General features: G+C 35.5%; 5 protein-coding genes and 4 long non-coding RNA genes across 10 annotated transcripts; 3 read left to right on the top strand and 6 right to left on the bottom strand.

Moving 5' to 3' along the window:
* Window positions 1-14,945: 14,945 nt before the first annotated feature.
* On the bottom strand, window positions 14,946-16,778 carry LOC114939623 (uncharacterized). Its single transcript, XR_014924548.1, has 2 exons — window positions 15,720-16,778; window positions 14,946-15,627 (listed from the first exon to the last, which is right to left on the bottom strand). It is a non-coding gene; the product is annotated as an uncharacterized LOC114939623 (long non-coding RNA).
* Window positions 16,403-17,025, bottom strand: LOC146723446 (uncharacterized). The gene is made up of 2 exons (XM_085481913.1): window positions 16,536-17,025; window positions 16,403-16,485 (listed from the first exon to the last, which is right to left on the bottom strand). The coding sequence occupies exons 1-2, from the start codon at window positions 17,023-17,025 to the stop codon at window positions 16,403-16,405; spliced, it is 573 nt and encodes a 190-aa protein (XP_085338039.1).
* Window positions 17,026-17,049: 24 nt separating this feature from the next.
* LOC114939615 (uncharacterized) lies at window positions 17,050-18,448 on the bottom strand. Its single transcript, XM_029313978.2, has 2 exons — window positions 18,422-18,448; window positions 17,050-17,871 (listed from the first exon to the last, which is right to left on the bottom strand). Exons 1-2 carry the CDS (start codon window positions 18,446-18,448, stop codon window positions 17,050-17,052), a joined length of 849 nt encoding a protein of 282 aa, XP_029169811.2.
* A 1,543-nt stretch (window positions 18,449-19,991) lies between these two features.
* On the bottom strand, window positions 19,992-22,269 carry LOC114939619 (uncharacterized). The gene is made up of 2 exons (XM_029313979.2): window positions 22,199-22,269; window positions 19,992-21,919 (listed from the first exon to the last, which is right to left on the bottom strand). Exons 1-2 carry the CDS (start codon window positions 22,218-22,220, stop codon window positions 21,009-21,011), a joined length of 933 nt encoding a protein of 310 aa, XP_029169812.1. The 5' UTR covers window positions 22,221-22,269; the 3' UTR covers window positions 19,992-21,008.
* Window positions 22,270-22,495: 226 nt separating this feature from the next.
* Window positions 22,496-24,146, top strand: LOC114939620 (uncharacterized). The gene is made up of 4 exons (XR_003821278.2): window positions 22,496-22,621; window positions 23,289-23,524; window positions 23,605-23,801; window positions 23,923-24,146. It is a non-coding gene; the product is annotated as an uncharacterized LOC114939620 (long non-coding RNA).
* A 707-nt stretch (window positions 24,147-24,853) lies between these two features.
* LOC146723447 (uncharacterized) lies at window positions 24,854-25,597 on the top strand. Its single transcript, XR_014924552.1, has 3 exons — window positions 24,854-24,988; window positions 25,199-25,279; window positions 25,409-25,597. It is a non-coding gene; the product is annotated as an uncharacterized LOC146723447 (long non-coding RNA).
* Window positions 25,598-32,539: 6,942 nt separating this feature from the next.
* On the bottom strand, window positions 32,540-34,145 carry LOC114936635 (uncharacterized). The gene is given in 3 exon segments (XM_029309877.2): window positions 32,540-32,664; window positions 32,914-33,868; window positions 33,870-34,145. Coding segments are annotated over 3 exon segments (1,284 nt in total). The 5' UTR covers window positions 34,074-34,145.
* Window positions 34,146-34,549: 404 nt separating this feature from the next.
* On the bottom strand, window positions 34,550-35,306 carry LOC146723448 (uncharacterized). Its single transcript, XR_014924551.1, has 2 exons — window positions 34,832-35,306; window positions 34,550-34,735 (listed from the first exon to the last, which is right to left on the bottom strand). It is a non-coding gene; the product is annotated as an uncharacterized LOC146723448 (long non-coding RNA).
* Window positions 35,307-36,372: 1,066 nt separating this feature from the next.
* Window positions 36,373-46,558, top strand: LOC114938570 (uncharacterized). Of its 2 annotated transcripts, XM_085481915.1 has the most exons (7): window positions 36,373-36,482; window positions 37,262-37,458; window positions 43,316-43,549; window positions 43,683-43,859; window positions 45,208-45,512; window positions 45,592-45,751; window positions 46,031-46,558. In XM_085481915.1, the coding sequence occupies exons 4-7, from the start codon at window positions 43,736-43,738 to the stop codon at window positions 46,252-46,254; spliced, it is 813 nt and encodes a 270-aa protein (XP_085338041.1). In that variant the 5' UTR covers window positions 36,373-36,482; window positions 37,262-37,458; window positions 43,316-43,549; window positions 43,683-43,735; the 3' UTR covers window positions 46,255-46,558. The 2 variants fall into 2 exon arrangements, with proteins under 2 accessions (XP_085338041.1, XP_085338042.1); XM_085481916.1 differs by lacking the exon at window positions 37,262-37,458.
* Window positions 46,559-69,410: the final 22,852 nt, after the last annotated feature.

Raw genomic sequence — 69,410 nt, forward strand, 5'->3', positions numbered from 1 at the left:
TATTACGCATATTGCATATGATTTTTGTCTCCTAATTTATAAATGAGAGTTTTAAGGTTAATAATATATTTGTTATAGGCATGCTTATTGGCTGGTAATGTTAGACCTCATATTTGTCGTTGGTCGGTAAGGTAGTTTTCTACCTTATCATTAGTGGGCAAGTTTCTGTTTTATCATTGGTCGGTAATGTTGATTTCCCTATAGTCGTGTGTTGGTTAGTGAAGTGCCGTCTAAAGAAAAGTTCTACATATTCGTGACTGTATGAAGTGTGTAAGACACTCAGGGGTTAGAGCGTACGACGGGTATAGTATAATTAGGGGTTATGGACATACAATGTGTACGGTGCCTAGGGGCTCGCAAGTATAAATGATGTAGAGTATACAGGGGTATTAGTAGCATGCAATATGTACGGTGTTTCAGGGGTTAGAACATACATTCGTTGTCTGATTTAGGCGCGCTTATTCTCTAACTTTTATGTTTCCTAACGAATGATCTAGAGCGGAGCACCCTTGTTAATTATGCCTTTTATGATAGAAATATTATTTAAAAGTGGGTTGCTGCTCCCATTGTCATTGGTGAGAAAACATGTTTTAACTTATGAGTAATTATATGTGTAATTAAATATTCGTTAATACTGGTCTTACATGTAGGTTAGAGATTGTCATGACTGATATGTTAAAGGATAAATTTTTGAAAAAGATTGAAATTTTGAAATTCGTCTGGACGTTACACAACCCTTTCAATCATGTCTTTCGGGAAACATTTATTGAAATGCTTTTCACTATATTAATATTAGCATTTTGAAACCGATTATCAGATAATAACACCGCATAGTCCACCAAATTAATTATTGTGTTCATTTTATAATTATTGAAAGGATAGCCAGAAAAATAGTTGATATACCGTCCAGAATATGTCGACTTACGGTACCAATTAGTGTATAATAAATTGTACTCTCTGTGAACCGAAACATTTAGGAAATTCAAAGTACAATTCGATTCAATTTTGTATGTAAAATGTAACCGAGGATGATAACTATTAAACAAGCCCAAAACTTCTACTAATCAATATTTTCTTTAAAAAAGGCATATTAAGTCGATTCTCGAATGTATCGGTTTATCTCGACAATCTCGAAGTATTGTTGCTCTTTTCTGCGATGCCAATTGGTTCTGTTACAGCGTTTACTTCGTGAGCGGCTGTCATTGCATATTTTGACAGTTGTATGTATGAGGGGTTAGTGTAGTGATAGTAACGTATATTAAAGGATTTGGAGTATATAATAGTTAAAATCTGATAAATAATTGTTTATTAATTTTGTGATTGAGTGGTTTCGACTTCAGTTTTTTGTCAGTTAGAAAGAGAAATAGAAATTCGGTGATTTAAAATTATGTATATATAAAAATTCAGTTAATTTATACATAATAGAAATGCAACAAATTGAAATTATTTACACAATAGAAATTCGGCAAATTAAAACTATATACATAATAATAATAAAGAATTAATTTTATGTACAAAATAAAAATTCGACGAATTTCCGCATTTACATCGTATGTATAGATATTTATATCATATATATATATATATATATATGATAGAAATTCAGCAAAAATCTATTATATATAATAGCAAATTTCTATTGCAGTACATTTCTATTATATACATAATTTTAATTTGTCAAATTTCCATTATGTACATAATTTTAATGCTTGAAATAATTTTTTCATAATTTTAATTTGCTGAATTTCTATATTTTTAATTTTGATTCACCGAATTTCTACTATGTACAATACATAAGTATTCTTGAATTTCTTTTATATATATTATATTCAATTGGCCAAATTTCTATTAGGAACAATTAGTTATTTACATAATATGTAGAAATAGGGTGAATTAAACTTATGTGCATAATAGAAATTCAAGACTTAAAATTATGTATATAATGGAAAATCAAAAATTAAAATTATTTACGTAAAAGAAATACAGCAAATTAAAATTATGTTTGTGATAGAAATTAGGCGAATTAAAATTATGTAGAAGTTCTAGAATTAAAGTTAAAACCTTAGTATATAGATGTAATAATATCGTCAAGATTTTAAAATTATTAAGTCAAAAAACCCTTAGATCCAAATTCGGTCGTTATCAAGCGACGAATTTGTTGGTCAGGAATGGACTGTTTTTGTCAAAAAGAAAAAAATTCAATAATTCCCTAGTGTCCTTAGTTGTTAAATTAGTCTTCAAATTAAAAATGCTTACCATCATGATGGAAATATCAAAACATTGTCAAAGCAATCACACAAGATCCAATAGGTAGTTAAAAAAACAATATATTGAAAGTGCGACGAAACATGTATCTATTTATATAGTTGTTTATCTGTTAGAAATTTCTTCTAGAATATCAAAGTATGGCTCATCAAGAAGTTCAGTATAAATTTAAACCGTTTTTTTTTTGTTCTTTTATGTGTAGCATTTCTGAAACCGTTTTTTTATGATAATTAGATTCGAAGTCCAAAATTTTTACATTATCCCATGCAAAAGAATGATGTGTATTCATGTGTATTATATGTTCAGAAATGACTGAGAGTCTAGATGAGTCAGCTTTGATATTATTAACATGTTCTTTAATTCTAGTACTTAGTTTTCTTTTTGTTTGGTCAACATATGTGGCATCACAGTCGTTGCACATATGACTTTATAAATGACATTTGAGTTCGAGACATGTTCGTTTCTATCTTTATGAACCCTTATGAAACGATTAAGTTTGTTAATACCACGATATCCTATTGTCATATCTGATTTTTTGATCAAAGATGCAACTCTGTTTGAAATTATGTCTATATATGGTATGCCAAAGAAATTTTTCCTTTCATCATTATTTTCTACAGAATTTTCAAATTGCACCATTGATTTATTATTGTTTAAAGCCACTGATTTCTTATTTTTGAGATGTTTTATCCTGCGATTGATAAAAGTAAAAAAATAAAATCTAGAGGATATCCATTGTTAAGAAGTAAATTAATAATTAAAATTAAAATCTTTTTATGAAATACAGAGTGTGATAAAAGAAATGCTCTATCAACTATTTTTATTTTATCTTATTTTTATGTGTCAATAAATACCTAAGTTCGTAATAAATATTAAATGTTTTTACTTGCTCGTTACGTTGGCCCAGTTCTTTAATTATTTTTAGTCATTTTTCAATAATTCCTGGCATTTTGAGAAGATTTTTGTCTAATTAATTTAATATCTAAATAAGAATTAAATAAAATTAAAAGGCTATAGCCGGATAAGGGGATGAAAAGTGCTCCCGCGCGAAATAACTTAAAAGCATTTGCGCTGTTTGTATACCAAGAGAAAGTTTTTTAGCGCCGTTTATAACCCCCTATTATTCTCTTCTTCTCCTATACATAGTAAAAAACTGCTTTTTAAATTTAATTTTTTTTAATATCTGTGTTTATAAATTCTTTATATAAAAATTATATTAATAAAAAAAATGCTTTTTCTTTACAAAAGTAATTTCTTTAATTGTTTTACTGTCACATTTTAATTTAAAAAAATGCATGTGAAAGATAATATATTATTGCTGCTAAATGAGAGCAACATCCTACGTTCGTCTGCGATAAACATTTAAAAATAAAAATATTCAGATATAATAAATAATCGTATTATTAATGTGTTTTTCTGTATTTGTACATTTATTTATTTTTATATTTTATATTATATTTATTCTTGATCGTAAGTTTAATTCTGCAAAAATGTAACTTTATCTTACTTTACTTTTTCGCATTAAATGATTTTTTAAATAATGATTTAGTATTTTTTATTAGATAGTAGTAATACAAAAGCTAATGTTAATATTATTATATAAATAAAAATGATAGATACAATACGTTGATTTAATAAAATAAAAATCGGGATATATTGAGTTAATATGAATATATATTGAGTTAAGGGGATGCTGCAGGTATGTTTTACCGACCGAATGCAAATATTTAGTTTTTTTATATATTTTTCTATTGACTATACTGATCAATAAATCCTTTTCCATGATTAAAGTACTTATAAAAACGGACCGCGCTTATTGTAATACACTCATCGAATAAGGTAACAAATTACCTACAAGGTAACGATCCCGGGATCAATCTCTTATCTGATCCATATATATCTCGAGATATAGTTCATTGATTCATATTTGTTGTACTGTATATGTGCTTGCGTGTTGGACATCTTTCATAAAATACGTTGAGATAATATTCCTTGATATTATATACATACTGACTTTTGATTGAGATAATAATTACATTTCCTTTGATATTCATATAATTTGTACGTATCCACCTGTTTTATTGTCATATAGAATAAAGAGGACATAACTAGACACGTCACACGCATACACATGTGTTCGCGAACGCGCTGCGTAAGAAAGGGTCGCGCGGCACGAAGGATGAGTCACTTTTCTATCAAAAGAATTTAATTCTCTAACACACTTAATGACAAATACACTTTAACAAACTTCTTACAAATGTTAATTATTTTACATTGAAATCGTAATCAAAAATCAAAGTGCGGAATAAGCGGCGGTCGTCAACGAATTTTTAGCGGTTTTACAAGTATGCGGTTTGCGTTATGCGGTTCACGGCGGAAAAGCGATAAGGCTGCTAAGCCGGGTGTGAGCTCTTCTTTTATAATTTGTAGGATGGAGCCCACCTTCGCGTGAAGCGCCAATAGTTTTGCGGATTTCAAACGTTGCGTGAGGTGACCTGAGCGCATTACGCGTAATTGGCCGCTGTCAAAATTAACGGGACGACGGCTGGCAGAAAGCATGCGCGAGCGGGCGATCGCGATAATTATTGGTGAAAAGAGGCGCCCGTGATAAGCTGCGCATGCTTACTGAAAATAATTATTCGGCAGAACGGTTGTGGTACCGTTAATTCTTGATGTTTTGAGAGGTTTTTTCCGAAACAGAATGATTTATGTCGCGGTGTTTTTTACTCGAAAAACATATAAAAACGATTTGCTGAAAATATCGATTGGTCTAAAATCTTCTAAAGTATTCTGTTTGAATATAATATTTTATTATACTGATAATATTTTCTGATGCGTTTTGAACATTCCTGCCCGCCTTGTCGCGCAGTGACAACAAGTTGTCGAATTTCGGCCGCGGAATCTCAAGTCGATGATGTGGTGCGGAGCGATCAGCCGCGAGAGTGAAAAGGCGTGTTTGATTTGCAATAAATTGTGTGTAGTGCAATGCGGTGATGATGAGACGAATGAGATGCGACAAATGTTACAGCGCATGTGATGATTATGTGGTGAATGAGTGTCGCAAGATGAGAGATGAATTACGTGCCGGCGGGCGGCGTGTCCGCGTTATTCATGCCCGGAATACGATCCGCGCCCGGAAGCATGACCAATTTAACGATCGGGCGCACGAGTTCTGATGTGGCGGTGCGGACTGAGACCACGCGGATGATACCGTCGTCCCCGGGATGCAGTCTCGTGATCCGCGCGAGAGGCCATCGGGTCGGAGGGGTGAGCTCTGAGCGGAATGATGCAGAGGTCCCCGACGTGAGGTTGTGACCGAACGGCATGAGGGAATAGCCCTCCACTCGACTTACCAGCCAACAGACGCCCCGCTTTCACCTTAATGGTCGCCACTTACTTTGACCTGGATAAGTAAGAAGATGTATGATGTCGATATGTTTCCTTTATGGTAGGTACGATCACAGACGCCGCTGTGACTTTGTCGTCCTTGATGTGTGCCGCGCCGCTCATTGAAGGTGGCCGCCGCTGCGACGCAAGTCGGAATTGCGTCAGATGATTGCGAACAATGAGATGTCGCAGGAAATCGACTAATCCTTTCTCTCCTTTATTTTCAGGTAACCGCTGGACTTGTTCTTCGCCCAAGATACGGATTCACACCCGATGGAGGATCGACGTGGGAAACGGATACGTGGGTAAGTATAGATCACTGTTTTTTAGGTTTCACAAAGAAGTTTATTCTATAGCGTCCTCAGCTTTTACTCTATACAACTTTCGACGATTTACACTCGTTGTTAGTCCGCACGACGGATTTCTTTTCACGCTTTATTTTACACTAGGCGTTACTAGTTGTACCGCATACAAACACTCGCGATTCTATTCGCTCGCAGCACATCTCATGCCGCCTATGAGTTTGCGCATTTGAATTACGGCAACAATTCGGCGACGTGACTATTTATCGCGGACTAGATCGGCCGAAGCTATTCTAGCAGTTTTCACGCGACTGCACGTTATAACCGAATGTTAATAACGAGACAAAGGGTTGTCCCGGACGGGTCGCACTTACGTGACGGTTAAATTCTATAAGTCCAACTGTGTCGAGCGATCTTTGTTCGCGACTCTTATAGTTGTCGGCTGCCGCACGCTCGCCCTTCCCTTGGCCCACCGGCCAATCAGAGGACGCTGCCCCACCGCTGGACTCGGGGCGAATCGCCGCGCTGTTGTGCACTGCTGGTTTATCGAGAGTTCTTATTTTCGCTTGTTCGGCTATAAGGTCTACTCAACTAGAGTTCCTTTTTCTTTGAATAAACTTTCAAACTACAAATGATGGTCGTAGGATGTTCTTGATCATCATTTGAAGTTGTACAATAGTTTTTAATAAATAAAAGTTAATAAATAAAATAAATACCAACTTATTAATCGTTAGACAACTGATTTTAACTTAACCGATCGTTAGTACTTTTATAAACTCATTTGACCTTGATTTGGGAATCGTTTGAACATAAAATGAATTGACTTAAGTCGACTCCACAAATCTGTCGTAACTTAAAAATTTAACTTAGCTAATATCGCATATCGATTCTGACTGAAACTAAAATTATTCGCACTCGAAAAGGATGAGCTAATTGAATCGATCACAACGAAACTAATCTTGGATAAATTATCCACATCACATGCTTAACTTATCTATTATGTTATTTTTGTTGTTCGTCATAACGGGTGTTCGAATTATAATTGTTCTGATCCTTTTAGGTTAGAAGGTTTGGATCATGCTACATTTATTTGACTTCATTGATCGTTCGTAATTTCATTATTTATCAAAGTCCAATGACTCTGGGTCTGATCTACCTTCCTTAACTTTGGACTTAAGTTCAAAGTTATCCTGGAGGTGATTTCTCTTTTGAGATGTTTTTTCTTACGTTTGAAAACTAAGTTACGATTGATTTTGTAACCCCAAGTGTATTATCACGATCGAAGTCTTTAGCAACCCTCGAACGCTCGTTAGGACTAAACAGAGTTTAGGTTTTGTGTTTTTTATTATTTTTACGTATTTTGTGATAACAATACAAAATCTAATCCTAATTCACGTCCAAGTAATATTTGACTAAAATAATAAAAAATAAGTAATTCTGCCGCTTAACGCGCTGGAACAGTCTCCGCCTCGGGTCCGCACTCGCGCTCTCCTGGATGATAAGTTCCCGTCATGTCTGACTCCCCATCCCTGTTGGATAGTTTGCCGAAATCAGCTTTCGTGCTGATTGAGCTGGGATATTATTTAGCCCTCTGACTTACTTGCATGTTGATCACGAGTGCGAACCCGATGCAACGACCTGCTCAAGCTAAATACGAAATAAAAGAAGTTTGGCGCTTTAACCTAACCTTTTTTTTTTTTTTTTTTTACGCAGTGGAATCCTCATAGATACCACCGCTCTCCGGGAAGAGAGCGGATGGTTATGTGGGACTTCTTGCTCCCCTTGGCCGATCCACGAATGGATCGGTCAGGGGGCTCAAGACATTGTTACGTCCCGTTCGCAGTCGCGGCGTGTTATTCGCGAGTGTATGATTCGCGTTGCACGTGCTCGAACTATTGCGCGAAACAACGTCGTATTACGGAAATTTTTCCGGGGATACCCACGACGAAGGGTTTTCCGACAAAGGTTGCACGATGCGGAGGGAGGGGGAAGAATGTATTACCCTTAAGGTAGCAGTTACGACATGGAGCCTAACTGTAATTCTACAGTTATGATTGTGGTTCCGTCTTCTATTCTCGCCGGAACGCTATCTGGGTTACGCGAGTAGTCTTCGTATATAGACTCGCAAAGTTCGCATAAATCACCCGCCCGTGAGAGGGTGAGGCGGTTGCTGCAAGTTCCGCAAACTATCCCAACCAGTAATCCACCTATGGTTAGGCTATGTTTCCGGATCCGCGTCCAGAACAATTTAGAAGTTCGAGGTAACGCGGCGAAGCATTAAAGACAAACAGCGGCTTTAGTTTCAAAACGAATGTACCCGATACCGACTTGACAGTAATACGGAGGCTCGAGAGGTATTAGGAGATTAACTCCTGGGAGAGGGGTTACACCTCTAAAGGGGATTGGGCACATCTATAGCTGCCACGTAAGTTGTATTTTAAAAGATCATGCGTTGTTCGCTCGTAGATGGTTGATGAGACCGGACGTTGTCGAGTAGTCGATAAATGTCGGTAAAATGAGTCGATGTGGCGTCGATACAACGTCGGCAGATGTCGGTAACGAACGTCGGTAGAGACCGTCGATAAGTGGTCAGTAATCGTTGGTAACGAACGTACGTCGGTATAATGTCGGTAACGTCGGTAAAAGAACGTACGCCGGTATAATGTCGGTAATGTCGGTAAAAGAACGTATGTTGGTATAATGTCGGTAACGTCGGTAAAAGAACGTGTGTCGGTATATTGTCGGTAAATCAAGAGTGTTCTCAATTGATTATTGTTTAAGTGACTATTTTGTTGTACGGATTTTACGAAGTTATTTCTTGAGCCACAAAGATTTTTAAGAGATTGAATTATTTGCGTTTTTCCGTGTTAGAAGTTCGAGAGTTGCACCGCGTTGTAATGGACGACCCTAGTTTTATAGCCTGACCCTTTTTTTATAGCTTCCGCAGTGACGATGGAAAAGAGGAAAAATGCGTCGGAGATTTTTCTAGAATGTTCTCTTCCACGTGGTAAAAGCGTCTCTGAATTTGCTAACACGCGCGATTCCTTAGGTTAACATGAATTTTACTTACCTTTAGTAGCACTTTCTTGATCGTGTCGGCTCGTACTTGGAGGTAGTGCGTGCGGCGAGGGTCGTTCACTGGGATGTTTGGCGGCGGCAGGCGTCGTGGTTGGAACGTTATTGGTATGCACTTCCACTGTAGGAGTTTGTCGTTGTTATTATTTTTAATGTTGAAAATGTCCTCGTATTCAGGATCGGCCTGATACTCCACTCCGAGGAATTGAGAATATTCCTCGGTCGCTGATTCACGATAGAGTCGGTTTAGTTTTCGTAATTGATTCTTCTTTCCCGCGCGTCGCGTCTTAGGCATTTTGAATTTGATGCATCCTCTAAATGATTACTCAAATAAGGAGGGTTGATATGCGGCGGACCTCACTATCAATTCCTTATTTTGGCAAATGCTGAGAATGTTAATTCTAACTGTGATGAGCGGTGGTCCGCTCCAAACACAGTTTGAATTATTCTGAATTCAAACGCCGTATGACAAATTTAAACGCTATCGTATTTTATCACGGGAGTGGAAGTTTTGAAGAATACTGAACACTAGTTTTCACACATGAATACACTGATTTATTCGTATAGTAGTACAAAATTCGAGACTAAAACTTAGAATTAGAATTTAGATTTAGACTTAGAATTTAGAGTTAGAATATTATACTTAGAGTTAGAATTTTAGAATTAGAGTTAGGATTTAGAATTTGGACTTAGAATTTAGAAGTGCGACTATACTGTTCGGTGTCGCGCAGAGAACTGCCGAAATTCGAGACTGCTCTGAGGTCCTTCGTTTCGGCGGCTCGGGCCTGCGGCGGCCTGGAGAGAGGGAACTCTCCGGAGTAGGGGCTCTCACTGTGGTGGGAGATCCTTAGGCGCTACGAAGCGCCACGCTTAGTTTCTAGGCGGAGTTAAGCGTTATGGCCGGCTTTGGCGCGCTTTTCAAATGATGTTTGATAGTTTTAGGATTTATTCCTTATAGATGGAAAAAAATTTACATACCCGGACATAGTAATAAGGCCGGACGTGACAACATACCTCACTAAACCCACTGCGGATACCTTCTCGGGCGTTTAAGGGGGACGGCGAGGATGCTGGGATCCCATGCCGTCTCGCCGCCCCACCGCCTTATCCCTCCTTGGGAGAGTGTTGCGGAAGGCAATACTCTCCCCCCCGCGAATTGCATCGTGCGGGGTCCTCGCGGTTGCGACGCAGGGCGGTATCAACCCCACGTCGCGCCCTCCCAAAAAGTTTGGGGGGCGGGGTCACGGCTCGAGTGTCCCGCTCGAGCCGCCACCCCCCGCCTCCAGAGTGGTGCTCCCTCCTCCTCCCGAAGGGAGTGGGGGATTCGGCATTCACTCCGAAGGCCCTCACCAGGGGGTCCCTCTCAGAAGGAGAGAAACCCGCTCCGTGGACGACGTTGCCCTCCCACCGGTGCCATGTGGCTTCCGGTGAGAGGGCCCCGTGCATCACGTCTTCGTCAAAGAGGGGGACCCAGGCGCCCCGAGCGGGAGAGCAATGCCCACCCGCCGGGGACACGTGGCCCCCCCTCGGTCCCCCCGGCTGCGACTCCTTCCGCTCCCTTAGGAGTTGGGATTCGGTCGCAACCGGGGGGATTTTCCTTCCGGGTGCGTAGACCCACCCCCTTGGTTCTCGTGAGGCTCCAGGGGGGGGCATTAGGGACTTAGTTGTCTCCGCCCCCCCCCGCGGGAACCTCATCCTGCGTCAAAAGTTGACGCAGGTGTGTTGGGGGCGGACCCCCCCCGATCCGCGCCGCCGCAAACGAGCGAGCTCGCCGACGGCGCGAAAAGGGAGGGCCCGGCCCCGCCCTCCACGTCTGCTCTCCTTTTTCGGAGGTTGTACCTCCCCCGACCCCCGCCACCACCGACGGGCAAGCCCGCCGAGGGCGGGGAAGGAGGCACACCTCCCCCCTCCGTGTCTTCTCCTTCTTTTTCTCCTCCGCTGGGGGCGCGCCCCCCCCGATCCCCGACACCACAAACGGGCAGGCCCGCCGGTGCCGGGGAAAGATGGGGCACGTCCCCTTCGCTTTAACCTAACCTTTTTTTTTGTTACTCTGGGGAAACCTTATGGTACCACTCACCTCCGGGTAGAGGTGAGGGTTATGTGGGACTCCCTGCCCCGCCTGGCCGGTCCGCCGTAGCGGGCCGGAGAGCCGGGACAGGACCTACCGCACTAAAACCCCAGAGGATATCCTACCCGGGGCGTTGGATGGGGGGTGCCGAGGATGCTGGTAACCCATGCCGTCTCGGAAACCACCCCCCCCCCGCCCATTAATCTCCGGGGAGCCGCCTCAACCTTGCGGCCGAGACACCTCCCCGACCGCACAGTCAATGACTGTGCGGTGTCGACGCGGTTGCGGCACGAGGCGACATCGACCTCATGCCGCGCCCTCCCAAAGAGTTTAAGGGGCGGAGCCATGGCTCGAGAACTCCCGCTCGAGCCATCGCCCCTCGCCCCCCCAGTGTCGTAACCCCCAGACCCTCAAGAGGGTGATCCGGTTCGGCGGTTCACTGAGGGAGCCCTCATCAGGGGGTTCCTCTCAGAAGGAGAGAAGCCTCCTTCCGTGGACGGTGTTGCCCTCCCACCGGTGCCTTATGGCTCCCGGTGAGAGGGCCCCACGCGTCACGTTTCCGTCCTTGAGAGGGGCCTAGGCGCCCCAGGCGGGAGGGCAATGCCCGCCCGCCAGGGACACGTGGCCCCCCCTCGGCCCCCCAGTTGCGACTCCCACCGCTCCCGTAGGAGTTAGGATTCGACCGCAACCAGGGGGGTTCCCCCTCTGGGAGGACGAGCGCCTAAGCGCGGGAAGGACGGCCGCCCCCCCCTCAAGAGGCTGCCGGGGGGCAGAACGCGAGCCTATGCCCGCGCACCCCCCCCCCCCCGACACCCTCATCCGGCGTCGAACGTCGACGCCGGGATTTTTTGGGCGCCCCTCCCCCGATCCCCGCCGCCGCAAACAGCCGCACTTCGGGGTACGGCTGCCGACGGCCGGGAAAGGGGAGACACGCCCCCGCCCCTCGACCCCGTCGGAGGTGCCCTACAGCACCCCTGTCCTCCCAGGACATGCCCCGCCGGCCGTCGCAGATCCACACAAAGTGGACAGCGCGGGCCGGCGCGGCAGGCCCGTGCGATGTGGCCAGGAGCCCCGCAGCGATAGCAACGGGAACTCCTGTCCACGGCCGAGGTGCACCGCCGCCACATGTATCCAGGGCATAGGCACCGGTAACACCTCGGCTGCACCTCCCTCCTCTCTCCCGTCCGGTCCTTCTTGTCTGTCTCGGTCGCAGGCTTCCTTGGCGTTGTTGTAATCGCCTCCTCCTTTCGCCTGCGACGACCGACGACCCTGGACCACGCCTCCCCTCGGACTTCGGTCTCCATCTCCGAGCCCGGTGACAAGGTGTCGAGGGTTGGAGAGGCCTCTCCTCCTTCATCACTCTCCTCCCCCCGACCCTTCTTCCCCACCTTCGGAGCATCCGGGATCCGAGCTGCCCTCACCGTGCTCTTTACCCCTCTCGCTCCTCTTCCGTCCGCAGCGTCCTTCCTCCCCTTCTCTCCTTCCGCTTGCGGGCGTTTTTCCCCCGTCTTCTCCGCGAGGTATTTTCTCCACTGAGAGTTCCTCTCCATCTCCTTCCTTCATGGCGCATCGCAGGTCCTTCATCTCCTCCTGCAACTCCTTCGCCCATGGGGGAGGATGTTCCGCCTTGTCTTTTACAAGGCCCGCTACCTCTGTATTGGTTCCCCTGGTGCTGGTGGTCGGCAGCCAGGGGTCCAAGCCGATATCCCTCCTCTCTACCCGAGTGGAGTTGCCCTTCAGGTGCATATATGCATCCTTCAGGGCCGCTTTGTCCCGCTCCATTCTCTCCACTCTCAGCTCTATGAGGTCCATGTACCTTTTCACTCTTGTGAGCCGGGTCTTCCAATCCGTCAGGTCCTCATTAAGCACCTCGATTAGTTCCTCCTCCTCCATATCTTCCTGCTCTATTTTGATTCTCCGGAGAATCTCAGAGCAGTCCGTACTGCATCGGTGCAACATGCGTGTTATTAGCATGCCACCTGCTTCTTCCTCGCCCTCCGTTTCGCATGAATCCCCCGACTCGTATAAATCGGAAGATTCATACGAAACCTCCATAGCCTTTGCAGGCTCTGTCATCTGCCCGTCGTGTGATGACGACGGGGTGGGGGCCGGGACTATACCCCCCTCCTCGCCGGGCCCTGGGGCATCCGACTCCCCTGGGCCGGTAACGGTCTTTTTTGATCGTCGTCCGTCCATATTGTTTGGTTTGGTTTTTTTACTTGGTGGCCTTCCAAGGGTGGCGGGCCAAAGCCCTATGGCCCCACCAGGCCAGGTGTACCTCCATAGGAGGTACAGACCACTCTTAGCACCTCTCGCAAGGCTATTCCCTTGCGAAGGGTGAGCCCCCCCACCACGACAAGGTGGTGGTCCACGGGGGGGGGGGCTTTAACCTTGCAACCGACAGGTGAAGTTCCGATGAGCGGACCTTTATCTGAGGTAGCAGGCGCATCAACGTCAAAGAAAAAGCAGACCAGCGGGGACATCGGTGAGCAGCAGCAGGAAGCGATCAACCGAGAGGAAGCCGCAACAATCAAATAAGCGAAAAACGGTAATCGGAATACAGTTCCGACACCAAAAGACACCTACACGTGCAGTGAAACAAAGGTGATAACGCGATTTGCCAAAATTATTAGTTTACGCGGAAATGCGGTTAGAATTAAGTTAAAAGACTCAACGATTGCGTAAGATACACAAAAAGCGCAAGCAAATTAAGTTAAATAATTTATTTAGTTATTTTAGAATATTTTATTATTAGGCAAAAACGCGAAAACATATTTAAGTTAATTTATATCATTAAATTTCAAATATTATTCATGTTACTAGTTCATGTAATAAGTTATAAAGATAATCTCATTTATTATATTAGATTAATTATAAAGTAACTCAAACAATTAAATAACAAATGGTATTTGATTTTATGTTTGCACATAAGCATATAAAGATAAGTTTATTTACTAATTAAATAATAATATTAACTTAATTGTAAGAGCATTAAAATAATTAAATTACAAATAAAAGCTTATTTTGATTTCACACACAAAAGATCAAGTTAGTTTATTTAAGAATTAAACGAGAACATTAATTTGGTTGCACAGTTATTTTTATTGATTGAATTACAAATATTATTTTATATTACTAAGTTTGATTCATGATTAATCAATTAATAATGTTCATTTAATTTAGTTACAATATCAACTTAAGTTAATCTAATATTATATCAAGGATAAGATAAAAATAAATAAAAACATAAAAATAAACAAAGGGCAAAGATTGCACAATAAAAATAATTAAAAATATTTAGGTAAACACAAAAAAGAAAAATATAACAATTAGGGTAAGTTTGTTAATTGAATTACACATGTTGCGAGCAATAACAAAGTTTAATATAGGTCATTTTGATCTCATAGATTATACTCGCTCTTCTTAAGTTTAAGTGTGATTGTTTAATTCAAATAATGCGTAAGAGAAATAGATAAAATTACAAATAAAAATTAAGACTATATGCAATAAGCCTAGCGGAAATGATCCGGCGGTAAGTTATGTTATTGCAGCAAAGACGTAACAGCCGAAGATCGCAATGTGCTAAGGTCGTTTCAATTAAATCAAATTTGAATAATATTAAATTTATTTTATTTTTGGTTATTATTACATTTATTTTAATTTTGGTTATAACTAAATTTATTTACAACAAAGTAAAATAAGTACTTAATTGGATAAGTACTTAAAGACTGAAAGTCATGGTTGAGATTGATAAATACATTGGTATCATATTTGTTTAATAAAAGCAAAATGACTCGGCCGTTACGTATAAAATTATATAAGTTTAGTTCAAAGAATCAAAGTCCGAATTACGTTTGATTTCGGTTAATTTTCATTTAAAGTTAAGTTATAATATAGTACGTATTTAATTGTATTTGGTGCTAAGAGCAAAATAAAGAACAATATCTAGGGCGCGGACCATGTAGAGAGACCCTAGCAATTCCAGCGCGCGGACCATAACGAGAGACCGCGCTGGTTGCGTGGCGCGGACCGTTACGAAAGGCCGTAAAAGAACGAAAGCTGATTGGCGCGCGCGAAGGGCCGAAACGCAATTGGCTGAAGCACCCAGAGTGGGGTGACAGAGTATAAAAGCGGGCAGCGAAATGACTCGAGGCTCTAATGCGCTGTCGGGTACCGAGAGGCTACGTCGGCCGATAATAAAAAAGCGCTAGAGACAGTCGTGATATTATAATCGTCTAAAGGCGGCATCGTGACTTTAAATATTCGGTGGCCAAATGAGACTCGTCATAACGCTGTCGTTTCCGAAAAACCACATCGGTCGATAAATAGCAAAAGCGTTTGGGTCAGTCGCGTGTGTAATCAGAAGCCATTGTGCGGAAGCGTGATTATAATTTTAAGTGGTAATTCTAAAATAAATTGCGTTCCGGGAAACGGTGAGGCGACGCCAGCCAAGATAACGATGCGCATAACCATTGTAACGTGGCGCTTGAGTGGATCAGTGTCCGTGAGAGGGATTGTTAATAAAGCACCCTGTAAAGTGAAATACAATTAAATTAAATTTGTTATACTTAACTGGTGATAATTATTCGGTGGATTACCTACCTACAAAATTCCTTGCGTACCTGAAACAAAGAAGGAAGGTGCCTACAACGGAAAGGAGGAACACCGAAGCAAGGGCCAACTCAAGGAAATTGACTTCTTCGGCGAGAACCCAATAGCCAGGATTACAACCAACACCTTCGTGCTTATACAGGTTAAAACGTGGCGACCGGATCAAAGGCGAAAGCACTGCAGCCTGCTGGCAGGGTAAGCCTTGCATACGTAACGTTTCCATAAAAAAGCGGGGGTATGTAGGGTTTGTCCGGTCACAACCTAACCTAGACTTACATCGCTATATTATATACATATATATTTACAGTTCTTTTGACTCATCGTCATCACGCTGGGATGCTCAACTTGGTTCCATCGCACCTTCAACGTTCCGTTGGGGCTCCTGGGATGGTCCTTGACTTTCCATCAGGTGAGTTGTCATCTGACTCGCTGGAACGCTCGTGAGTGTTCCCTCGTTCTTCTGTGGTTTGTCCTTGATGTTCGGGGTAGTTGCCGGAGTTTCATCCGGGATAATCTCCAGTGGATCGCGACCAGTGGTCGGTCGCAAGGTACGGACTCGGCCTTGAACCATTTGGTGCGGGGGTTGAGACCGTGCACGTACTCAGCCGACCACCGCTGCCAAAAATGGTCTCGCATCAGCTGCAGGTGACGCCAGCGTGACAGCGTGGAGGTTGATTGACCCGTCAGCGATGGCTCAGGTACCGCGAGTAACGGTGCTCCGATGATGAAGTGGCCTGGTGTGAGCGCCGAAGTGTCGTCTGGATCGTCTGACAGAGCCTGTAACGGACGAGAATTAAGACACGCCTCTATTTGTGTGAGGAGTGTACTAAGCTCCTCAAACGTAAGTGTAGTTTCGCCGATTACTCGACGGAGATGAAATTTCGTGAATTTTACGGCAGCCTCCCAAAGACCACCGAAGTGAGGGGCCGCTGGCGGATTAAAGTGCCAGCGGATCCCTTGAGTGCTGGCGACGCGGGCGATGTGATGGCCCTCGGAGGTCGACGCCTTGAAGAGCTCACGCAGCGTGCGATCGGCGCCAATGAATGTCGTACCACAGTCGCTGTAGATGTCCGTGCATAGACCTCTGCGCGACACGAAGCGGCGTAAGGCGGCAATGAAGGCCTCGGAGCTGTAATCCGAGACAACCTCGAGGTGGATAGCCTTTGACCAGAAACATATGAAGACTGCGATGTATCCCTTCTGTGAGCGGTGTCCGCGCTTCTTGCTGGTCCGGATAGAAATGGGTCCCGCGTAGTCCAGGCCAGTACTCAGGAATGACCGAGTCGGCGTCACTCGGTCACGAGGAAGATTGCCCATAGGAGGTTGTGGAGTGGCAGCTCGCTAGCGAAGCAAGTGACGCACCGATGCAACTGCTGCTTGACGACGGTCCTTCCACGTGGCACCCAGAATCGAAGGCGAAGTAAGCTGAGTCATTTGGACGCCGCCATGCAGAGACCGACGATGGCAGGACTCGATTAGCAGTCGCGTCATCCAGGAGGCCGGCGGGACGATCACCGGGTGCTTTTCGTCGTAGGGCAGCAGAGCGTGCTTGAGGCGTCCTCCGACGCGAAGCACACCTTGGTCGTCGAGGAATGGGTTCAGCTCGACCAGTGAACTGCGTGGTGGACCAGGCCGTCCTGCGGTGGCAGCAGCTACCTCGTCAGGGAAGTGGAGCGCCTGCACCACTCGAAGCCACTGAAGTAGAGCGGCGTCTAGCTCGTCAGGATGCAGCGGGCGACCAGATGTGACCTCCCGGCTTGCCAGATTGAGCCACCGACGACACCAAGCCGTAACGTGCAGTAGCTGATGGAGTGCGGAGAACCAAAGCAGGAGGTCCGGTTCGATGATGACGGAACTCCTGGTTATCAGGCTGGTGGTGCGTTGTTCTGGCAGGTCGTGTGATGTCGGCAGCTCTGAGATGTCGACCTCTGAGTTGGGCCACGCCGTTTCGTCCAGTGCTAACCAGGCAGGTCCTGTCCACCATAACGCGTGGTTGATTAATTCATCAGGAGTAATTCCTCTTGATGCGCAATCTGCAGGATTGTCTTTCCCGGCTACGTGCTTCCACAGAGCGTCCGGGAGCTGTGTCTGGATATGAGCTACCCGGTTGGCGACGAAAGTTTTCCAGCGGGTGGCGTGTCCCTGGATCCAATGGAGGGTGACCTTGGAATCGGATTGTGTGTGAATTGTGTGTAAAATTTAATTAATCTTTCATTTAAATTTACCTGTTTATATATTTCCTTAAAAAACCAATTATTTATGCTTCAGTATATGCAATTAAGAATGTACATTATAAATAGTAATTTTTTTTATTATGGTTACATATATATATATATATATATATGCATCAACTCACTAATATAAATATACTTTATAAAACTAAAAATATTTATGATTTTATATCAGAGTCATCTTTTTAATAACATTATATATATTTTAAGCACTTTTAATTCTTTTTCTAACAAACTATATAAAATATTATTTGTATAAATATATTTGTCAAGTAATAGAAACATAGGTAAAAAGAATGTTAACAATGAATGTTATTACATATCACTACATAGCACGATTTAAATAATGGTTATTATGGTCATAGAAAGCCATGTAAACAAATATCAAAGCATACATTTAAATTTTTTTGATCTTGTGACGTTTTTTCCCGCACGTCGATTCCCGTATCATAGGTGCGTTTTCGTTGCTGTTACCAGGCTACAAGCGGTTGGTTCGTGTTTAAAGACATGACGTCACTAATAGTAACCAAGAATAAAAACGTCTCGAGCAGGCAGTGCGCAAACGTGTTAGCGTGGTTGCTATACACGATGGATCCTGAGAGGTTATCTATGATGTTAAGTATGATGGAAATGATGATTGATGATGAATTATCACATATTGTTAATATGTGTCAGTTACAATCCACAAGCAGGATTGCCCTTTCCTTTCTGAAGGATAGAATAAATCATTTCAAAATAGGAATAATTGCTAACGAAGAGTGGGTGACCCATTACATTGATCAAGATTTTCATAAACAGTTTAGGTATAATAAGCACAAAGCATCAGCTTCGTTACTGCCACATTTCTTATTCATCATGCTGTCGATGTTATTTTTGACATTCATTGACTTGTTAGATTAAGTGAATTCTATCTAAATTTGTCTTTTTTGACAGGATGATGAAGAGCACATATTGGGCTCTTATAGACACAGTTCGACCTTACTACCCTGTCAAGTGCCAGAGAGGTGATGCACCTTTGGTAACAGTTGAGAAAGCTGTCCTGATGACATTGTGTTATCTGGGGAAGCATGTGCCTTTGTCTGATATAGGTGATCGATTCGCTGTGGCTCAAAGCACAGTTTTTAAGGAGGCCAAAACTATCATTTATATACTGTGTGATCTTAGAGATACATTTATTGTTTGGCCCAAAAAGAGTGAGTGTGTGATACTGAGCAGGCAATTTGAGGATCGTGCAGGATTTCCTGGTGAGCACTCTGTAAGGCTTGGCTATTTTACTTTGAAATGTTTTTCTAAAGACAATGCTCTTCATGCAGAAGCTTTGTCATGTCTTATTGTCTCTTGCCATTTTTTCAGGTGTCATAGGAGCTATCGATGGTTGCCACATTGAAGTTGTACCTCCAGCAAACCAGCATTCTAGTTACATAGATCGTACATGCAACTACTCTATTACACTTCAAGGTGGGATTTTATGAAAACAGTGTATTTTTGCCATTAATATCATAATCTCTCTTATAGTAATATCAGCATTTCATTTTATAGGAATTTGTACTGCAACAAAAATATTTACAAATGTATCGATTGGAACACCTGGTTCTCGTAATGATGCCCACGTTATGAAGTACTCTAGCGTTTACCGGACGATAATGTGAGATGGAATGGAATCCATGTTTTTTAATAGCAATTATCATTTGATAGGTGATAAGGCCTACCCTAACAGGATGTGGTGCATGGCACCTTTCAAGTAAGTTGAACATTTTTGCATTCAAATATGTGTTGTTATATTTTACCATGTGAATAGCATTCTAATGCTCTTTCCTTGAATAGGGATTTTGGGAATCTTACTCCAAGACAAAGAACATACAACTATCATCATAGTTCAACCCGCATTGTAATAGAGCACACATTTGGTCTTATGAAGGGCAGATGGAAGCGTTTGATGAAAGTCAATACAGAAATTGCCAAAGTCAGTGACATTGTACTAGCCATCTGTGTTTTGCACAATTTTTGTTATCTACACAATGATGAAGTGATTAAGAAAATGATTCAAGATAAAAGACGCATGCCTAACCAACATGTTTCCAACAATTATATAGACGAAGTCAGCAAAATACAAGGCGCAGAGAAACGCAATAGAATTGTACATTTGTTCTGAAAACTTTATTTGTAAGTCTTACTGTGATAAATGAAAAATATTATAGGAATATCTGGAATAAACTATTATATTGTCTAACTATTATATTGTCTTTATTTCTCATTTCCATCTCAGAGCACATATTTGCAAAATTAAATGTTTGGCAAAACTACATTAAATAATAGATATAGAAAGTATGTAAAAAAAAAGAATAACATTGTCTTATATTCTTATATTCCCTATTGTCTTATACATATTTTATAACAAAGAATATACTCAAAATAAAATTTTACTCAGATGGAAATACTGAGTGCAAAACACAACACAATAAAAACATTTTAAATAAGCACACTTATTGAAGAATAAAATAAATATTAACTTAGAACAAAACTAATAGATATACATTGGCACCAAAAGATACATATTACACACAAATCTGGGCTTTTTGCAGTTCCTTACATACTACGAAATGACTAAGACACTTTGGTAATGACAGGTAAGTACATAAAACTAGAATCTTTCTGTAATACTTCTTAACTTACAGTAAGTAGTATAAATATAATTCTAACTTAAGTAAAATAAAACTATAATAATCTAACTTAAAATAAAATAATGTAACACTTTTAGTATAAGTACATGAAATTTGAGGTAGTTTAAATAAAATGTTAATATAAGTACTAAATAATCCTCTGTATTGATATAAATCATATAGAGAGAGACATCTGAAGTAATAAAAGTATATTTGAAATGTGTTTGAAATTCATTTTCAAAGACTTTAAAAGTTGTTTCAAACATGTTTCAAATATTTTTTTGCTACTTGGGATATTCTCATAAAAAGATAATAAAAAGGTAACTATTATTTATCACATATGGAACATATCACATTTAATGCTTGTGTTAATCAATGTTAGCTATCTATTTGTAAATTACAATGTCTTTTAATTAGTAGTTTTATTTGAGCTTGTGTTGTGGCTCAACATATTGGTAATGATATTGAGAAAAGCTTTCTTAGTATCATTTGAATCTTGCATTAGTTTCATTAAACTTTCATTTTGCTTACGGCGTTCCTCAGCCTCATTTTTCAGAAAATCCAGGATGCAGGTGTTATCAATCCTAGGTTTCTTTAGCTTCGTGGATGACTTTACATGAATGAATGGGCTTCCATCGTTTTCATCTGATGATGCATTTTCAGACTCAGTATTACAAATCCTTATGTTCGTTTGTTTTGAAGAATTTGGAGCATTCGGAATCGTCGCTGGTTGCTCGTTAGAGGTAATGAGTGTAGGTGATACATCTCTAGACAATGAATCAAGCAAACGTACTGGTTTTGCTTTGTGTTTCCCTTTAATAATGTCAAATACCTCATCATAAAATGCTGGTTTCTTTCCTTTTCCGTTACCAGAACTGCCAGCACCAGCATTCTGTAAAAAGTGCATCACAGCACTTTCAAGGTTGCGCCACTTCTGCGAGCAAACAGATCCTTCATCTCTTGTTCCAAAATTATACTTTTCTTTTAGTTCTACACCAATTTTTTCCCAAATCTTCTTCTTCACAGTTTTCTTATCATTTAATATCATCTGAATGTCCTTACGTCCCACAATTTCAATTAGGTCATGTGTGGCTGCAATATCCAGTGGTGATGGTTTATTATTTTTGACCCAAATCTCTTCGTTGCTTCTGTCAAAGATTTCACTCGACAAAGGTGAGATATTACGTATTTTAAAGCTTTCTTCACTAGAGCTCTCTGCAGTATTGGAATCCTCTATTATTGTAAAAGGTTTACAGGAATTAGCAGACTTAAATCGTTGGATTACGGAATCATCTAGGGGAAAAGAAATATATGATCCACCTGAAAAAAAAAAGTAGAAGTAGAACACAAAGATGCATTAAATATATAGAGAAATTCAAGTAGTTAGTATATAGCTCATTCCGAAAAACAAACGGGTAAAAATTAAAATATCAACTAAAATAAAATTGGACTTATTATATAGCAGGATTAGCTCTCAGCAAATATTTTATTTCAAAACATTTATTAAAATATGACACAAAGACGTAGGTAAGCTTCATGAAAGATAAATTTAATTGACTAACATAACCCCTACAGAACTCACAATGCAAGTATACTTACTTGAAACATGATGGAAAAACATTTGGCCATCAATAGAATGCACGTCACCATCAGCGCGCACGAGGAGGAAATGTTCGTTTAAAGTGAGCACCGTATTGTCCATTTTCGTTTTTAAACCATGAATTTACCTCACGGTTGTATACACCATGTATACGATCGTGTCAACACTCTACAATTGATTTCGCGCCAAACAACCTACCACAACCGCGCTATCATCCTCAGGACCATGGCAGCGCGGTAGCAGCTACCGCAACCAACCAGGTTGCATCGATGACGTCACAACCAGAAACAAAAACGGTCGTGTTTGTTTCTGGTCGCTCGTGGTAGGGAAACGAAAACGCACCTCATGTGATCGCACCATGAAAGCTGGAATCCTGCTGCGTCATACCGTTAAGTGAAAATCCAGCCTGATCTCTCTGTTCGGTACTAGACGATTTTAAATATTTTTACATTCTTCTTTTTTTATCAAATAATTATTCTGAAAATGTATGTGTGTGTGTGAGTACAGTTTTGTAATAGAACTTTTTATTACACGCAAAAAATTCTCTCCTCTCGCTTCAAAAGTGATGGACGATGAGGTTAGATAATTTGTCTCGCTTTGTGTGGAAAATTCCAAACTTAGAAGATTTTAATGGCTTATTAATTTTATATTAATAACATTTTTTAAATCTCTGTATATATACAACGCAAGTTTTGTTCATCAAAACATATGTTGATCACTACATTTTATTGATATGATTACATAACCTAAAACACAAAAAAATTTGTTTTGATAGTTTTATTAACCTGCAATTTATATGTATATATAGAGGATTCAAAAATATTAATTAAAAAGTTAATAAAATGTTCTATGAATTAGAATCTTGCGCACAAAGCGAAATGAATTAACTAACTATACTGTCCTTCTTAGCAGCGAATGAAGAGAATTTTCTGCGGGTAACAATTAATTACAGAGAAATTGCAATTGGTATAGTTTATTCTTACTCTTTTATTTTTACTCTATATGTACTCTATGTACTATTTATATTATTTACTCTATTTTTTATTCAAGTGGAAACAATTCTTATAAAAGTTCTTTTATACTTTACAGATTTTGCATTATTGTGGTGTTCTATTACAAAACAGAGTTCTACACTACAAATCTGGACTCATAAATTTTTAGAATAATTATTTTATGAAAAATGTGATATATAAAAATACCTAACATCATCTAATATCAAAAGAGAAGAAATATCAAATAGTCACACTATATATGTACACTATATATGCAATCCGAAGGAATTGTCACTTATCAAACTAACTGGCATTTAATTAAACAAGTTTGTGGTAAGACATTTTTTATGAAAGTAAGAAAAATGTTTCTGCGCTTAAGTATTATTTGTTCTTTATTTGTTATATTATTTCAGGGACTTGATGCACTAATAAGATGCGATGATGTGAAGGTAAAGTGCGCACACACTTTTATTCTGGAAAAAGTGCATCGTAATATTTGTACGATACAAAATGTGTGCTTAAATGTTTGTATGGTTTGCTGTAACCATAGTTGTAATTTATTTTAATCAAATCGAGCTATTGTATCAACATGTAATGACATTTCTATAAGGTACTTATACTTCTATTACTTCACAAATATTATATTTAGTTTATTAAGAAAAGAACTGTGTGCTGTAAAAATTTATAAAATTTTCAAGACATAACTCTAATCATAAATGTGATGCTTTTAGGTTTATACAGTATTATAGTGGGCTGATATATACATAAGAAAAAAATGAGCATATTTTACATAATAATGTATTACATTTACATTTGCATACTGGCTAGAAAAATTGACTTTAGGAAGATAATACAAACAGGTAAGCAAACAATTGTCAAATTAATTCAAATTTGACATACACATTTTAATTTTGATATATTCTTGACAAATATACAAGCATATGTTTTATTTAAACTAACTGTTTATAATTTGTAACTTCTTTTAATAAAGAAAATCTATCATAAATCTGATTTTTCAAGTTTTATAAAGTATAATTTTAGTGGTTAGTAAATAAAGAAAAGAATTATTTTTATACAATAATAAAATATTTTTATGTGTAATAGAATTATTTATATTTACATATTTGACATTGAAAGAAACAAAAATATATTAGACTTTAATAGAAACAAATACGAAAAATATATAGAAAAATATATAGAATATTAATTTAATTTTACATATTTAACACAACATACGTTTTCCACATGTAAAGTGTAATAAAATTCTAATAAAAGACCTATTCAGTCGAATTTTCAATATTTAAATAAAAATATGTAATATATGTAATATATTATCTAAAATTTTTTCCGAAGTTTTATACATAATAATTTAAATACTATAGCCATACTATAATTTATACATTGTTATTATAGCAAGTATAATATCATGTTATTAGATCAAAAATTATTGCTATTATTGCTCTGCAACTCAATAAAAAATTGTTTATGGCTCCTGTCCAAAGTATGCCATTTTCAATTTTTCGCGCCATTACGTCGGTAAGAAGCAATTGTTGAGAACCTTTTGTCGCTCGTCTTTTGTTTTAACCTTTTGTTTTAACCAAGTTTTTAGCAGTCTTAGTCGTTACCAGTCGTTACATGCGATCACTTGTAAAAACATGTACGCATTAATTAAATTTTCCAATGAAACGTATTATATTTGTAAAATTTCGCAATTACCTTCACTTAAACGTAGTTTACGTGCTAAGAAAAGAAAAGCTACAAGTTTATATCAACAAATAGAAATTATAGTGCGGCATCGTAAGTCATTTTTTGTAAAATTCCTTGAAAAGTATTAAATAATATTACTATATATTTTCACATATTGTACAATAACATGAAAATGCGTTTATAAATAGTTCTTTCATTAGATTTATATTGAAAACATATATTGTATATGTGTTGTATGTACATATACCTATATATTATATATATTGTACATATTTGTTATATTTTTTTTATATATTATAGCAAATGTTGAATATCTAAATATACTTAAAAGAAATTTGGAAAGAGGAATCCCAAAAGTGAGTTTGTGTAATAACATAAAAGGTAAGCAAAATAATCCTCCTTTACATTTTCATATATTATATTCAATTTTTATTCTTATCTGTTTATTTTACTTGCACTTTATATACTTTTCACACTTCAAATAAAAAAACGTATATGTTCAAACATTAGAAACAAAAGAAAAGACAGCAATTAAACAGCAAGTAACAAAATATGTAAAAAGAGTGCAACAAAACGAACATATCTATAATAATATCTCTACGATAAAAAAACTTTATACAATATTAAAGTATAACGTTTGTTAAATACAAAGTGGGGTAAGTAAAGCGTTACAATATTGCAGAAATATTTGTAAAAAACAATTTGAGAATTGTACCAAGGAAAACAAATGATGATAATTTTCTCATCGATTGATATAAGGTCAAAGATAATTAAAAGGTAATCCTTATTTTTTAAAAATAGAACTCTTTACACAAATTGGTTTCTCATAATATTTAATATAAAAAGTTATACGGTAGGATAACCAAAAAGTGAATAGTTTACAAAATATCTTGTACTTTAATGTGACAATTTTACATAAATTATATATAATCGAGCTGCCTCTTTTGCAAAAAGTTATATATAAAAATAGCACGTCATTTGGAGACCATTCATTCCAATAAAGATAAAGTTAAAAAATTCAGTTTACTGCCCAAAAAATGTACAGAAAGATTGAAAATAATAAATACAATTAGACGCAAAGGAAATTTTCAGTACAACACTGACAAAAATGTCGGCAAAGGCGATTTAATCGTCTGTCGAAGACCACAAGTATTATAATACAACTTATAACAAAATAAAACTTGTATTCATAAATTTTCAGAATAATTATTGAATAAATAAAGGAAAATGAAAAAGTATCTGATATCAAAGAAAAAAAGTTTGACAAACTGTCACACTATGTTTATAATCCAAAGAAACATTTATCAATGTAATTGGTTAGATGCATTTCAATAACAGGTTTGTGGTAAAGAATTTTCTAAAAATTATGAAGAACGTTTTAGCATATCAGAAAAATATATTATCTCGTTTTTTTTAAAGAAAATAACTCTACTTATGTTCTTTCTTGTATACTTATATATATTACTTATATACTACTATATGTACACTACTTATATACTACTACTTTATATACTTATTATTGTCATGAATTTGATATGACTTAACTCATTATTTATGCTTAGGCTTATGATTTTACAAAGTATAAGTTGCAGTGTGTAGTGAACATATTAATAACAAAAAATCCAGAGCGTTTATGAACATTACTTACATTATTTACATTTAACATTTGCCTCAGAGAAAAAAGCACGAAAAAATGCAGCAAAATAAATAGAAAATTAATTTGAATTTGATTGTTTGTTCCTTTTCAGTTGATTATGTAACCATGTTTTTACTTGCGGAGATTATCTGTTTTTTTATGCATGGGTTTTGTTTTATAACTTCATGAATTTCCTTTAATGAAGGTAATTTGCTACTTCTTATAACTTGATCAAACGCTGTTAGCGACTTTTTTTTCATCTTCAGTTCATCGTTTTCGCTTTGTGGGACTGTATGGAAAACCTACACAAAGATATTGATTTTCTATAATATATACAAATACTTTTTTGAAAACAAAATTTATCAAAATGTGTGCATATATTAAATGATATTATTAATGCAATATGTATACTAATTACAAAAATAAGTGATGATAGCTTATTTGTTAATACATCTACATCAGGAATTGTCGATACATCTACAGCAAAAATTACAGTTGGTTCAAGAACTAAAAAGCGTTCTTGTAAGTATTGTATTATTTTATTTTAAATTCGTACACATATAATGAGTACGTATACGTGAGTATATGCGTGTATATACAGTTATGTGCAAAATAACACCAGTTGAAAAAATGAGGGGAATTTGTATATTTTCTCCACCATCGAAAAGTGATTATTATAGGATTTCCTGATATTCGTCAATTTGTTCGAAGACCACAAAAGTCAGAATTTAATCCTAGATATACAGTCAAGACAGTTAAATATGATGGAGGAAACATACATATTCCCCTCATTTTTACAACCGGTGCTATTATTTTGCACATAACTGTATATACACGCATATACTCACGTATACGTACTCATTATATGTGTACAAATTTAAAATAAAATAATACAATACTTACAAGAACGCTTCCCCCCGATACAAGAATGGTTCCCACCTTGACGAAGTCCCGCGGCTGATGGGGTGGGGGGGGTCCGGGGCGGAAGGATATCACCCGTTCAGAGGTGTGACCGACTAGCCTGGGCCCCCCTGGCTCGTCCGGCTGCTGGGGCGGGTGGAGGGGCTTGAGGGGGCGCGCGGGGGCCGCTCGCTCAGGAGATGGCAACCGTGTGCGCCGGACAAAGCGGAACCTTCCCAAGCTAAAGTGTGTGCAACCGTGCTGAGGGCTGCATGGCGTAAGGGGAGTTACGTCGCTAACGGTGCCTCTCGGATACCGGGCGACCTTCGAGAGTATCGAGCCAAGCCCTGGGCATTCGCGGCTCTGCCCAGGTGAAACCGCGCGGCCGCGGTACTCGTGGGAACAATTATGAGTACTAACCAAAATGATAACTTTTCGGAAGTCCTACAGGGCGTGGCCACCTTAGGTGATGAACGACCTGAAGGAGAAAGCCCGAGCAATTCGGGGGCGGAGCCAAATAAGGCCCAGCCACCAAATGCTAGGGTTCGTTATAGCGGAGCGGCAAGGCGACGCTATAAAAAACAGAAGCAGATGGAGGCGAAGGGGGAAGCTGCAAAGCCCACCTCGGAACTGACATCTGTTTCGACAGTTACTCCAAGGACGGGGGAGCGAGCTTCTTCTGGGGCGGTAAAGCGACTCAGATCGGAGCATAGCACACCCAGCCCTGCCAGTAACACTCAGTTGGGCAAAAGGCCGAAAGTCGTAACTGACCAAAGGACTTTTGCCCAATTGACCTCCGGTCTTGTAAGGGTTGCCCTGGTTCCCTTGGCTTACCCTGACAACAGACTGGAAAAAGACGAGGCATCGCTTCTGAAAGAAACGGTCAGGAAACGTATCCTTTGCTTAGCAAGGGGTACCAAAGCGCCTACTTTCAGAGGCACCTCGGATAGGGATGGGGCAGTTGTCTTCAACTGCACAAATAGGGAAACTGAGGAGTGGCTTAGAAGCCTAACCTCAGAAATTAAGATCAATGGGATCGAACTGCGTGCACTGCGGGTCGATGAGCTCCCTAAGAGACACCGAATCGTAGTGCACGTAGAGGATCCCACAATACCTGTCAAGGAAGCGTTAGAGCTACTTGACAGGCAGAACGTAGGCATCCAGTCACCGGACTGGGTAATCGCGAAGAGTAGCGAAAGCAGGGACGCCACGAGCACCCACTTCGCTGCCCCTGTTGGGGATGGGGCTTTGAGGGCGTTAAGAGCTCTCAATTTTAAACCCTACTGTGGACTTGGGCAGGCAACGATCAGGTTGCCTGCTGGAGAAAGCAGCAAGGAAGGCGCAAAGGAGAAATCACCGGACCCGTCAGCATAAATATGGCGGACCGGATTCACTTTACGCAGATTAACTTGCATCACAGCAAATGCGCCTCGGCTGTACTAGCCAGGTGCGCAGCAGTGATGCACACAAGTAAATACATATTTTTAATACAGGAACCATAGATCATCAAGGGACATATAAAAGGACTTGGCAGCTGTGGAAAACTATTCTGGGCCGGAAACACGGACCGACCGAGAGCGTGCATTATAGCGAAAGGAATAGACGCCTGTCTACTGCCACAATTTAGCGATGGTGACTTTGTTGCCATCAGACTGAAAATAAAGACGACCGGTGGAATAGTCAGGGATCTAATTATAGGGTCAGTGTACATGCCCTACGATTTGGAAAACCTGCCCCCACATGAAAACGTGATTAAACTCACGACTTATGCAAGGCAGAAAGAGCTAGAAATACTCCTGGGGTGCGATGCCAACTCGCACCACCTGGTGTGGGGGAGCACCGACATAAATCCCAGGGGTGAAAGCCTATTCAACTTTGTGGTAGGTATGGAGCTACACATCCTGAATAGAGGAACAGAACCTACCTTCCTGGACTCTAGAAGACAGGAAGTGATAGATATAACCATATGCTCTGGCGGAATATTGGACCTGTTAAGGGGATGGAGGGTCTCTGATGAGCCCTCAGGATCAGACCACAGGCAGGTCCGTTTCACCATGGAGCAAGTACAGAGCCAAGGGTTATGGAAGAGAAATCCTAGGAAAACAAATTGGAAGGGGTATGAGGAAGACCTTAGGAGTCGACTCAAGGAAGCACCCACTAGATTTCACACAAAAGAAAATTTGGAAACAGCGGCAGACTACTTGAATGATGCCATTAAATACTCATACGAGATGAACTGCCCATTAGAGTCAAAGAATACTTCAGCCAAAGCACCATGGTGGAGCAAAGAGCTGGCTAAGCTAAGGGCTGAGGGGAGAAGACTCTTTAATAGGGCTAGAAATGTAAATACACCGAGAACCTGGGAGGAGTACAGGAAATCTCAGAGAATTTACAAAAAGGCCATAGTAAAAGCTAAAAGGAAAGGATGGAGAAGTTTTTGCTCAAGTATAGAGAGTGCTCCTGAAGCATCTAGACTGAGTAGAATACTCTGCAAGGAAAACCAAACACAATGGGGCTGCCTTAAGCTTCCCAATGGAGGGTACACAGAAACTGCGGAGGAGACCCTACGGCACCTCATTGAAATCCATTTCCCAGGCTTTAGGGAGGACTCAGCAGACAACAACAACAGGCAGAGACCCATGACCTTGCACAAATCACGGGCATGGGGACTGGCAGCTAAAGTGGTCTATCCGTAAGCAGTGGAATGGGCGGTCGGTTCCTTCGAGCCTTTAAAGGCTCCAGGACCTGATGGAATATACCCGATTCTGCTGCAGAAAGGGCTGAGCAGCTTGTTAGGCCCAATGACAAAAATCTACAGGGCAAGTATTGCCCTCAGACATGTCCCCCAGAAATGGAGAGAAACCAAGGTGGTTTTTATACCTAAACCTGGCAAGAACGGTCACGTCAGGGCAAAGGACTATAGACCAATTAGCCTTATGTCCTTCGTATTGAAGACCTTAGAGAGACTGGTGGACAGATTTCTCAGGTCCAACTCTCTAATACAACAACCTCTAGCCGACTCTCAGTACGCTTACAGGGAGGGCAGGTCTACCGAGACCGCCCTACATCACCTGATAGGCAAAGTTGAGAGTCAGCTGGAGGCAAAGGGCTATGCAATTGGAATCTTCCTGGACATCGAGGGCGCTTTCAATAGCACTTCACACGAGGTGGTAGGGGAGGCACTGATCAGACATGGAGTACAAGAACCACTGGTGGACGGGATAGAAGACATGCTAGTGGACAGATGCTTGACGGTGGAGTGCCAAGATATCTCCATCAGAGGAAAACCAACGAAAGGCTGCCCACAGGGGGGAGTTTTATCTCCTCTGTTGTGGTGTCTAGTGATAGACGACCTGCTAAAGGAGCTACAGAGGAAAGGTTTCTCGACCTTTGGCTATGCTGATGACGTGGCCATTGTGGTTAGAGGACCATTTCTCAACACACTAAGGGACCAAGCAAAGGATACCTTAAGGATTGTGCAAAACTGGTGTGAGAACAGAGGTCTAACGGTTAATCCGAGCAAGACAAATATTATGGTCTTCACCAGAAAATATAAACCTGAACCCATAGAGACGTTAAAACTCTGGGGAAAGGAAATACCGTTTACAGACTCGGTGAAATACTTGGGACTGATTCTAGATCCTAAGCTCAGCTGGGGAAAACATCTCATAGAGCAAAGGAAAAAGTTCTATGCATCCTTGTGGATGTGCAGAAGGGCAATGAGCAAGTCGTGGGGCATCAGCGCTGGTGCAGCATTATGGCTGTACAGGGCGGTCCTGCTGCCGCGGCTGCTATACGCGTCAGTCGTCTGGTGGACGAGAATAAATAAAGGGGAGGTGGAGAAACTACAATACTTAGAAGCCTACAAGGTAACTACCTAAGGGCTGCAGTAGGGGCCATGAGAAACCACACCCACAGAGGCGCTTGAAATAGCACTCAGTGTTACGCCAATAGAATTGGCTGCGATAAAATCAGCCAATACCACGGCATACCGCCTGAAATGTCAGGGTGAATGGAGAAACACAGGACTGGGACACACCAGGCTAGGTCTTCTCCAAAAGTACCCTATTGAGGGAAAACAAGACAGAACCACAAGAAAGTATCAACTGGTAAAACATTTTAAATTATAGATACCTGATAGAAACGAGTGGCTGAAACAGGGCGGGATCATGGACACAAAGGTGGACATGTGGTTCACGGACGGGTCAGGCATAAACAATTGCTTTGGAGCAGGAGTATATGGACCTGGGGAAAACCATAGGGAGAGTATTCCAATAGGAGGCGACTGCACGGTCTTTATGGCAGAGATGCTCGCCATCCTCAGATGTGCCGAACTGATCCTAACCAAGGGAACAAATTGCAGGAAAATATATATCTGCACGGACAGTAGGGCAGCCCTTCTGGCGTTGGCGGGTGCGACCACCGAGTCATACTTGGTATGGGACTGCATGCTGGCGCTGGAGGAGCTGTGCGGAAAAAACAAAGTAACGTTAGTCTGGGTACCCGGGCATCAGGGCATACCGGGAAACGAAATAGCAGACTCACTGGCTAGAGAAAAGGCTAGCAAAGCACCACATAGTCGGGAGGTGGGAGTGCCCTTTACGATGGGCAAGAACTTCATCAGAGACAGTATAAATAAACAACACAAGGCCAGGTGGGAAAATCTGAAATCCTGCCGACAGGCTAAATTTCTGATGAAAGACATAAATGGTAACAGAACCAAAGAACTACTTACACTAAATAGGCAGAAATTGAGGATGGGGATAGGACTGCTGACAGGACATTCACCAATACTCAAAGCCCACCTATTCAATATCAGACTCGCAGACAGGAAGGAGTGTCGACTATGCGGGGAGGAAAAAGAGGACAGCATACATATTCTGTGCCAATGTCCGGCTCTGGCTAGAAAGAGATTCAGGATCTGGGGACAAAGTTTTCTTAAATCCCAAGAATTAGACAAAACAAGGGTGGTGGAACTCATAAGCCTAGTGGAGAACTCTGGGCTGAGTACACATCACCCAGTTTAAAGACAAGAGTGAGGAGACACAATGGATCTCGCCAGATCTAGGTGCCGTCGGAGGCCAAGTCATGGAACCACTCACTTATTATTTACTACTACTACTACTACAAGAACGCTTTTTAGTTCTTGAACCATCTGTAATCTTTGCTGTAGATGTATCGACAATTCCTGATGTAGATGTATTAACAAATGAGCTATCATCACTTATTTTTGTATTTAGTATACATATTGCATTAATAATATCATTTAATATATGCACACGTTTTGATAGATTTTGTTTTCAAAAAAGTATTTAGAAAAATTTATGTAAATAACTAATGTAAATAAATGTAAATAAATGTAAATAAATACTCTTTTTCTCTTTCTCTCACTTTCATAAAATTAACGTTATATATATATATTAGGAACGATACATATTAACAATACATCAACATTATTAATATAATTAATAATTTATACCTTCATTTATAGCTATTTCTATATTCTCTTTTCCGATATTTGTTTCATTATTGCTACTATCTTCACTAGAACTTTGAGAATCACATCCATGTGCTGCTTCTAAATGTTGTGTAATATTCAAAATATCACGACTAATAATGGGTTGTTTATACACTTCTCTATGGATTTTTTCAGCATGCCCCATAAAATTTGCAAGGTCAGATATTTCAGTGTCAGCAAGCTCCATATTTGCACAAAATGTAGCAATGTGCTTTCTTAACTTCGTGCCACGTAATAAATGTGCAACTGTTGCATTACACTCTTCAGAAAATTTCCTCATGAGAACACAAGCTCTCAAATATTTAAACCGTTTTCGATTATAACTTGGAAGACCAAAGATATATGGATTTTCTGCAAGAACTTTAGCCTTTTCGCGAAAGTGCAGTATTAATTTTACACATTCTAACAAATCAGTGTTTAATATCACAGGTACTGTGCGACCAAGTTTGCCTCTAATCACAAAACGCACATATTTTTTTGCTGCTTCTTGTGCCTTCAATGAAATATTTTTAAAGAGATCATTAATTGTGGCTGAATCAATACCTCTGTATTGTTCAAAATCTGCGATTAATATGCGTTCAATTTCACCAGCTCGTTTACAATTGAATAATTGAACTGAGGTTAACGTACATTCTGCCAACACCAACCAAGTTTCATATGTGTATTCATTCATTAAATCCTCAAATGCTTTCTGTCGTTTACATTTTAAATGCATGTACAATTTAGCTATGTCAGCCAATGATGGAAGATCATCACTTTTTTGTCTTTGATGTTGTAAGCGTGTTTCCACAACTGTTTTGTTTACACTAGTTCCGTAATCTTCTATTAATAATTCTAGAAAATCTTTAACTAAACCTTTTTTTTCATCATTTTGACATTTTATACATTCCGTAATAAGTATATGACCAATTTTTTTTTATTAATGTTCTTAACATAGCTGCTGTAGTAGGTTTAGAATAAATTCCTACTTCATTATTTAAACCCGCTACTTTGTTAACTGTGATAATAACATCTTCATAAAATTTTGGATGATATATAAATTCGAAATCAATTATATTTTTATTAATTTCTTTAATAGTTAATAGAAAACGGCCCAACAGTCTTAAATGCGCGCGAATCATGTCGTGTTGGTGTTGCAGTTTATATTTAATAGATAATTTGTTACCATATAAAATAATAAGCTTGTCATATTTTATTACGCGATATACATCATCCTCTCTTATCACAGGTAATATTACAGATCGTAATTTTTTATTAGCTGCGCTATGAACTCTACCTAAAATTGAACGTCCCAAAATTGTTACAGCTTTAGCATGTTTGCTACTACGACCAGTACATCGATAAAAATGTTGGCGAAGTGAAATTTTAGAAAAAAAAACCATAACACTTTGCACAGGGTAAATAATCTTTAACTTCCTTATTTTTTGAAGCTCTGAAAATTTATGAATACAAGTTTTATTTTGTTATAAGTTGTATTATAATACTCATAATGCAAAGTCTATAAAATATAAGAAACTTTGTAAAGAAATATAATATTATTACGAATAAGTTTATATACATATGTAAATAAAAGAGTGAGAATAAACTGCAATTGCAATTTCTCTACCAATTCATTGTTTATTTCCTGTAGAAAGTCCTCTCGTTTCTCTTATATAGTGACAGGCGGTTAGTTTAGGTTAGAAAACTCATCCTACTTTGTGTGCCAGTTTTAAAATCACATAGAATTTTAATTGCTAAGTAATTTTTTTAACCCTTTGCATGTTTATACATCGCGGATTAAAATCTAATCATTATGAACAAATTTTTTGTATATTTAATGTTGCGATATTTGTTATATCAACAAAATACAGCAATATCAGCATGCGTTTGATAAACATACCTTGCAATATATTTAGTAATATATATAATATATACATAGAGTTTTCTAAAGTATTGTTAATGTAAAATCAACTCTCATAAGTAGATAGAGCGTGTCAAACTGAAGAAAAAAGTATTAGGTCATTTTGATAAATTTGTAATAATTATTAAGTTATTAAATAAATAAGATCGATCGATCCAAGCGCGCGGCGAGAAGAGACGTCCCACGTTACACGATACTCAGCACGCGGCGAAGCTGTGGTAGGAACGGACGATAGCTATACACGAGCGGCGCGTAAGAAGTACTCTTCTCATCAATTTAACACGCTCTATCTACTCACAAGAGTTGATCCGCAAAATCGGGGACACCCTGTATATTTGATTGATCGATTTCCTTACAGCCTTAAGCCCGTCAGATTACATATTGAAGAGTGTGGTTGAAGATTGAAATTTGACCAGTCACAACAAAAAAATTTTATCGTATTGGCTTCTGTTAATTAAATTTGAATCTTGAATTTTCAGTTTTCAGTTATTAATGTATAGTCTGATATGGACTTTACGGGGACGACTAAAATTTATTTTTTATAAATAATATTCCATATATAAGTATTTAAGTCACTCAATTATTGTAAATATAATCATAAAATATTTTTATAACTTCTGGTATATTTTTTCATGATTTTTATTTAGGTCCTCAAAATGCATATTTTGCTAAAAATATTGAGGACATTTTGATGTCCTCAACAGCAACAATGTATGCTTGTAAGTGTCAACGAGGACAGTCCTCAAAAACATCTGGTATATTTTTTTATGATCTATACTGAGGTCCTCAAAATGCATATTTTGCTAAAAATATTATTGAGGACATTTTGATGTCCTCAACAACAACAATGTATGCTTTAAGTGTCAACGAGGACAGTCCTCAAAAACATCAATGTACAGGTACATAATCGAGGACGGTCCTCAATGAATACAAATGTCCTCGAAAACTGTAATTCTTCGTAAAAAATGTCCTCGGAAACATCAATATATAAACATATATATATATATATATATATAAGCTGTAAATTGTATATCATTATATACACGTGTTTTATATATTCATACGTATAGTAGATATACATATATTTATACACATATACATTTAGATGTACGTATATTATAAAAATATAAAACATCTTAAAAAGATATTGCATATTTATTAATTACATTTATAATGACGTATTTTCTACAATTAATATACATCTATAAGAAAAAAATAATTTAAAAACTACATTTCAATATTGCTTTCAATTAATACACATCTATAATATTTTTAATGAATATACATACGATATATTAATTATTTACAACTAATAGACATCTATTAGAAATATTTAACAAATTTCTTTTCTATATGTATAAAACATATTATATATGACTATTATAAACATATTACATGTTTATGAATTGCATATTTAATGACGAATGATATACGTCTAATAAACATCTATGAGAAGTTCAAAATCCGCGCATGCGTTATGCTGCGGACCATTGTGTGGTCCTTTGTCGTTACGTGCACACTCATGCTCGTGACTCGGACAGAAGCAAGTTGGAAAGCAAATAAAAAGCATAAGTACACGTAGTGTAAAGTGATAAGTTTTTCTACAGTCGGCATATAATCACATTAATCGGTAAGTTAATATATTATGTCGTATTAACATTTTAAGTCTTTTATATTCTCTAAATTTCACATGTTTCTAACAGAAATGTAATGAGGTTATATTAAGAACATATTAGTATATTTTAATTGGACGTGTATACGACTGACTGATCTTTGATTTGGCTATATTATTTATTATAAAATATATATAATATGTAAAAATTGTTTTAAAAAACTGTAAAAATATTTATTCAGAGAACATGTGAGAAAAAATAATTGAAAAAACGTCAAATAGACGTCTATTCGACATTTCTTCAACTATTATTTCTTACTGGTGCAAATCTCTAAAAGACGTTTTAAAGATATCTAGAAAATATATTTTTTTCTACATTTTTCAAACGTCTTCAACATGTTTTTTCGAAATTATTGCTGTTTGAAATATATTAAAAAATAATTTTTTGTGTTCTAAAGTTTTATTAAAATGATAAAATGCAAATATGTATATATTATATCTATTAAAAATAAAACTATATTTCTAGTAATATTAAATTCTGCAACAAATGAATAAGAAATTTAGTAGTAAAGTATATGCTCAGTTATTATATTTGTAGTATTTTTATGTTATGTGTGTGTTATTGTTTTATTGTTACATATTTCTGTGATCCTTGTTTTATTCTAAAAAGAAATAATTTTTTAAAAATATATTTACGCCTAATGTATTCATGTTTGTTTAGTTCTATAAATAAATATTAATATCTTTTATATTAAATACATTTCATAAATTAAATACATTTTATTTATATTTATTAGGTTATTGTAATAAGTCGAGGCTGATGCTGTAATAACTCTACTTTATTGAAGATTTGCAAATCAAGATTCTAATTCAAAATAATTTTCATTGGATTCAATATTGTTGCCAGCGATCTAAAGATTTCTTTATCTCTTCTTTAAAAAACGATTGTGGTTGAAATCAAATCTACTCTTGCATTCCGAAGTAACATTTTGATGTAAGTTATCATTGAATCTTAAAAATAGATCAAAACTTAAGAATGGATCGAAAGAGAAAAGCTGTCGAAAATGTGTCTCAAAGACATTTCCGACGACTTAAGGAAAAATGTTATGAACATTCTAAAGAGGTAGATCATGTTATCAATGTGTCAAATTTATTACCAATTGAAGAGAAACAGAATTCAGCTATGAATTCTGTATAGTTAAGTAATATTAAAGAACCGATATTATTAGAAGATAACAAGACAGCACAAAACGTAAATGATACAATAATAGATAATGACATTGTATTTCCACAAGATTCTGACAAAATATTAATTTCTTCATGCACAACCAACAATGGCAATTATCATTCTCAGAGTGAAATATGCACTGAGGCATACAATCTGAATTGTATAAAATTACAATTACGTCTATGGAGTCTATTAAACAATATTCCACATACATCTGTAACCAAGGGCGTCCGCAGAGGGGGGCAAACCGGGCACTTGCCCCCTCTAGAAAAGCAAATTTTTTCACAAATTTATGTTTTTTGAAGCTTGTTTGAAATTTCTGCTTAACAAATTAAATCATGTATTAATTTGTGAAAAATTATTAAAATTTGTTATAACGATAAAGCTGCCCTTTCATACAGCGAATTTTTCGTTGCGTGAATTTGCACTTTAATTTGTTATTCGCTAGCAGAGTTGCAAGATTCCAACCTGTGAGTCACAGAGTCATGGCGATGGGGAAGCACGCACACAGCGAGAAGGCATGTCCGTAGATGCCGGAGCGCTCACGGACACGTCTTCTCACTGTATGCGTGCTCCCCCACCGCTATGACTCTATGACTCTCGAGTTGGAATCTTGCAACTCTGGTCGCTAGGCGTCGCATGCTTACAGCGCTTTACTCGTATGCAAAGTACAGCCATGAATATTATAAGTAGACAGCTCTAGAAGCTGTTCGTTTACGCAGTGTGAGTTACGTTACGTGGCTCTTCTTTCTCTTACGCTGATTTTTAAGGCCCGCGACTATTTGCGAATATTAAAATTTTATACATTGATTAATTGTTTAATCCTTGAAAATGAATAAAGATATAAGATCGTTTTTTAAAAAACCCAGACTTGAAAATGATAGTTCTCAAGAAGAATCTTTTCCTTCCACCTCCATGCCATCAGTTAGTGTTTGCTCTTTCAATGATCCTTTCACATCAGTTCAAGATACTCTTACTGCCGATATAATCGTTTCTCAAAATTTTGAAAAATACGACATAGGACATTATATTAATTTAAAATTATCTAACGAGCAGAAATATGACGTAATGACTAATATTTGGGTTCCTTCGGAAAAATATAATTTTAAAAATGAAGGGCAACAGCGAAATTTTCGTGCCGATTGGTTAAAATTATATTCATGGTTAGCATACTCTGAAATTTCTGGAGATGGTTTGTGCAAATTTTGCGTTATTTTTAAACAAAATGTACATAGAGGTTTTCAAGGTGCTTTTATTATAAAAGCGTTTAACAAATATAAGAAATTCCACGAAGCTGCACATAATCACGAAAAATCACAATGGCATATAAGTGCCGTTGAAGATGGTACGAATTTTCTTCATATTATGCAAAATAAAAAAGTAAGCATTATTAATCTAATTTCCGATTCCAGAGCTAAATTAATTGAAATAAATCGAAAGAAACTAGAGCCCATTATATCTACAATTGTCTTTTGTGGTACACATGATCTTCCATTGCGCGGTAAAAAATCGGATAAAGGAAATTTCAGAGATTTGCTGAAGTTTCGAATTGAATCTGGCGATAATATTTTAAAAGAGCACTTGAAAAGGCCAAAGAATGCTCAATACACTTCAGTGAGAATTGAGCATGAGTTAATCAACATTTGCGAAAAAGTTATTACTAAAGATATAGTGAAATTAGCTAATGCATCCGAAGGCTTCTCGATTTTAGCCGATGAAACAGCAGATATCGCTGGAATTGAACAACTTTCATTTGGAATCAGATTTGCTTTTTTTCAGAACGAAAAATTGTCCTTGCATGAAGAATTTTTGGGATATGTTGCATTAAAAAAATTTGACGCTCATTCCATTGCAAATGTGATTTTGGAAAAATGCCAAAAATTAAATTTAAATATGGAAAAATGTGTGGATCAAGGCTATGATGGGTGTTCAACCATGGCAGGAAAAGAAAATGGAGTAAAAGCCATTATTCAATGCAAGTACCCAAATATTAATTTTATTCATTGTGCCTCACATAGATTAAATTTAGTAATCAATGACTTGAATGCACTACCAGAAATTCGAAACGCAATTGGAATAATCAAAGAAATAATTAAATTTTTCAGGGAGAGTAACATTCGAAGACAGTTAGTTCCTTCAATTCCAATGCTTTGTCAAACACGATGGTGTGAACAACATAAATCTATTCGTAAATTTAAAGAGGGATTTATAAAAATTTTGGACGAACTTGATAAAATTTCGAATAGTACAAGCGATGCTAAAACTAAGTCCTATATGCTCTATTGTGCTGCCACAAAGCCATCGTTTGTGATATGTTTATTTATTATTTCCAAATATTTAACTTTATTGGAACCAATTACACTTAAATTGCAAGATAAAGACATCAATTTAATTGATGCTCAAAATCATATTAAACAATTGGTTACAATATTAGACCACGATCGACAGAGTGATGTCTTTACACATATTTACAAAGAATGTGAGGATTTGTGCACCGAGCTTGATATTCAATTAAAAATACCTCGAACTGCTATTCACCAAACGAAAAGAGCAAATTATAATACAAATGACCCACATACTTATTATAAATTATCAGTATTTTTACCATATATTGACTCAATTAAAACTTCATTAAATACGAGATTTTCAGAAGAAAATACCACCGTTTTTCAGCTCTTTAATATCTACCCACAAGAACTACGTAAAGTTAATCACGATCAATGCAACAATATATTTCAATCTATCGAAAAGACTTACAAATGTAATTTAAACGAAGAAAAACGTGTTTAGTATCAAATAGTAAATTCAAACCCTGATTTATCTACAGCTGAAGATATGATTAAAGCTGCAAAATTTGTACCTAAGATACAAACTTTGCTTCTTAAATCTTTAGCTTTACCGGTAACTACAGCCACCATTGAACGATCCTTCAGTACGTTACGGCGAGTAAAAACTTGGCTACGATCAACCATGTGCCAAGATCGTATCAGCGGTCTTTGCATGCTAAGTGTACACAGAGAACAAATAAAAAAGGAAGGTCAAGAATTTATTAAAAAAATAATAGATGATTTTGCTCTCGATGATAGGAGAATTGCACTTGCATTTCCTAACACAAATATAACATAAAATTAAAATATAATTTTAAGATCAAAACGTATAATATATAATATATAAAAAAAATTAAAATTATTAAAAATAATTTAAAAACATTAATACATTTTTGTTAATTTTTAAAATTAAAAATAAACAACAAAATTTTAAAAAAAGTATAAAATATGTATAAATTACTAAAAAAAATTTCAATAAAATTTAAAAAATTAAATAAAAAACAATAAAAAAATATATATATAATTAAAAAAAAATAAAAAAAGATAACAAATCTTTCTCTGCATACACCTACCTTGTCGCGGTGAGAAAGCTTCTTAACGAAAAGGTGTATATGATTAAAGAAACAAAGAAATGTATAAAATTCTTAAAACTTTGGGATGGAAAAATTGCCCCCTCTTGAAAAAAATTCTGCGGACGCCCTTGTCTGTAACTTCACTACTATCAATTTTAAAACAACACCCATGTTTTAATAATTTGCCAAAACATGCAAAATCTCTTTTAAAAACTCCTCGTACAACAAATGTTCGTGAAATGTCACCAGGACAATTTTGTTATTTTGGCATTGTACCTATTCTTGAATCTTATTTTCGACGTTACGAAGATAAAAATGAAAATCATATAAAACTTCAAGTAGGCATCGATGGGCTTCCTATATCTCAATCTTCCGAAAATCAGTTGTGGCCAATACTTGGTTCAATTGTACCATTTTCTGAAGTATTTTTAATTGGCTGTTACTTCGGAATGTCTAAACCATCTGATTCTAATTTATTTTTAGAAGACTTTGTGGAAGAATGTAAAATTCTATATGGGAGCGATGTACTAAATAATAACAAAGTCATAAAATTTTCAATTCATAGTTTAATAGCAGATGCTCCCGCAAAATCATTTCTAACTTCAACTAAAGGGCACAGTGGATATCACAGTTGCTTGAAATGTAATATTGAAGGCAGTTATATTATGAATCGCGTTTGTTTTCCTGGTACTAATTTTCAAGAAAGGACAAATGAACTTGCAAGTAAACAATTTGATAAAAATTATCACAAAGAATATTGTAAACTAGTAGAAATACCAGATTTTGGTTTAGTTACCAACATACCTTTAGATTATATGCATCTAATATGTATTGGTGTTGTAAAGAAATTGATAAAATTATGGCTAAGTGGCTCTTTAAAAGTAAGATTACCAGCATTTAAGGTAAAACAAATATCCGATTCATTAAAAAATATAAGAAGTTATATTCCAAAAGAATTTTCGAGAAAACCTCGTAATTTGGAAGATGTTAGTAAATGGAAAGCAACTGAATTGCGACAATTTTTATTATATACAGGGCCATACATTCTGAAAAAAATTTTACCATTAAATATATACACAAATTTTATTCTTTTACATACTGCCATTCGAATTCTAGTATGCCCAAAATTACATATAGAAAAAGTTAATAACGCTGAAAAATATCTAAAACAGTTTGTAAGATCTTTCGAAAAAATATACGGCAAGCACTTAGTGTCCCACAATATTCATTATTTATTACATTTGACTAATGATGTACGAAAATTTGGGACACTTGACACATTTAGTGCATTTAAATATGAAAATTATATGAAAACTATAAAAGCCTTGATTAGAAAAGCTGATCGTCCACTGCAACAATTATGTAATAGATATGCAGAACTTAAAGCATGTGAAGATATTAATGAAAAATTGTCACATTTATCTAAACAAAAATTTCATGGTATACATTGTAAGGGACCTCTTCTCTATGGCTACAATAATCCTCAATATTCGAAAATATTTTTCGAAAAATATATCCTTACAACAGAAAGTCCCAATAACTGTTGTATTTTGAAAGATGATTCTATTATTTTAATTTCAAATTTTGCGACGTCAATATCTGGAAACAGTTATATAATTGGAAAAAAATTTTCCAAAAAAAAAATGTGTATATAAAAGTCCACTACCATCATCATTATTCAATTGCTTTCGAGTTTCAAATTTATTGGAATTTGAAGCCTGGTCTGTTTCCGACATTGAAAAGAAAATTATGTTATTTCCTCAAGGAAAATATTATGCTGCAATACCTTTGTTACATTGCGAAACATCATCGTATGTATATATTAGTAAAATATCCTTTTATAATACGTCAATATATTATTAAATAAAATATTTTGAAATTATATTTTTTATGATATTACGTCATATATTTAAAATTATTTATAGTTTATAAGCAAATTATAAGATTTGTTTACTATCTTGGCTGCTTTCACGACAGAATCAAAATAATCTAGATTAAAATGGTCCTGCACTGTGATTAGTCAAATCTGAAATTCTGTTGAATGAAATTCAATGAAATTTCAGATTTGACCAATCACAGTTCAAGATCATTTTAATCTAAATTCATTTTGATTCTGTCGTGAAAGCAGCTCTTGAATTTGATTTTATAAACTTCAATTTATTACATAAATTGAAAAGGCATATTTATGTTAACTTTATTTCATGTTTTTTTTATTGTTGACAGCAAATCTTAAAATTAGAAAAGCACTTATGATGAGCAATTAAAGTGTAAAATATCATGTAGTTGAATTTGAAGATGGGCTTGAAATTGTTCCATCTTCATGGGTAAAAGATAAGAATATATGCAAATATCCTGCAACTAAATCCAAGAAAAAGAAAGATAAAGTCGTTATCAATAACGTACAACCGGATTCAAGTTGGAAAAATTATGCCATTTTAAGGACATTTGCAGTATGCGGTAATGTATAAATTATGAATTGTTCAAAATACACATATTACAATAAAAAGTCGTAATAAATTCAAAATAAAATTATACATATGAGTGTGTGTATAGTATAATAAAAATAATATATGTATCTTTTTTATTGTAGACACTTATGAAGAAGCCTGTTTAAAATGTGATAAAGCAGAATATGTATCAGATATGAACACAGATATGGATGACAATGACAAAGAAAACAATTTTATACAAGAATTAACATGCCAAAACAAAGAAAAGTATATAAGAAAAGTATATAATAGTGAAATATATAAAAGTTCATTTGAAGGTATTAATTAAAAATATGTATAATTATTTTTATTCACTATTTCAATATAAATAAATTATTAAAAATTTTTATAAAATAGAAATATTAAAGTAAAGTTTCATGTATAAGTAAAAAAATCGTAATTATTAAGAAACAGTTCTATATATTAAAATTAATTTGAAGTGTATATCAAAGTCGCCAGTAATAGAAAAATGAGAAAAAATTATATAAAACGACCAAGACTGGACAAAATAATTCTTTATTGATTCAAATCATGGCGTTGCGACCTCTGGTTTAGGTCTTTATCAAATAAAAAAATATGTTTAAGATGACATTATAATTATAAATTGCGAGATGAGAATCACTTATAATATATAAAAACTTGTGTCTTATAAAACAACTTGTCAGTAACTGGCAAGTCGTTTTATAAAACAAGTTTTTATATATTATAAGTAATTCTCACTTCGCAATTTATAATTATAATGTCATCTTAAACACACTTTTTCATTTGATAAAGACCTAAACCAGAGGTCGAAACGTCATGATTTAAATCAATAAAGAATTATTATATATTTTGTCCAGTTTTGGTCGTTTTATATAATTTTTTCTCATAGTTCTATATATGTATGTGATTATAAATAGTTCTGATCAATTATCAAGTAATTTTAGTCGTTGGCCATTGTTTATAAAAGTTATAAACATATGAATCTTAATATTATCCTACGACCCTACTTGCATAAAAAATGAGGTTGGCAATCATTACATTTATTAACTTTTGATACAAACAAATCTTTACCTCACTGACCGATTTTCTGCATAAAACTTGATCTATAATCGTTTGGCTCCATTTGGAACTTCATGCGATATAATAACAGTACAGTCTCCTTCCTGTATACTCCACAATCCTATCAAATTTTTATTTAACCTTAAACTTCTATGAAACAAGTTTAATTACTATAGGTAATTTTCCAATATATAAACAATGACCAACGCGACCGTTCAAAGTCATTAAAGGTTGCTCAAAATCATGACAATGACTGCGTTCAGCAGAAAAAGCAGCTTTACAATTGTAAAATTTGTAAATCTGATTGGTGTATGCTCTTAATCTTAGCTGAATCTAAGAGCATCCACCAATCAGATTCACGAATTTTACAACAGTTGTAAAGCAGGTTTTTTTGAACGCAGCCATTGATAAGTCCAAATTAATCATTGAAACTGAATCCGTTAAAACAAATAATTTCATAATTATTAAATATACGTAATATATAATTATTAATTAATTAAAATTAATTATTTATTTTATGTAATATACATTTTATGTAATATACATTTTTTACATAAAATTAAGAATTTAACATTGATCTTCAAGATTTTAGTATGCTAATGACAAACACAATAACGGAAATAAGAGATTTGAAAATAACCACAAATATTATGAGTACCGACATAAAAGAAATAAAAATGGATATTACAAATATAAAGATGGATATCCAACGCATGTGTGGTATAATTTCGAAATTAAAAGAAAGTCAAGATATTACTCTACCGCTATCAAAATGTACCGTTGCTTCACAAGCTGTTGTTGCTTTACATTCGATTTTTCCATTAAAAACGAAAGAGCAATTACATCAATTGGAAAACGAACTTGAAATCGTCGAGAAAGAAACTCAATTGGTAAGTTTTTATTTTTTTAAATTATAAATAATTAAATATTACATATATGCATTATTTATTATTATTTTATTGAAAATAGAGTGCGTTTTTTGATACAATTGGAGGACTTGATCCAAATGAAACAGTGAAAAGATCTCTAATAAAGACATTCAGTAATAAACCAGCCACTGAATTTTCATGGCAAGGCCGTAAAGAAAAATATAAATTATGTAATTTAAAAATAATGGACATAATGTATCGTAAGTAATAGAATATATCATTTCAAATAAATATATACATATAGAACATATTTTAAATAATAATAATTTTTTATATTGATGTAAAAATATCGTAAAACAAAATTATTATTACATTTTTATTCTAAATATTGTGAATACATTATCAGACTTGGTAATTAAACTTAATATATTATATAAAAAAATATATATATACATATATTTTTTATATAATATATATATGTATGTACGTATTTTGCATATACATTCTATCAAATTAAGTAAGTTAATATTGCTGTATAGGTTCACTGCTGGCTCGTTGTATTAATATGGATGAAAAAAAATTCCAATTTCGTGTGCAAGAATGGTTCAGACAAGCTGCAGCACGCTATCGCAATGAAATTCAGAAAGATACAGAAAACGCCATTATTTTGGAACTACAATGTGGAAACGTTGACGTTGCAGAAATCGCAAATTGCATGCAGCTTAATCCTACAGCATCAGACAATGAAGAACAAGTAAACTAGTAAAACGTTATATTTTTAATTATTACATTTAAACATTTTATCAAGTTCGATATACAAAAGTATAAAAGTATATGTATAAAAGTCGAGAATAATATATAGAGTGACTTAGTTTCTTTTAAATTAAAAAATTTTTTTATAAAATGTTCATAATATCGAAAATGTTCTAAGGACAAAAATATTAAGGCACTTACTGCAAACTAATAATATGGAAATCAATAGTTCTTGAGATATTCAACTTTTAATTTAATTTAGCATTTAAATTATTAAGCAATTATATAGGTTTATATATAACGTTGCTTCTTACCAATTACAGGTTTTAAATAATATTTTTTCTTATTTTTTTTCTTTTTTTGCTGATTTTTTTGTTTATTTTTTTATTTCCTCGTAGAACATATTGATATATATAAAAACTAATTCAGTAATAAGCTTCGATCATAAGTGCATAATAAAATATTTTATTTATAGTAAATATTCATAGAATAGATATATTGTTGAGAATATTATTTTTTTTATACTGTCATTTATTGAATCAGTAATATATAATATTGATATGTGCAATATATAATATTGATTTGTGAATGTGCCATAATTTTAAAGAGTGCAATAAAAAATGTTAGTTTTGTTTTCTTTTTATTTTGCACAAAAATTTAAGCAATAAAATTTATTTTCAATGAAAACTGTGTTAGTTTAAATAATTCCTTTCCTATAGTATTATAAATAAATATTTGTGTTAGATTATTTGATAATAATTGACAAAAATTGAATACACTCATTCATTATAAAAACAGCCTTGTAATAAATGTACAATACAAAAAACAAATTTATTAAAAAAAATAAATAAATGCATGCTACTGAAATAAAGATGAAGTTAAATGTTAGATCATAAATGATTATATCTATTTTATATTAATCTACATATAATAATTGCATCTAATGTGTGTGTGTGTGTTAAATTATAAATATAATCTATGTATAATCTAAATAATAAGTAATCTTCAATAACTTCTATAGAATTATAGAAGTTATTTATAATAGATGCGGCTATATATATATATATATATTGCAAACAAAGTGATAAATATAAGGCCAACTTATCGAGCTGAATATTCGAGATGTTCAGTCAACTACCATTTATTACATGTATAAATTATATAACTACAGTCATTATATTAAAACTAACGCAAATTACAATCATTCTATAAACGTTTCGACCGCACGCGGTCTTCTTCAGTATAATTATTGAAATATAAATTCTTACAATTCACATAATATCGAAATTTAATTATAGTTATTCAGAATCAAGAGTTTTTGAGCAATTAACGCGTGTTTCAATTCGTCCTGTCCAACAATGTTCGCCTCGATATGATCCCTGATTTTGTTCAGATCTCGGATAGTTTCATCGTTAATATGCGAGAAATTAACCCGTTCCGTAGGCGCTGCGATTAATAAAAATTACCGATCAACGTATGTCCAAATTATAATATGTATCCCCTACAATTGGTAGTATGCTTACCTATCATCGTTCTTCTTGACAATTTTGCTACTTATTAACAGTTATTAAGGATGACACATAACAAACCAACAATACAGAAAGACAGCTCATTTTAAACTCTACTTGATCGGAGAGCGTGCGTGTTTATATATGATCTAATATCTATGTTTTACTCGTTAATGTCCTATTTGTCCTATTATTATTTCTTGTTCGCTAATATATCCAAAATATCAAAATACGACTCGCTAAGTAACTCAGTATCTTTGTTTAAATTTAGTCCATTTTTTTGTTCCTTGATATGTAGCATCTCAGAAATGAGTCTTTTATAATAATTATTTTCGTTGTCCATGATCTTAACATTGTCCCAATTAAAAGTATGATGTTCATTTATTATGTGTTCAGAAATTACTGAATGTTTCGTTGAGTCCAACCTAATATTATTTTTATGTTCTTTTATTCGCGTCTGCAATTGCCTCTTTGTTTGGCCTACATAAGATGCATTACAATTATTGCAACTGATCTTATAAACCACATTCGAATTGCATGGATGTTTAGTTTTATCTTTCTGCGCTTTAATAATATTATCCAGTTTGTTGAGACATCTATACCCTACCATACAATTTTTATTTTTTACCGAGGAAACAATCATTTCTGAGATCCCATCTATATACGGAATGACAAAGAATTTTTTATTGACCGAGTCATTTCTTATACTTTTTGTTCTTTCTATGTTGGCCTGTCTCTCTATAATGCTCCCCTTAGATATGATGTGTTCTATCCGATGATTAATTTTGTTAAAAATCAGATCAAGAGGGTAACCATTGCTTCTGAGTATATTAATAATTAACTCCAAATTTTTATTAAAAAATAGTGGATGTGATAGCAATAGACATCTGTCTACAAGGTTATATATTATTCCAATTTTGTGGCATAATGGGTGGTTTGAATAAAATGATAACGTCCTTCCTGAGAAGGTTTCTTTTTGATACCAGTCTATATATATTTTGTTATTAATAATTTTAAGTGATAAATCTAAGAAATTCAAGCTATGGTTAACCTCTTGTTCGACCGTGAATTTAAGTCTTTCATGATAGTTGTTAAAATTATTCACAATCTGAGTCATATTAGTCATAGAGGTGGCCACTATTATGTCATCCACATAACGAAAATAAAACAAACATTCCAAATTCAACGCTTTGAGAACTGTATCCTCAAGATCTTGCATAACCAGGTCTGCAATAATTGGTGATAACGGTGACGGATTGTCAAGAAGAACGATGATAGGTAAGCATACTACCAATTGTAGGGGATACATATTATAATTTGGACATACGTTGATCGGTAATTTTTATTAATCGCAGCGCCTACGGAACGGGTTAATTTCTCGCATATTAACGATGAAACTATCCGAGATCTGAACAAAATCAGGGATCATATCGAGGCGAACATTGTTGGACAGGACGGATTGAAACACGCGTTAATTGCTCAAAAACTCTTGATTCTGAATAACTATAATTAAATTTCGATATTATGTGAATTGTAAGAATTTATATTTCAATAATTATACTGAAGAAGACCGCGTGCGGTCGAAACGTTTATAGAATGATTGTAATTTGCGTTAGTTTTAATATAATGACTGTAGTTTTATAATTTATACATGTAATAAATGGTAGTTGACTGAACATCTCGAATATTCAGCTCGATAAGTTGGCCTTATATTTATCACTTTGTTTTCAATATACGAGCGACAATTGTATTAATTTATATATTGCATATCTATTACAATTAAAAATAAAAATTTACCTCATTTGTAAGACTATTTTACTTTGTACAGCTAAAATAAAATACGTTACGGATTTTTTATAATTTAAAATTAAAATTTATTTAATATTGTTAATTTAAAAAATAATTTAATTTTAGTTATAAAAAATCCGTAACATATTTCATTTTAGCTGTACAAAGTAAATTAGTCTTACAGATGAGGTAAATTTTTATTTTTGATGCTCATTGTAGATAGATATATGCCATAGATATATAACCATCAATTAAACAACTTCTATTATATATAAAAAAGAAGTATATACAAGGCAGACAGTTACACTATGTATAGACATTTAACAGACCAACTATGGATATCTAATAAATATATAATTATCTATCAAATAACTTTAATTATACGTTAAAATAAGATATACAAGATGGACATTTTTGCTATATATAGATATTTGATAGATTAAACGTAGATATCTAATAGATATATAGCCGTCTATGAAATATACAAATATATAACTTTTATTATACGTAAAAAAGAGATATACAAGACAGAGAATTACGCTATGTATAGACATTTAACAGATCAAACGTGGCTATCTAATAGATATATAGCGGTTTATCAAATAACTTTTATTATACGTAAAGAAAAGGTATGCAAGGCGGACATTTTCACTATATATAGATATTTGACAGATCAATGTGAATATCTAATAGATATATACGTATTAATTCTAATTCTCTAATATATATATATTAGCTGTAACTGTTCTATGTGGGTAATTACTTATTTTGAGTACTTAAATTACTGTACATATATCAATAATTTAATGATCAAAAATTACTGTATATCAGTAATTTTTTGGTCATTTTCTATAAGCAATAAACGCTGTTATCATGTAAAGCCACATTGTTGGCTTTACTGATATGTGGTTTATTAATCTAAAGAATTTTCTGCATATTCTGTTGTAAAAAAATTCCACCCATGGTATTGCCTGCAAAACGAATACTAAAATGTAATCGAACGATTTAAAAAAATTGTTTATTTTTTTAACATTAACAGCGAACGTTAAATTATAAAAAGATTTATAGGAAACTTAAATATAATATACAAAAACTGTATTTGCTAAAAAATAAACAGTGATAAAGTAATAAATATATAATTAAAAAGAGAAGAATATGCTTGACAATTTAAAATTTAAGCGATAAAATTTAATCTACGAAAAGCTGAAATCATCTAAATAAATCTTATCATTAATTTTCTCGATAATTATATTTATACCGTTGAATTTTAAATCAGTTAATGATATTTTAATAATTTATTTATGAATATTTATATTTTATTGTTCTACATACATTAACAGTGGAATAATAAATAATTGCAATATTTATGCAATATAATATGCAACATAATATGCAATATAATTGATAATGCAATATAATTAATATGTAAAAAATATAAATTTAAATGTAAAAGATGTTCTCAAAATTTCAATGAAAAATTGCCTTAAAATAATTATAAATTTATAGACTTCTTAGAAGACTCGATATATAGTCACGACATATTACGCGCGTTAAATATACATTATGGATCATTACTTGAAACCTGCTTTTTTCATCTGTGATATATCTATCTTTATCTTTTAATTTTAAAATCCTGATTTAATAATTATCTAGCCTTTTCAGGGATCACGTTATCATGTTTTTTTGATACACTATGCCCTAGTAGCACAATCGCATTGGGGCAAAATTGGCAAGCAATAAATAATCAATTTGAATTTTATTATTTGAATTTTATTATTGGGTATAAACTAAATTTCTATATTGGTCTGATATTGTAAGGTGTCCGCTCTTTCTTTTTTAGCTAATATTGTATTCTAATATTGGATAAATTATTTTCATTTTTAAACAATATTGACAAATAATAAATATCCAATTTTTAATATTGGATTTGAACTAATTTTCTATCAATGTCCCAAGTAACAAGCTGACGCTATTAAACGTCAAAATGACGTCATTCTGACGTCTAATAACGTCATTCAACGTTAAAATGACGTTAGTTTGCTACTTGGGATATCTTAACGTAACAAATAATTAATTTACTGCAAAAAATAATTACTACAATGTATCATAAACTATTAAATAATTTATTTAATTAAAAAGTACAAAAATATTTGTAATGTAAATGTACGGAGTTCGGTCATTAGCATAATGTTTAATTAGTTATTGCAATAGATATATCTTAAAGTTGAAACATATAAATAAGATTAATTCTATATAAACATTATTTTAATAACAAATAAAACTTTAATAACAAATAATTAATTTACTTAAAAAATTACATCATCATAATATTAATGATAGAATATTAATGAACAATAAACTGGAATATAAATGTACAGAATACGTTAACATTATTAGCATATTGTTTAATTTAGCAGCGCCAAGTTTTTTTAACTAAAATCTTTTAATTTTTTTCATTTTGTATAAATTTTTTAATTTTCGCATAATTTTCTAATTTTCAATTTTTTTACAAATTTTTATTTATTTGGCGCAACTCTTTGATATCATTTTTTTTAGAAATATTAATTTTACACAACGCAAAAGTTTTAAATTTTTTCTATAACACTTTTATTTATGACGCGTAAACTTGGCGCCCTTTTTTTATCTTTTTTTTTTAGAAAAGTTGTTAATTTTGCTTGAAACTTTGATATCTCCTTGAAATGTAAATAATTTTAAATAATTTTAAAGTACGTTACAATTTGATTGTAACATTATCGAAACGTGTTTAATTTTATGTTTATTTAATTGTAATTTTATATGCTACATTATTTTTTTGCATTGTAATATTTGTTTGTATTATATTAGAGAATGTAAATAATTTAATAATTTGACAGAAATAACAGATGACAAATGTGAGATTGTTTACACTGAAAAAAAAAATTGTTAGCTTGACTAAACATTTCAACTAAATTACTATTTTGTTAATTAAACATATATTAGTATTTAAGTCAAATACATGTTAGATTGTTATATTAAATATGTTATATTTTGATTTATATATTTTTATATGTTCAATTAACAAAATATTATTTAGTTGAACAATTTAGTTAAGTTAACAATTTTTTTCAGTGTAAAATCTCATATCTGTCATCTGTTATTTCTGTTAAATAATTAAATATTTAAAGTCTTTAATATAATACAAACAAATATTACAATGCAAAAAAAAACAAAGCAGCATATAAAATTAAAATTAAATAAATGTTGGGCTGTGAACTGGCCCTAACGTCGGCTTCGTGAATTCGACGACAAACAATTTTTTCTGTGGATTCCTCGGGTCCCCCCTCGCCCCTGAGTAACTGAAAGCTTAGGGCGAGAGGTAGGACCCGCAGGATTCCTGTGCGCGGCTCATACTAGTCTCATATGAGAACCGGAACGTTACGGAGCGTTTGTCGGCCGTGAGTACTTAGATAGAAATTTCGAGTGTGTAAGAGTGAGAGAAAGAGAGATAGAACGCGAAGTAGTAACACGCGGATCTGCAACGGAAGCATCGCAGTCTCCCTAAAATAAAGTGATCCGGAATCTCGACCCCTCATGATTCCTCGAGCCTCCACCCGAGTAAGTTTAAAATTCGAAGAGACGAGAACATTGTTGATCTTTCGAGCCGGATAATTTAGTGATAGTGGGTCGGACTTAAATTTTGGACTTCGTTTGGAACGAGGAGTAAGGTAAGAAAATGTAATATAATATTTATTTAGTATAAAGAAAGGTTTAAGAAAAATAAAAAATATATATATTTGATATAAGAAAATATAATATAATATTTATTTAATATAAAGACAGATTTAAAAAAAATTAAAAATTTATATATTTGATATAAGAAAATATAATATAATATTTATTTAATATAAAAAAAGGTTTTAAAAAAATAAAAAATATATATATTTGACATTAAAAAATATTTTTTTTGTATTACAAATTAATTATTTTCCTTGATATTATCTATTTTAAATTTAAGTTAATGTTTTTTTAATTTAAACTTATAATTTTTTAAATCTAATAAATAATTTCTTTGCATATAATACTTTAAAAGAATTAGTTTGTGTTTAAAGAAATATTTAGTTTATTTAAATAATACATTTTTTTAAATTTTAGATGTTTTTTTTAAATTCAAACTTTAATTTTTTTAAATCTAATAAATAATTTCTTTGCATATAATATTTTGAAAAAAAATATTTAAATTTAAAGGAATATTTAGTTTACTTAAATAACACATTTTTTTAATTTTATACATTTTTTAAGTACAATAAAAATTAATTGTATTTAAGAAAATGGTTCTTTTATTTTAATTTTAATTTTTTTTTTAGATTAAAACTACTACGTTTATTCTAAAGTAAATAATTTTTTAAAATTAAAAAATATTTTTTTAAATTAATGAAATTTTTTTATTTCCTTTGTGACGTGACGCTTTTGGAGCGCCGTCACAAGGGCGAAAAGCCCGATCGGGTAGGCCGCGGAGATCTGAAGCGCCCCTCACTTCGGGGAGGGTGCGATCCGTCGTTTTTCCGTATTCCGTTTTACCGTATTTCTTGCGAGAATCGCAGTTGCACGCAGCATCGGCCTGTCGATGCGCGTGCGACACGATTGGTAGGTAGAGCGACAAGGACGGCTCGAGAGAGCAGCCGGAGAGAGACATGTGAAGCAAGAGAGAGAGGGAGGATGCCGGAGTGCCGCAGCCAGAGAGAGAAGGAGGATGCCGGAGTGCCGCAGCGCGAAAGAAGGATGGAGCGAGCGTAGAAGAGAGACAGCGCGGGACCTCGCGCAGTTAAGTATCAAGTATCCGTAATTTACTTTGATATATCTCGCGCAGAATTTAGGCGTTGAAAACATTATAGATACCGAGAGGACTCCGGGAGCCAAATCAACCACAGGGCCGATCCTGAAGGGAGACTACGGAGGGCCCGGCCAGCCTCCCGCTTGTTCCCGAAGGAGAGATGCCGCGGGAAGAAACCCGGAGGAAAATCCTCTCAAACAGCGATACGTTACCGGCGTGAGAATTACCTCAGCTAAAGGGGGAGGCGGGGGGAGACCTTAGGGCCCCCGCCATCGACCCTATCATCGAGGGAATGCGCAAGAGATCGGCGCGAAAAAAAAGGTACCGAGACGCGCGAGGCCCGGCTCTCCACTGTTCGGTGTGCCTTAGAGCAGAGAGGGTGCCTCCAGAACTCCCACACGTACGACCCGAGGACCAGAATTCGTCGCCAGAAACTGTAAGCCGCCTCTCGAGTAGTCGTAGATCCGTGTTGGTTGGTACCGTAGATATTGATCGTGTATCGTAATTATCGTGAGTACCGCACTCTCTCATTTTTCGTATCGTTTTGTATGTGAGGGAGCGGACTCTCTCTTTTTCGTTTTTTGTAGTATCGTATCGCGGGGCCAGCCGACTTTGCGTTTCGCGAGCCGAGCCCTCTCCGAAAAGTGCCGCCGACAGTCCATCGTCTAGAAAGTAATTATTATAAATTCGGGTTACCGAGATGTTCAGAGTCACGTTTCTTATATGCTAGATTGATAGATTTTCGGAGTTTGCGTGTAGCCGTTCTCCGCGAGTTTGTTACATATTTCATTGCTTTCGACTCGGCGAGAGAATCGTGCGAGAGAGTCACGAGATTTCCGTCATCTATTTGCTATCTTTGTTTTGCATACCGCGCCGTGTCTCGGAGTATCTTATCGTGACCTCTGTCTATACCGCGTGCCCGCGAAAATACGTTGGACCATCATAACGTTTACCGATTTTGTCTTTGTTTATCCCGTTTGTATATTCTTGTCGTAAAATTTGCTAAGATATTTCACATTGTATAATGAGAATTTTATAGATCAATTCCGAAATACCGATATTCGCAGATCTTGATATTACATTTTTTTATTTCCCTACCGCTAGTTTATATACTACTGTTTGTAACATAATTATATTATCCAATTGTATTTATTAGATGTCCAATTGTAACTCCTAAGTGTCAAAATATCTGTCAAATTATAACACCACGTGTATGTCTCTCTATACCTCTCTCTCAACCATAGACCCAACAATCCTATAGACCCGCGACTCTGTATAACCTCTGGGGAAGTTACCTTAAGTACCGTTCACATTAGTCTCGTGGCGCATTCACATGCGCCTGGCGCCCAACTTTACCGTGAGTTAATGGACGCCCCTAAGGGCGAATAATTAACTCTTCTGATACCGATTTTTACCGTTTTATTAGTTAAACTTGGAGAATCTTTAAATTGAACGCTCCCCTGTCCGAACTTGGCGTTTCGGAGCAGGAAAAGACGTTGCACCTTCAAATAAATATTTGGTTAGGAGGACAATTATATAATACAAAAAAAGATCGGCTCGAATAATAATAATATATATAATCGAAATAATTGAACAGACATTATCAAATACTTAACATTTTTGCTCAGACAATTACTTCTTTCATTTAATTATTAAATTATTAAAATTAAAAAAATGACCTGATGACATACAAGCAATAAATTCTAAGGATATTACAATTAGTACAAAAAATTACAAAATGTAGTTAAGATAAGAATTTGATATTATTATCACAAAAGTTACATTACAATACAATTGCAAAATTTAATGATGTATTAATATGTGTGTGTAAGTGTATATATATACATCCTAAAAAAATCATAAAAATGAAAAGGACAGGCTATGTTCAAAAGAAGGTATTCAAAAATTTAAACGATCTAATAATAAATTATCACGAAAAGTAACTGATATGTTATTCAAGGTGCCAGTTCAAAGTGAACATACGTAAAGTGTATATTATCTAAATTTAGTAATAATATATTACCATGAAAAGTAACTGTGATATTTTATTCAAGGTGCAAGTTCACATTGAACATACATACATATAAGTAAAACTGATTACAATTTGATTCTAGAAAATAAATGCGATATGTTATTCTTAGTGCACAAAATATAATAGTCGTTTATAGAGATTTGATTTGAAATTCATACTAGCCCGTACAATGAAAAATAATTGCTCGTAATTCCAGAGTATCAATTTGTTAATGACTCAGAAAAATAACATGGCGGCCTGCTCTCAAAAAACTTTCGATGGGTAGAATAAATAATTGAAATAAGAGTTGTGAAAATTGTATAAATTAAAAACCTCCAATCTTTCTTTAGTAAAATTTCGAATTTTCGTATCAACTTCCGATTTGTGTTATACCGTATTTTCAGGGAGTAAGTTATTGAACTGACGTTTACGTTTACGTTGAATCCTTATTCTAATCTAATCTTCTTCTAATGTAATACTTTTCGTACTTCAAATGTTGTAGTAATTATTCTGTAAGAGCTTTGACATTATTTCTAAATGGACATCGAAAAACATCATAGTTTTTTGAGAGCAGGCCGCCATGTTATTTTTCTGAGTCATTAACAAATTGATACTCTGGAATTACGAGCAATTATTTTTCATTGTACGGGCTAGTATGAATTTCAAATTGTAACGGTTCACCTTTCCCGACGCCGCGGATCGGCTCGCCGGTTCCAGGATTCGGGAGGAAGGGGGAGATTCAGACTCGCTTATTCCTTATTAACAATGCTTTGGTTTATTCAAAAAGAAACAAATAAACAAAATGTTCGTTGGCATAAAGCCTGAATAGAGAAACTTATTGATTACCCGGTATAAACAAAATACGGAGGCGTATAGCCTGTAGCGGTGTCCGGAAAAGACTTACAAATTACCCGGTATAACTTAGAGATACGGTGTACGGAGGCGTATAGCCTGTAGCGGTGTCCGGAAAGGACTTACAGGTCACCAGGTATGCGAAATCTGGAAATCGAACGTACTGAGGCATATAGCCTATATCGGTGTCCGGAAACCGGGAAGCCTGGCGTAACGACGAGAAGCCCGTCGCCCGGCGTGTAACAGGAGGAGACCGGAAACCGGGAAACCCGGCGTAATGACGAGAAACCCGTCACCCGGTGTATAGCAGGAAGAGACCGGAAACCGGGAAACCCGGCGTAACAACGAGAAACCCGTTGCCCGATACTAAAGGTAGGAGGCCAGAAACCGAGAAACCCGGCGTAACAACGAGAAGCCCGTTGCCTGGCTAGGAGGTCCGGAACAGGACTGGTGCCGGCTCATCCGTCGAGCCGGCTTATATACCCTGCCGGCGGTTTCCCCACTCTGCATCGAGGCTGTGGTGGGGGTAACGCGCCGGCGTCGTAGTGGGGCGCCTCTGGGGGTTGTAGTGGGGCGCCCCTGGGGTAGGGTGACCCGTGTATCACTTTGTGTTTTGCGTTTTAGGGGCGCCTTAGGCGCCATAGCCTCAAGTGGCGGGCGGGTGATCGGCCCGCGAGGCGTTAGTAACGGCCACGCCGTTACAAAATCAAATCTCTATAAACGACTATTATATTTTGTGCACTAAGAATAACATATCGCACTTATATTCTAGAATCAAATTGTAATCAGTTTTACTTATATGTATGTATGTTCAATGTAAACTTGCACCTTGAATAAAATATCACAGTTACTTTTCATGGTAATATATTATTACTAAATTTAGATAATATACACTTTACGTATGTTCACTTTGAATTGGCACCTTGAATAACATATCAGTTACTTTTCGTGATAATTTATTATTAGATCGTTTAAATTTTGAAAGATTTAAATTTTTGAGTACCTTCTTTTGAACATGGCCTGTCCTTTTCATTTTTATGATTTTTTTAGGATATCAGTTACTTTTTAAACATACAGATTTATAGAGCAGCTTTCTAGTATAATTCAAGTATCATAAATATATGTATTTTCAATTCTTATCACATAACTTTGTATAAGTAACAATTTATGCAATGCAGTTCAAAATAATTGAATTATGTGGTATATATGTACATATATAAAATATATAATTATATATTATAGTATACATATATATTTTATTTAATCATATATGTAAATGTTTGTATAATTGTAATAACTTTTAACAATAAATTGCACATTTATTTCAATTGCAACAGAATGAATTTTTTATATTATTGTATGAATGAATATTGAAAATAAAGAATGGGCCCCTCTATCGCCCATTCTCGTGAGAACGCAACCATATATTTTTCTTCGTCTCTCCGATTTTAACACGACATACATATTTCTGTCTGATAATTTTTTTCTTGATGATACTTTTTGAAATGTCATGAAGCCTAGGTCAAATTAGAAACTTATTGCACTCGTTTTAATGCAGCGCTTACAGCAGCTTTTATAAAGCGCCAGAGCAGCCAATATTTTATTTTGGCGCTTACGGCAACTTTTATACAGCGCTAGAACAGTTGATGTTTTAATGTAGCGTTTACGGCAGCCTTTATACAGCGCCGGAGCAGCCGATGTTTTATTTCGGCGCTTACGGCAGCCTTTATACAGCGCCATTATTTAATCTGTTCTAAGAACAATATGTATGCCCCTTGTGCTCCTTTGGGCCATTTTTTCTTGAACACTTCCATATCATTAGAGTAATACCATTCCGATTTTGTGTCAGCTCTCAACATACACGTGTAGTGACCACGATTCATTTCTTCACCTTCGTGAAATATAGCGCTTATTACCTTGTACTTTTTTTTATTAATCGTGATATTACTCGTCGGCACGGCGTTAATCCGATTGTTGATAATTTTTTTAGAAGCACCGTTTACAAAAGTATATAAATTGAGCTGTATTACTACGACGGATAAAGTAGATTCGATTACGGTTTTCTTTTTCAACACGGTACCCTTACATTCGTTACAATTGCCGTTTATCGTTTCCCATTTAGAAAATTCTACATTAATCAAACTTTGTAGAGTGACACCTTTTTTCCTTTTTAATGTCGAATGTATAGGTAATATTAGCAAACTATTGCTTTCCAGCTTAGTTACATTGTAATTACATTTGACATTCGAGCAACATGTTACGTGCTTTAATTCGAGTTCTAATACATCATTGATGTCGGAATACGTCGACATTAGAGCCGTAAAAAATTCCGAAACATCTTGTTGTGTTCGTTCTTCGAAGCGTTTTCCGACAGATCTAACCGCTTGAATGTTGCAATATTTACGTTCACCATACGCGCAGATAGCATCAGTCAATGCATTCGATGCTTTATTTTTCAGTATTTGTTGCCTAATACGTACGCAATGAAACGCGCATTGTAGTATTACATTAGCGTAACACGAAACAGCATCGTTATTGCAAAGGCCATATATTTTCCACGTAACTATACTTTCTGGTTCCTCACAATCATAATTCTGCACATCATCAATGATATTAGGGATAGCCCATCGACGATCGTACATTTTCACAACCTTTTTCTCGGATGGATTGATTTGTGGCAGTTCAGATTTGAATATAGATCTCAGTCGATTATATTCTACAATGGCTCTCGAGTTTGCTTTAACTGATGCTGGATTGAAATTTATCAAATGTAGGCCTTCCAATTTACTTACTCGTGACAAACCTACATAGGCTTGACCATCACTGAATACAGTCGTTTTTAAATCCATCATTGCATTGTTACATGTAATTCCTTGACTTTTGTGTATAGTTATTCCATAACTGAGAGACAATGGAAATTGTTTCCAATGTACCACTAATTTGTGGAATACTTCAAATTTAATATCTACTTTCGTTATTGCGATTTCTTTGTTATCCGAAATAACTATTTTGATGGAATCAATACGATTGTTGTCAGCAGAGCGATTAACTGCAACTACATTGCCTATCGTTCCATTGACAAGTCCCAAAGTTACGTCAATGTTTCGTCGAATCATCACTTTAGCGCCAATTTTAATCGCTATTACTCTTTCAATGCCAGCTGTTTCAGACACTTTATCATCTTTGTCTTCCAAAATTTTATGCACCTTTTTTTTCATTGCTGGAGCACAGTCGACATCATCTTCTGCTATCAGTAGAATTTCATCGCTGTCGATTTTATCGAGCATTGCTGTGTTCAAAACCTTGCACAAATAACACGTGGGCAATAAACAAATTGTATCAATCGGTAATTGATTCATATAAGTGCAAAGTTCATTCAATCTTTCGTCGCAACTACTTTCTTTAAAATTGATTTTTCTAGACTGAAGAACATTGATGTTAGAATCCGTTACTAAACCTATTCGTATTCTAGAAAGTATATCACGATATGTATTGTCGCATCTTTGTCGCATATTAATCAAAAGTTCGTCGTACTCGAACAATCTCCACAAATCACATCCACCCATGGTACCTAAATACTTCTGAATCTCTGATCGAGACATTTTAACAAACGAAAATTGTCCTTTTACAGAAGGAAGCTGCAACAAGTCCCCAAACAGGAGAATGTTTTCTGCCAAAGAAACCATCATCTGTATCTGTCGTATCAAAGATTTCACATAATCGTAGATTGATAAACATAAGTGTCACATTTGAAATCATAGATACTTCATCGATTATAAATAATTCGACATTCTTTAATTTGTCTCTCAAAGTTTTCAAAACCATGTCTGACAATTGCGTATATTTTGGTGTAGATTCATGACTAACGGGTAGTTGAAACATTCTATGGATTGTCAAGCCATCGATATTGAATGCTGCGATACCCGGGAGCAGATATGGCAGTCGTTTTTTCCAAATTTATTCTGATCCAATGTTTAATCGTTTCAATTAGAAAACTTTTCCCTGTACCACCCTCGCCACTTACGTACAGTCGCAGAATCTGATTCTTATCTTGTAAAACTTGGCATACTCCATCAAAGACTCTTTTCTGGTCTTTGTTCAATTGCGACATCATTTGCGATAAATCAATCGGGTCGTCAATCTTACCAAAATCTTCCAGATCTTTCATCGCGTCGTCAGCTTCTATCGGATTACAATCCAGTTCATCGTCATCGGATTTGTCTCTGTCTGCTGTTTTCAGATCATTTTCGCGCTTCTCGATTAATTCAGCAACGTTCTCAAAAGCTTTCTGTATTTTTTCGAGCCTTTCGTGATATTTCATTGCCTTCGTTAAAACAGACTCTGAATTCTTAAAGGCATCCGTGTAAGTCTCGAATGTACCTTTGAGTTCACTCAAATCTCTCCATAGTTTGAACAGAAGAAACAGCGAGTAAAAGTATTTTTCGGGCTCAGTTTTTATATTAAATCGATAATGGTTAATTAAATAACCTTTTCGTTTTTTTTTTTAAATAAACCCGATGCCAGTTTGTAACACTTGACTTCGTCATTATTTGACATCTGTTTCGTAATTTCCCAGAATCTGGCAAAATCGTACAAATTCAATGATTCTAATTCCTGAGGTCTATTTGGATAGTAATCATCGATGAGTGACAAACAGTAAATATTCGTAGAATTTTCATCGAGAGCTTAAATTTCATTAAATGTTTTAACTTTTCTATTTCTCACCTCATTAACATCGATCCATTTGACCATGGTATCATTATCCGTACCGTACAAGGGATTCCCTAATAGTGTATCCGCAGCTTCTAAAGCACCGCATTCTCTGTTATTTAATGAACGCATTGCAAAATTCCACAGTTTCGATGCCAAGGACTTATTCGAATCTATCACTTCAAAGTCTGTATTGCATTTTTCCGACTTTGTCGTGTATTTTGTTAAATATAAGTTTAAAAACTCTGATTTTTCTCTAATAAATTGTATGTCCATATTTCCCTCCCAGGCTAATTTAATAGACGGATTATAATCATTTATAAACCTTTCCGACTCCTTGCGAGAAAGATCGTACAATCTGCTCTTACTGCGTAAATTTTTTCTACCGACTATCGAAGTGATAACGTCTCTTAAAACGAAATTCTCAGTAACTGGCCGAGGAAAATCGAACCGACACTTTCTGTATATATTTGTTTCCGTTTTTTTCGTACGCATGCAATACGAGTTATGTTTATGATTCTGATCACTTATTACCGTATCGTACAACGTTGGCGAAACATTTTCATCTGGAATTTCACACGTTACGTATTTTCGAATAAACGTAGCAACTTCTTCATCCGGCGATTTTCCTAATACTGGAGCATCTTTTATCCAAATTATACAATGCATGTGCTGAATACCTCTACTTTGATATTCCAGTCGCCAGAAGTAATGAATAACCTTTCCTATTGGATTATCGGACGAACAAATAAAATCAATCATGGCTTTAAATTTTATGCACATGAATCTAGAAGTACTTACAGGATCGTATGCGACTAGTTCGCTGATGCCTAACTTCTCTTTATCGGGATTCATATCTCGTAAATATTCACCCAAATCGGACCATTTCCATTCACTAGGACTCAAAGTCAAAAACCACGTCGCTGGACCGTAATGCAAAGTCATGCATTTTACATTATTGGACGGTTGTCGCCAAAATTGATCCGTATTTCTCAATTGAAAATACTCATTAAATTCGATTCTAATTCGTAACCTTTCAATTCGTTCAAGTATCTACCAGCAGTGTATCTCTCTCGTGGGTTAGTAACCATCATCGTATAATAGATACCACTTTTCAACTGTCGGTAGTTAGCATCATTGAGAAGGTAAAACAAATACTGCAGATTCAACCTGAATCTACTATGTTTCGACATCAATCGTGTTCTAATAAATAAATATTCCGGCAATGCAAAGTTTCTATCTTCTCGTTGTCCATTGACACCATCAGGATATAAATCAGGGAAACACATGACATCCAGATATTTATAACGATTATCCATTGGAAAATCTTCAATTTTCATCATTTGATAAAGCTTCAATGCAGATTCGTTATCGATTCTTTTCGCGTGTATTGGGTATATTGTATACTGATCGTTAATATCCGAATCTTCAGTGATTTGTGTGAGGAAAACCCTACGTTTTAAAACGATTTGATCATTATTATTTTTGTTTTCCTGTACATTGTACAAATTCAATGCTGGTAATTTCTCAACCACCTCATTTATTTCGTCATTGTCGCTTTCGTCATCGACAATCCGATATTCTGTTTCCTGCAACTTATCATTTAATAGATCATCAGATAACGCCGGAAGACGAATTTTCGAGTAATGAAGATTATTTTCTTTCAACCATTGTAAAGCCTTATACACTTTATTAATATCTACCAAATTTTCCCAAACCACTTTAGATTTCTTGGGTATACCTCGAACGAGAATGTGCAACTCGTGATTCAAATTTATAGGATCTTCCGCAGGACATACCTTATCCAATGTTTCTTGTAAAGGTAGAGGCAAATGAAATGTTCTGACTTTTACTTTGCGGATCATTTGTCTATGCAGTATATGTTTGTTCGAAACATTGCCCATCAATTGCACTACTTGAAAGCTGCTAATTCTCTTGATTAACATTTTTTCGTAATTATTGAAATCTGACAAAACATCTGGTAATGGTTTTACCGCAAGATTATTCAAAATGCAAGTAGAAGGCAATACGCCTTTTTGAAATTTACCCAAACAAAGCTTACAAACGAATTCAGTATTATTACTGTGTTCTGTTACGTTTGCTATCAGATCTTTCCAAAAAGGTCCGTCTATTGTTTTCCTCAGCTTCTCGAGCTTAGAAACGTCTCTTCTCAAGCATAATTTTTTGCAAGAAATGCAAGGGATACGTGATAAATCCAACAATCGCTTTTTCATGACTTTAAATGCTTCGTAATTTTGCGAGAAAATCTTTTCTTCGTCCAAACAAACATCAGTTACATTTTTTGGATAAAATCTTGCTTTATTCTTAAAATCATTGGAAATTTCAACTAATTTATCCATATTGATGAATCTCAAAGATGAAAACAGTTGACAAAACTTATTATAATTGTCGATCAATTTGTAAACATTTCTTCGAATATTCCTCACGAAAGGAAAATGAGGTGATAAAGTGTTTATCGTTGCAATGTATGACTTGCAAAGATTCGGATTTGTATAGCATTCCGGAGGATGTCCTAATCTGTTACTCGTACGTGAAACGGAACAATTTTTTAGCTGCGCCATGAATTTAACATTCATTATCTTTTTCAAAGTACCTTCTTCAAACAGTTCCAAAAATTTTACAAACTTTTCCATGGAAGTATCATTTATGTGGCATTTGTTCTCATCACAATGCCACATTTTTAACTTTTTACCATTGTTATCTATTAACGGCAAAACATTTATTACTCCGTGAGGAGAGGATTGTCTCATTATAAGTGGTTGCTCAAACTTTTTCCTTTGCTCGTAAGCAGTTTCATAAAAGTACGCTTCGGAAGACGAAGTATGTTTGGATAAGCCACAAAGAGCTCTAAGTTGATCGCTTTTTGGATAATTCAAAGTCTTACATTCATTGGATCGCAATAACGCAGCTTCAGCAACGTTTTTCAAATATGAAAACATTTTTCTTGCTGCATTGAGGTACGATTTTTTTGCTATTACACACCACTTAAATATCTGTTCGGCTTCCAATCGAGCACATATTGTTGATTTATTAATTTTTCTCGACATCTGTTGAATATAAAACTCTGAATATTTTGGAAACTTAAAACACTTTTGCCAAGATCGAACGGTATTAAATTTTTCCTTCATTCTCTTGAACATTTTCCATCTTTGTACGATAGACTTCTCGCTACGTTTTGCATTGCACCTCTTGTTGTACAATTTTTTTGAGTCGGGATATTTTTGTCTGAATTTTTGTTGGCGGTCTCTTTCACGGGCAGCATTTTTTAAATAATTTTTTCTTTTGACGTACCTTTTATTTTCTACATTTTTTTGGTATTTGCCCCGCTTTCTTTTACGTATTCCCTCAAGATCTTTTTTATATATATCACGCATTTTTTGACGCTTTGTTTCAGGATCCTTTTGGTACTGATCACGCACCATCTGACGTTTTGTTTCAGGATCCTTATGGTACTGATCACGCACCATCTGACGTTTTGTTTCAGGATCCTTATGGTACTGATCACGCATTATCTGACGTTTTGTTGCAGGATTCATAAAATATTTTTCTTTGTAAGAAAAAGCATCTTTTTCGATTCGTTTCGAACGCTGTTCCTCAGTTTCTTTACTACGTGCAAGTCTTTTTCTCAGTGCATTCCTCTCTCGTCTTTTCAATGTCTCCAACGGCGGTAGCGTTAATGGAGCAATTGAATCATAGAGGTACGGAAAATGAGTTATTGTTTGTTTTTCAAACATTGCGGACAAATGAGGTCTTAGCAACGATTGATTATACGTCACGATGCAAGGATTTACGCCAAACAGAATAGATGTAACAATCGCAATTGCCATAGGACCACAATTATAACCGTCACCTTGCGACTGAACTTTAGGAAAAACTATTGGATTGTTTTGACAATCATGAAAGGGAAATAATCTGTCCACAAAAATTCGAATTTCTCCATTCAAATTTTGTATATTTGCATTACGACTACCTTCATGAGAATCATATATAATAATAGATTTTGCATCGTAATGGCAAGCAACCTAATGTCCACCACCAAAATCACTGTGCAGTATTTGCAAATGCTTCTTCTTTGAATTATTCAGTGGAACAATCTGATCGGGAAATATTGTCAACCATACAGGTCGAGGTGCATAATCAGAATTGCTCTCGAGTAGCGCATGGAAACTGTCTATCATCGTTTCCGTCAACCATTCTTTGGAAGCCAAAATATTCTTTTCCTTATTGCCATAATGGAACTTGTGACATTGATGATCCATTTTCAGTTGTTTGGGACAGTTTTAGTTATAGATATACGGCGTTTGGGGCAGCCTTCTAGTGATGCAAGTATCAAATAAGATTTTTCTAATTAGACGCCTAGGGCAGGCGAAAGGTCTGAGATATTGCAGACTAAAATGCTACAAAAGCGAATACTGTTAATTTGGATGTGTAATAGACCCAAAACAAAAATACTTTTTCTAATTGTATAGGCGCCACGGGCAAGCCAAAAATCTGCGCTATTACAGACGAAAACGCTATAATAGCGAATAATTTTAGTTTGGATACGTAATAGGCCGAACAAAATTAATTTTTGTAATTGGATGCAGGCGTCTAGGGCAAGCCAAAATTCAGCGCTATTAGCAGCCGATGTTCTAATTCAGCGCTTATGGCAGCTTTTATACAGCGCCTATTTTATACAGAGCAGCCGATTAATTTTTTTTTATTTTTCCGGATCTGTAAAATAAAAAAGTTATATAAATACATTATAAATTATTTTAATAAACATATGCAAAGATTCAAAATTATTACACTAATTAAACAATACTTCAGAAACTGCAGTTAAAAAGAAATGAAATTACATCTGTTCATTTTTCTTTTGTATAGTACTTGTAATTCACGTAATCACATTGACACGTCAAAATAGTATTTATTTATTATTATTGTTATTATTTATAATAAATAAACACAATTTGAAAGTAATATGTAAAAACATTGTGAAATGGTTACCTAGTTGAATGCAGAAATGTTCTCCAGAAGGAAACTGTATGGTTACACTTCGTTATATTACCAAACTTCCTGCAATATTTACATTTGATTAATAATTTTGAATTATAATATATATATTGTATATATGTACAACACAAAAATGTTATGAATAAGGAAAGTTTCTTTATGTAGTTGACATAATATAACATAAGATAATAATGATTTTAGTGGTATTAATACATTAGAATGAGAAATTAATTTATAAATATACAATTTGCATATATAAGTATAAATATATAATAATTTAAATAAACAAGTATTTTTTATCATCCTATATAAATATATATTACTAATAATGATTAATTTGAATTGAAATACTTTTATTATGTGATTTTATACTAGAATTTGGTAGAAAAAATTCTTACGTGAGTCACTTATATTAAAGTAAATGTAAAGCAGGAAATTAAGATTTTTAAAGACATAATATGATACGTTGAAATATATTTACATGGTTAATAATGTTTATTTCTTTTTGTTGAAGGATGGTTATGCAGATTACAATTAGAAAATATGATTGGATGCATTGCAAAATTCATTTAATAGCTATCAGAAGTTTTAATGAAATCAGCATTGCGCTGTTGAATCAAACCATAAGATAAATCAGATTATTTTTGCCAACATAGATATTTTCAAGCTTTAATATCAAATATATTTTAAATTATTATTATGATGAAATCTAGTCTGGTAATATCAAACATTATTCTTACAATTGAATATGTTTGAAAATGAAAATATTGGCAATTATGTATGGAATATGTGTCATATTTCATGGTTTTGGAGAGAATGTGAATCATATATGCTGATTTTTTACTCAACATTATAAAGAAGAATGTATACATATACATATATATATATATATATAATATATATATATATATTTATTTATAATATTATTTAAATATAATATATAAAAAGTGTGAAATGGTTACCCGGTTGAACGCAGAAATGCTCTCCAGAACGAAAGTATATTAACACACTTCCTGCAATATTTAAATTAGATTAATAATTTTGTATTATATATGTGTAATACACACACACACACACACACACACACACACATATATATATACACATGTACAAGAAGATGACACAAAAATATTATCCAGAAGGACAGTTAATATGTATATGTAAGATTTGCATATAAATAAATATAGTTGTGGCGATAAATGCCACAAGAATATTAAAATATATAAAAAATAAAAAATGTACGCGAAATAAAAATATATGACAAGCGACGAGTGTTAAGGATATCGCGACCGGTGACACAAAATAATAAATAAATAAATAAGCGTCTAGCATGACGAAGGTAGATTATGATTTCCGAATAGAATAAAAAGCGAAAGTCTTCAAAATAATAGATAGACTAATCACCTAAAAATAAAAATAAGGTCGTGGAAAAATCGAGAGAAGCAAGACGATACGGGGCCTCGAAGGGCAGATAGATTTTGACTCGCGCTCGCGATACACGGTTTTCCTCGGTGGAGAGTAAAAGTCTGTATTTAATAATCCGAATAAACGCAGTAAAAGACAATATAATTATAACACCTATTAACTATTCCGTCTTAACGATCCTCTCCCGATTCGCGATATTGATAGGGCAATAATTAACGAACTAAGCTACACACGCTCGCCCAAAGTGGTGACCCCGACGTGATCTGGGTGACGCGAAGTGCTGTGGACATTGACATTGCCGCGAATCGTGATACAGATCTCGAAGTGAATTTTTTAAAAAAGTGACGGAATGGTGCTGACACGCGACGATGGAGCTGCCTCTCCGCTGATACAAATCGAGCAGCCGAGACGAGATGCACTGCCTGTGCCAGGGACGTCGCAACAAGGAGCAGAACGACCTTGCCTGTTCATGGCGGGCGCCGAGGTAAATCGCGTAGGCATGAGAATGCCAGAATTTACTTCCGGAGATCCGGAATTATGGTTCAACATCATAGATCGGAGCTTCCAGGCCGCTGGAATTATTACGGACGCGACCAAGTTCGGTTACGTATTGACGGCGATCGGTCCACGACACGCGATGGAAGTACGCGATATTATAATGAACCCGCCAGCGGAACGCGCGTACGAAACTTTAAGATGCGAGCTGATAAAGAGATTGAGCTTGTCGCAGGAGCACAAGACGCGTCGGCTCCTGGAGCATGAGGAGATAGGCGACCGCAAACCGTCACAATTTTTGCGGCACCTTCGAGGTCTCGCCGGTAATGTTGTCGGGGATGAAGTCCTGCGAACCATTTGGTTAAGTCGACTACCGGTTTATTTGCAGCCGCATCTCGTAACGCGCGTAGGAGATACGCTGGAGACGCTCGCGGATATGGCGGATGCGATCGTAGAGGCAACGAGAGCGCCCGCGGTGCACGTCGCGGAAGCGGCTCGGCCGACGGCATTCGCGGGTGCCGAAGTAAACGGCATAGCTGCGTTGGAAGCGAGAA

This window comes from Nylanderia fulva, unplaced genomic scaffold (assembly GCF_048542155.1).
Source record: "Nylanderia fulva isolate GAGA-0341 unplaced genomic scaffold, ASM4854215v1 Scaffold199, whole genome shotgun sequence".
Lineage (NCBI taxonomy): Eukaryota > Metazoa > Arthropoda > Insecta > Hymenoptera > Formicidae > Nylanderia > Nylanderia fulva.

What these genes read in the sequence shown, in the direction of transcription:
- LOC146723446 (XM_085481913.1), bottom strand. Translation starts at nt 17,025, where the DNA reads ATGGGCAATCTTCCTCGTGACCGAGTGACGCCGACTCGGTCATTCCTG. An exon ending in ACTTACGTTTGAGGAGCTTA is followed by an intron (nt 16,486 to 16,535) that starts GTACACTCCTCA and finishes CGTCCGTTACAG; the next exon opens with GCTCTGTCAGACGATCCAGA.
- LOC114939619 (XM_029313979.2), bottom strand. Translation starts at nt 22,220, where the DNA reads ATGTTTTTCCATCATGTTTCAA. An exon ending in GTTTTTCCATCATGTTTCAA is followed by an intron (nt 21,920 to 22,198) that starts GTAAGTATACTT and finishes TTTTTTTTTCAG; the next exon opens with GTGGATCATATATTTCTTTT.
- LOC114938570 (XM_085481915.1), top strand. Translation starts at nt 43,736, where the DNA reads ATGAACACAGATATGGATGACAATGACAAAGAAAACAATTTTATACAA. An exon ending in TCGAGAAAGAAACTCAATTG is followed by an intron (nt 45,513 to 45,591) that starts GTAAGTTTTTAT and finishes TATTGAAAATAG; the next exon opens with AGTGCGTTTTTTGATACAAT. An exon ending in AATAATGGACATAATGTATC is followed by an intron (nt 45,752 to 46,030) that starts GTAAGTAATAGA and finishes ATTGCTGTATAG; the next exon opens with GTTCACTGCTGGCTCGTTGT.
- LOC114939615 (XM_029313978.2), bottom strand. Translation starts at nt 18,448, where the DNA reads ATGTCTTTAAACACGAACCAACCGCTT. An exon ending in TAAACACGAACCAACCGCTT is followed by an intron (nt 17,872 to 18,421) that starts GTAGCCTGGTAA and finishes TCCGATTCCAAG; the next exon opens with GTCACCCTCCATTGGATCCA.